We start from the raw sequence: 67,725 nt of genomic DNA, 5'->3' as shown, positions 1-67,725 counted from the left end.
CACCTGGCTAATGCTGAGTTTTGATGGTTAGAGAGGGTGCAAGGACTGGCAGGACAACCCGTTGATGAGGGTTTGCCCTAAGACTGGATCTCTTAGGAGAGAGGCAAAATATCTGCTTCTGAAGCACCCAGAACTTCTCAGTCAGTCTGAAGTCCTCAGCCTCCCCAATGAGCAAGCACTCATGAAAGCCCACTGAGAGGGGACAGGGGGTGGGAGGGTTGTCTCATCCAAGGAGCTCTGGCCCTGGGCAGTGGGGGAATTGTCACATGAAGGCCCCTGGGAGGCCCTGATGTCAGGCTGGTCTGCTTGGCTCTCATGCCCTGCTCCCCACCATCCCCTCCCCTGCAGCATCTTCCAAAATGGCTCTGTCACAGCGAGACATCCTTGAGAGCCTGGAGTGGGGCTGCTTGGAGACAACCGGGCAACGGATCTGGATTATTTAAAGGAGAGAATGGGTGGGAGGGAAGGGGTGACAGCCAGTTTATTCAGGGATGGATGGGCTCCCGGCTGCAAGGGTGGGCAGCCCTCCCCCCTTCCAACCTCCTCATTATGTTCAGTGTCCAGGAAGGGTCTGGAATTCTGCACGGAGGCCACTGGGAGCTCCTTCCTGACAGCAGTAGGGGTGGCTCAGCGTCTGTGAGTTCCAGAGGGCTCTGAGCAAGTGCTGGCCAGTGGGGGGGGGGGTGGTGGAAGGGGAGGGGAGGGTGACAAACTGGAAACAATCTTCTGGAGCGGAAAATAACTTCTTCTGTACTGAGCTTCCTCTTGGACAGCTATTTGTTACAGGCTTTATGTTTATTTAATCTTAAAATCCTATCAAGGTGAGCCAGGCACCAGTGACTCAAGCTTGAAATTCTAGCTACTCAGGAAGCTTAGATCTAAGGATTGAAGTTTGAAGCCAATAACAAACCTGAGAGACTCAGCCAAGAGCTGGAAGAGGAGCTATGGCTTCAGTGGTAGAGTGCCAGCCAGCCTTGAGGGAAAAGGCTAAGGGACAGTGCTTGAAGTTCAAGCCCCAGTACCAGCACACACCAAAAAAAAACCCAAAAAACAAAAACAAAAAAAACAAAACCAAAAACCCACGGAAAACAAGACAAACCCAACAACCTGTGTGTAGCTGATGCCTGTGTACCTGACCTGTGTTACAGAGCCAAACAAGGTCTTTCCCTGTCCTCATGGGAAGCAGAGCAGAGGACCTCAGAACAATGTTTTCTCTGCAGTCATGAGGATGGGAACAGAGTGCTGGGAAAGCAAGGAGGACCACTGGCTGAGCAAGGATGCCTGGCCTTCTAGACCAGCCTGACATAAAGCAGGGGCCACCCAAGGGTACTGCCAGCTCTAACAATATAGGATAGCCAGATACTGGTAGCTCATACCTATAATCCTAGCTATTCAGGAGGCTGAGATCTGAGGATCACAGTTCAAAGCCAGCCCAGGCAGGAAAGTCTGTGAGACTACTTGTTTGGTTTTTTTTTTTTTGGGGGGGGGGTCGGTTGTGGGGCTTGAACTCTGGGCTTGAGCGCTGTCCCTACGCCAAAGGTGAGCACTCTACTGCTTGAGCCACAGTGCCACTTCTGGTTTTCTGGTAGTTTATTGGAGATAAGAGTCTTATGGACTTTTCTGCCCAGGCTGGCTTTGAACTGTGATCCTCAGATCTCAGCCTCCTGAGTAGCTAGGATTACAGGCATGAGCCACTGATGCCCAGCCTATGAGACTCTTATCTCCAATTAATCACCAGGAAACCAGAAGTGGAGCTGTGGCTCAAAATGGTAGAGGCATTAGCTTTGAGCAAAAGAGCTCAGGGACAGCACCCAAGCCCTGAGTTCAAGCTCCCCATGACTGACCAAAAAACAAAAACCAATGTGGGATGGTTTGTTTCAGCCTTCTACATTAGAGAGACCTGACTTTGAATTTCTGCTATTTAGAGGTACGATCTCAGGCAAATGAGAACAGCCCTGCCTGGCTGGCTTTGAACTACAATTCTCAGATCTCAGCCTCCTGAGTAGCTAGGATGACAGGCATGAGACACCTGAGTTTGGCTGCACAGCCACGTGTTTAAAGAACAATGTACCCAGGTGCTCAGATGCTCGAGAGGAGCTGAGAAAGCCTTGTCTTTCTCCAAACAGCTCAGTGGGGACCAGAAGAAGCGGCCCTTTGTCATCCCTTCTACCCACCAAAATGGCAGCTGCAGAAAGCCAGGGCTGCCTGCCTTACTCAGCAACAGGGCAGTGCATGCAGAAAGGACTCTGCGGTGTGTGCTGATTCACTTGAGAGCCTGGTTGAATGAATGAGCCACCACTTCTCTCCCCCTCCTCTCCTGCTCTGATACAGCTTGTAGGACTTTATGGGGCTGGGAAGGTGGCTCAGTGGTAGAGTGCCTGCCTTGCATGCATGAGGCCCTGGGTTCGATTCCTCAGCACCACATAAGCAGAAAAAGCCGAAAGTGGCACTGTGGCTCAAGTGGTAGAGCACTAACCTTGAGCTGAAGAGCTGAGGGACAGCACCCAGGCCCAGAGTTCAGGCCCCATGACTGAAAAACAACAACAACAAAAAACTTGTAGTACTTGAAAGTTATTGTGGAGACAATCATCCTCTGCCCTCTTCTGATATCCAGGGCCTTTGGCATGTTCAAGTTGCAGGTCACAGGCAGGATCAACAGAGGGCACTACAGGCAGCAGTAACCACGAAAAACAGGGTGAGGTGGAGTGTAAATACACTGTGCTAAGGCTAAGTAAGCTTTGCCTTGGTGAAACCCACACATATTCACTTAACTGTGTAGCTGGTCCCAGCTTAAAATGTATTTCTTACTTTTGGGTCTTGGTCAAAAATGTTTGAGGGGGGTAGGGAAGGTGGCTCAGTGGTAGAGTGCTTGCCTTGCATGCATGAGGCCCTCGGTTCAATTCCTCAGCACCACATAAGCAGAAAAAGCTGGAAGTGGCACTGTGGCTCAAGTGGTAGAACGCTAGCCTTGAGCTGAAGAGCTGAGGGGCAGCGCCCAGGCCCAGAGATCAGACCTGTGACTGACAAAAAAAAAAAAAAAGAGAGAAAGTTTGAGGGGCTTGGGGATATGGTTTAATGCAAAAGTGATTGCTTAGCTCTGGGTTCCAGCAGTACAAAAATGAAAAAGAATGAAAAGAAAGAAAGAGAGGGGAGGGGCTGGGAAGGTGGCTCAGTGGTAGAGTGCTTGCCTTGCATGCTCAAGGCCGTGGGTTCGATTCCTCAGCACCACATAAGCAAAAAAAAAAAAAAAGCCGGAAGTGGCGCTGTGGCTCAAGTGGTAGAGCGCTAGCCTTGAGCTGAGGAGGTGAGGGACAGCGCCCAGGCCCAGAGTTCAGGCCCCACGACCGGACCCAAAAAAAAAAAAAAAAGAAAAAAGAAAGAGAGGGGAGAAGGAATGAAAGAGAGAGCAAAAAAGAAAGGAAGGAAGAAAAAGTCTGAACCTCAATTCTGAACAATTTGAACCTTATGGGTGAACTTGGGAGAGAAATGAAGATTCCTGGCTTAGGCCCAAAGGAAGGTATGTATGATATGATACAATCACTAATCCTGTAGATTGGATATCATTGGGCAAGGGGTTCTGGTTCCAGGTCCTAGCAGGGAAGTGACTGAGAGCAGCTAGAGATCCTGTGGGCAGGTGAGGGAAGCATCAAGAGAAGACTGCATGGAAAAGGAAGAAGAGGAGAAGAAAGAGAAGAAAACAGGCTGGGAAGTTGGCTCAGTGGTACAGCGCTTGCCTTGCATGCATAAGGCCCTGGGTTCAATTCCTCAGCACCACATAAGCAGAAATAGCTGGAAGTGGTGCTGCGGCTTGAGTGGTAGAATGCTCTCTTTGAGCTGACGAGCTGAGGGACAGCACCCAGGACCAGAGTTCAGGCTGATGACTGACAAAAAAAGAAAAAAGAAAAAGAAGAGGAGGAGGAGAGGGTTCTTCAGCCTGGAGACTGTAGGACCCAGTGTGGGCTCTGTGGCAGTGACAGTAACAGCTGCTACCAGTCAGCCCTGGCTGAGTGCCAGGCCCCCCTTAGACCCCCAGACATTCTCAGGAAGCAAGAACTGCTCTTAGAGCCATTTTTGAATCCAGGAGTCTGAAGAAAATATGGTAGCATGCACGGTAAGTGATATTAGATCCAGGCTCAGATTTGCCCAGCTCTGAGCCCTCATCTTTAACCCCTGGATCACGCACAGCAGGCTTGAAGGTGATTCCTGGAGATGGAGCTGTGGGCCTGCTATAGAGGATGGCCAGGGCAGCCAGAGGATCCCTCTGGATTTGGACTCAAGTGGCTGGGATGAATTCACTGACACTCAGAGACCCCCCAACTCAGGGGGAAGCTACTGAGACATACCCTGCTGGGCCCAGATGACAGTAATGTGGTCTCATAGAGCAAGGCCATGTCGCCACCGACTTGGCACCACCTACTCCTTGGGCCTGGTGTTTCCAGCCCTGTTGGGCTTGGTGGGGAGTGGGGAGCTGAGAAGAACAGTATGCCTGTTTCACATTGTTTGTCAAGTCACATCTTTGTTGGTTTAGACTCAGCTCTTCTGTCTTCCAGCAAGTCATTTGTGCCTGTCAGGAAATAACTCTTGGCTTGTGTGTTCCCACGAGAATCTGGGATTCCCACAGCTTACATTTTCTGCCTAAGGACTGAATCTGGGAGCCAGTCTCTCCCTCCACCTCTCTTTCTCTGTCTCTTTAGAGCACCAGCACCTGGTTTGAGCTGAAGGGGCTGTGGACAGCCACAGGCCACCCTCCAGGAAGAGGAAGCCGATGCGTAAGTACTGGGATTACTCATTATTCTTTGCAAGCCACAGCACTTCTGGCTTTAGATTATGGTGAGGTGCTCTGTGGGTGCTGTACACACAACACAGACATATACACACATACACATAGTTGTGAATCCATGGACCACCTTCACAAACATGCAATTCACATCCCTGTACAAGTTCCTCCATGAGCAACACGAACACAGGCTGCACACACATGTTCCCCACAGCATGCACCTATACAAGGCCCCCGGCCTTCTCTAGGTAACAAGGTGGTGTCTCAGTATTAGAATGTGTAGGAGGTAGAAGTGGGGGGTGGCTGGGTGAGTGGGGGTGGGTTCTGAGCCCTCTGCTTTCTGAATTCCTGGGCTTTGCTCTGAGCGCCTGCATCCAGCATCTCAGGAGCTTCTGCTGCTGTTTGAAAGGTTCAGATTGGCTCTACAGAGAGGAGAGAACCAGCTTCCTGATTCTTTTTTTTCTGCCAGGTCCAGGAGAGATGACAATGTGGTTCCTCTGTGTAGCCAGGCTGCTCTATGAGCTCTTCTCTCTCACCATTTACCCATGGTGGACGAATCTGGTTCTGAAGGCTTTTGTATGGTTGTGGGAACTCCTCTTCCCAGTCCTCTCTCCAGCTCCTCATGGCTGGGGCAGCAGGACTTGCTGCTTTGAGCAAGGACTAAGCAGACCCCAAGGGGGTGAGGGGGGCTGGTAAGGCTAGGCACTGTGGTTTGCATGTAGTCTGTAGTCTGTCCCTGAGACACTTCTAAAACATTTATGTCTGGGGTCTGTGTGTCAGCTGAGTTCTGAGGTTGGTAGCTGTGAGCCAGAAGGGCTGTGATCATTGTGTTCCTATGGACGTCTCTGCTCTGGGCTTTTCTCTGCTAGGTTCAACAGAAACACCTGCTGTGTGCATGCTGAATACAAAGGAATGAATGAAGATGTGGCAGGCAGGTACTGGCACCAAGAGATAGATCAAAGATATTTCTACCTTCAGACTAGAGAGGCAGGTGGTCTGGTCCCAGCAAGTGCATGTGGGTGTTGTGTGTGTGTGTGTCCATTCATGCTCTTGCCTTCATCCTGGCCACAAGGAGCATATTGTCTTGAAATGCATCCTTAAGAATGGCAGGTACGGGTGGGGGGAGGGGAGTAAAATTGGGTGGGGGGAGGGGGGAGGCGGGGAAGGGAAGTGAAGGGTAAACAAAGGAGGAGGCTGCAATGCTTGGTAAGAAATGTATGCATTATCCTGCCCATGTAATTGTAGCCCCCCTGTACAGTATGTTCTCAATAAAATAAAATACAATTTAAAAAAAAAAAAAAAGAATGGCAGGTGCATCAGTTGGGGAGCCCAGTGAGGTGGGACATGGAGCAGGGCAAGAGGAGGATGGAGGAGAATGATGTCCAAGGTTGGAGCACAACGTGTCCCCACTAGAGCACACAGCCAGGAACTGGCAGCCCCTCTGAGGTGAGCTTGCTGGGCCCAAGGTTCACCTGCTTCTTTAGACCCCTCCCGGGCTTTGCTCCTCCCCTTATATATGGTGGGTGGGGCATGAGGAAGCCTGAGTCGTCAAGTGGTCCCTGGGCTGGGGTTTCCCTAATGCAGTAAAATAGGATATTGAGCCAAGTACAGAGTCACTTGTAATCCTAGCTACTGAGGATCGAGGTTCAAAGCTAGCCTAGGCAGGAAGGTCTGTAAGACTCTACAACTAGCCATCAAAAAGCCAGAAGTGGAGGTGTGGCTTAAGTGGTAGAACTACAGCCTTGAGCAAAAAAAGCTAAGGGGCAGTGCCCTGAGTTCAAGCCCCAGCACGCACACATAGAGACAGAATAATCAGCCAGGTGAGTCCTCTTTTTCTCTTTAGTTGGTCTTGGGGCTGTGAACGCCTTTCCCTATTGGGCTAGATCTTCCCTGGCCTGACTTTTAAGCCTTCATTCTGGGCTCATAGGTACCCCAGCAGGTCGGACTCCCCTACCAGCTCTGGTTTGGGGTTAGACAGGTAGTGACAGGCGAGGAAGAAGGATTTCCCCAGCGTGGAGTGGAGAGAGGGCGGAAGTGACTCAACAAACAACAAAGCAGGTCTCCCGGAGAGGAAGCAGCAGTGAGTGCCAACGTGGGTGCCAGCGGGGGCGCTTGAGCCCAGGGCTGGTCTCAGCAGAGGTGTCATGGGGGTGGGCCGAAGCCCGGTGCGAGCCAGAATGGCTCTGTTAGGCTGAAAGGCTTCATGGGACACATCACTGCTTGCAGCGGGGCCTGGGTCCCTTTCTCTTTGAGTTCCTGCCCTGTGGGTCCCTTTCAGCCTCTGGGCGCGTTCCCCTGGAAGTCCGGGGCTTAGAAGCCCACAGTTGATCTGACTGTCTACTCTTGAGGGGCTCGTCCTTGAACACCTGGAGTGAGTCGAACCCAGAGATGTCAATCTCTAGCTCAGGTTGCACTACCCAGCGAGACTAGTTCTGGAGTCCAGAAGCTCGTTCCCTCTGAGGCTCAGCCTGGCTTTAAAAACCAGACAGCGGGGGTCGAGGGAAGCCGGGTCCGCCATCTCCCGGCAGCTGGAGTCCGGGATGGGGGTGTGGCGCCCACAAGCGTTTACATTTTTGAGGCTGGATGTGGGGATTGGGTATCTTCCAGAACCAGCCGAGCTCAGGACGAGGGAAGAGGAACTGACTTCCCGGGCAGTCTCCTCCAGCGGAGGGAGGAAGCAGGCCGGGAAGTCGGGCACAGCGGTTTCCAGCCCCGGTAGATGGGCGGCTCTGGCATGCCGAGCGCGCGCCCAGACTTGGGTGAGTGTGTCTTTAAATCCGAGCCCCCCTAGGCGGAGGGGCCGGGGCTCCGGCGGGCCCGGGCCGCGGCGGCGGGCGCGGTGATTGGCGGCCCGGCCGGGTCCGCCCCCGGCGTGGGGGGACGCGGGCGCGGGGCCGCGGCGCGGCGCGCACTGGCCGAGCGCGCAGCGAACGGCGCGGGCGGCGCGGGCTCGGCTCTCGCGCCTTCGCCCCGTGCAGCACCCGCCCCGCCTGCCGCGGGAGCCGCCTACGCCCCCGGATGGGCTGAGGAAGTCGAGGAGCGGGGGAGTCGGGGATCCAGCCGGAGCCCGCGCGGGGAGCGCCCCGCCACTGCCTGACTCGGCGCCCGCAATTCGGGCGCGGCGCGCCGGCCACTGCTGCACGGATGTCCCCGGGCGCTGCGGGCTGGCAGGTACCGACGCGTGCGGGCCCGGGGTCGGCTCGGGGAGGGCGGATCGGAGGCCACGCACTCACTACCCAGCCCCCGGCGAGGAGAGGTCCTGGGACCCCCCTCCCCACTCCCCCAAACTCGCCCTGGGGCAGGCGGGACCCCGCAGACTGAAGAGAGCGGTTCTCCAGGGGCTTGTACGTGGGCCTCTGGGCTGGACCCCTGACCTGAGGTTCCCTTTTGAACTGGGGGCGACGTGGACTGCGACACCTCCACTTTAATGGTTAGGCCGGGAGCGTGGGTTTACTGCGAAGTCCAGAGATGGCGTCTCCAGGATCATTTGTAGGGCGCTTGAGGGCCTTAGCGGGCACAGGTTTTATGGCTGGTTCTGTGGGACCCTCTTTTTCTGTTCTGGGGGGCGGGAAGGGGGAACCGTCCGGGTTTCAACTTCCGAGACCAGGATGGTTGGAGTGCTGCCCAGAGAAGTCAGACATGGGAGAAAAGCCCCCGGTCTGGCTCGGGAAGCTTGGGGGCAGCCCTCCTATCCTGACCAGAGCCCCTGGCATCTGCCTTGCAAGAGCATACAGCCCCAGTGACTCAACACCTGTTGGATGCTGGGCTCTGGGCCAGGCCAGGGGAGGTTGGGGTGGTGGGAAGACCCCTCCCCCCCGTGCTTCTATCCTTAAGTGGCTTGGCCCTATAGGGGGAAGACAAGACAAACACAAGACGTCTTGGATGAAGAGTTTTGATGCCAATCCCGGACTGATCTCAGAGGGAATGCCAGGAGGCTTGTGTAGGCATGGGTCATTGGTGCAGTGATGCAGGTGTCCCTACTGCTGCCATACTGGGGTCTAGGTCTCAGGCAGCCTTGTGAATGTGTTTCAGGGGTCTGGTTGCATCCCATCCTCCTTTTTCATCTGCATTGTCAGAACCTCCATTCCCAAGGCTATGGAGAGTTTTGGAGGTCCTATCTCTACTCCCAGATTTTGTTTGGTCTTAGGGGCTCAAAACCCATTTGGTTTCTCCAGTCAGACTGAGCATAGGACTCTGCTAGCTGCTCTGGGGACTCCTGGGGTTTGGGGGTTTTAAAGCCAGCCCTGTAGGAGATTAAGCCAGCAGGAGGAAGTCCTCACTTCCTTTCTGAAGAGCTTCCATGCCTGGGGGTAGAGAGGGGAGGCCATGGACCAGACGTGGTTTCCTGTGAGGGCAGACAGACCCAAGGTGCTAGGGTGCGCTCCTTTCCCTGGGGTTGGACTGTGCAGGGCGGAGCCTGGGACAGCTCTGATCTCTCTTCCAGCATCTGCTGTATCTGCAGCTCAGCCCTTCCCCCTTGTCCCTGGCAGAGCACCCTTTGTGGAGGTGGCAGTACATGCGTGCCCATGGCCTTGGGTTCTGCTCTGGGAGTGGGAGTTGCTGAGCTTGCAGAAGCCCTTGGCCAGCATTGTGGTAACACACCCACCCTCCTCCAACAGGTGCACACACACAGATCAGGTCACCCAGGCACAGGTTGGGATGCCTATGCAAGTAGGGACGAGATCGTGTGGGCAGAGTCAGAAGAACTGGTCATGTGTGTATAGGAGACTGGGCGTGGGAAGACAATGTGATGGACAGGCAGTGTAGGGACATAGAAACATGCAGGGACAGTTGGAATATGAACACGTCAGCGGGACCCACATCTGAGCCATAGACATGTATGGAAAGGGTCTTTACCATCCTGGGACTTGAGTCTACCCACATAGGAGGCAGATGTGTAAGTATAAGCAGATACACAAGTGGACCCACTAGGACACAGACAGGGAGGTGAGCTGACCTGAGCACACCGAGGCTCCCAGGGGAGATACTCAGCAGAGGTACCAGGGTGGGGGGGAGGGGGCTGAGAGATGAAGTCCGAGGGACACTTTGCTGTGTCATCACAGGTCCTATGTGTGACCCCTGTGTTCCAGACATTGTCCTGTTTGAGGTGGTGGTGAGACAAGGGCTCTTGTTGTGTGGCTTCATTTTTAGACTCCCACTTTGGGGTTGATTTGGGGACCCCAATGAGCTCCACTTCCTGCTTTATATTGAGTTATCCTGCAAATTACAGAACACCACCAACAGAAGGTGGTGTCCCTCCCTGTTCCCATCCTGATGCTTGAACTCTAGGTCTAGGCTGTGTCTCTAAGCTCCTTTGGTTCAAAGGCTAGCATTCTACCACTTGAGCCACAGCTCCACTTCCTGATTAATTAATTCTGTGATTAATTGAAGAGTCTATAGACTTTGAAGCCAGCCCCAGCTGGCTTCAAACTGAAACCCTCATTTCTCAGCTTCCTGAGTAGCTAGGATTACCTGTGTGAGCCACTGGCACCAACAGGAGACTTTTGAATCTTTGATTATTCCCTTCTCTGGCCCTCTGGGCTTCCCTAAGTTGGGCGAGGTGGCCTCAGGATCTCGGAAGAACCTGACTGTGGGATTTTCCTGTTGGACCCAAGCTTGCAGGTCTGGCAAGGATGGATCTTCCTGGCCCCCTCCCTCCTTTTCTGCAGATATACAAATGGGTCTGTGATGAGAGCCATTGCCCCTGGCATGGATGCCTTCCCTTCCTACTCTGGGCTTGGACTGGGCAGGGGCCTTTCTAGCCCAACTTGGCAGCTGGGATCAGCCCAGATCCTAGATACAATGTGACATTAATCGCTTGTGTGACCTTGCTTATAACATTAAGCAAGTTACTTCATGTCTTATTGCCTCATCTTTAAGTGGGGCCAGTAACTCCAGCCCTTGGGGATGTTGGAGGGTTAATGGGTGAAAGTCAATGGAAGACATGTGGCACTCAGTCAGCATGGGGCACTGATCAGAGCCTCCCTGGGTTGCCAAGACTCCTGGGCTTCCTCAGCAGTCAGGTGCCTGTTCTGGGGGTCTGGGAAGCTCTGATTTGAAAGTTGGAGTACTTTGTCCTCCCAGCCCACCAGCCCCTCCTGGCCCTGGGGGACCTCCGGGCAGGGTCAGGAAATGGCAGGCTGGGTGTGTAGAAGCTTGGGCCTGCTGCCTGCTGGGCCTCTGGGAGGGGAGCCAGTGGTTTGCTAAGAATAGCCCCAAATCATGGTTCTGGCTTTCCAGTGGACAGCCCTGCCTCTCTCATACCAGACCAAGGCTCTTTGCAGACGGCCTTTTTATGTTTCCTATAACTGGCATGTGGCATAGGGATGGGCTGGGAGCTACTGGCTCCTCTGGCTGAGGGCCCTGATCCTGTTCCCAGGCCTTTGTCTGAGACCTGGGAATGAGAAGTTGGTGGGTAAATCACTGGCTTTTGTAAAAATACCCCAGTTCTTATTCTACCCAGAGCTTGTCTTGACAACTGTTCCCCTGACTAGCTTCCTCTCTTCCCCCACAAATACTACCTGGGTCTGGATTCCTTCCCCTCCCTCCCTGGCCGTGTGGCCTTAGGCAGTAGACTTAATCTCTCTGTTTCTCTGTTTAATTGTGTGACATTCTCTTATAAGAATGCCTCAAGGATGAGCAGTGTTAGTACTTGATTTTGGGTCCTTGGCCCCTGGTTCAGTATGAGGTTTAGGGGAACCAGATGTGGATTAGATTCTGCCCCTTCCAGGAGAGGAGTAAGGAATGAGACAGGTACATGACACATATATGTGCTGCACCATACCCCACTGGTGTCCAATAAGCCAGGTTGGTGGTGTCCATGGCGGGAGCTGGAGGGAGGGAACAACTTACCTGAAGGGAGGTGACACACATGGGCATTGCAAGAGGGCTAGGAGTTTGCACATCTTCTCTAGAAGGATCCACTGGGCCAAGGTGTGGCAGCCTCAGGTACTTAGGTATTTCCTGAACCTGGCCTGTGGAATGGCAGTGGCCCTGAGAAGTGTTCTGCCTGGACTGGGGCTGGGACATTCTGGTGAGGGACACAAGTGGTCTGGGTTTTCTGCCGGCCAGGTTCTTGCACAGACACTGGGGTTCTGGAAACTGGGTAATGTCTTTGTGGACCCTGGGGGATGCCCAGAGAACAGAGCCTTTCAGGGGTTCTGGGAGAAAAGGATGTGGTGCCGAGCCAGCTGGGGATCCCCTGAGAAATGGTCAAGACTGGGTCTGGGACTGTGTAGGGGGGAGTGGTGGGTGTCCTCAGATGACCTGGGACCTGGCTAGTTGCTATGTCTTATTGAACTCCAGGCTGTGCCAGCCCTGCAGGCGGTGCCATTCTGTGCTGCCTCTTCCTAGAGTAGATTCTGTTTGGCAAGCTCAAAGGGGGAATGTCTCCCCTTTTCCTTTTGCTGGAACTGTAGAGCCTCATGACAGTGTTAACTCTTCTGCTGGTTATGACAGGCTGGCCAGTTGTGTCCTCTTCCATGGTCACCCTGCAGTGGCTTGGACCCCTGAAGTCGGTATTCAGCTCTCTACTCCCTGGGGCAAGCCCCCTCAAAAGCCCCAGGGCCCTGGTTGGTAGAGCCTCACCCGCATCCAGCCTGAGTGTTTGTGGGTAATTTAGCCTTATTGGATACCATCTTCATGGCCCCGTTCCTGCACACCCCCCTGTCCCAATGCAGCCATATCTGTTGGGGAAACTCAGGACCTAGTGTTTCCAGCTGGTATAGCTCTGCCTGGGCTACTCCAAGGCCTGTCAGCAAGCTCTGGTTTCCAGAATCTGGGGGAGAGGAAGGCTTTCCCTGAAGTTGAGGTGGGCTCCAGGGTTGTGGTACTGGTTCATGGGGAAGCCTGCACTGGGTCTCTCCTCCTGGGGGCTCTGGATGGGGCCTGAGGCATGGGATAGTAAGCTCTGGGCTAGCACTTGGCTGGACCCAATTTTCTGGGTGTTTTTTTTTTTTTCTCTCAGCTTGCTCTTTTTTTTTTGGTCTGTTGTGGGGCTTGAACTGGGCCTGGGCGCTGCCCCTCAGCTCTTCAGCTCAAGGCAAGCACTCTACCACTTGAGCCATAGCACCACTTCTGGTTTTCTGGTGGTTAATTGGAGATGAGAGTCTCACGGACTTTCCTGCCTAGGCTGGCTTTGAACTGCAGTCCTCAGATCTCAGTCTCTTGAGTAGCTAGGATTATAGGTGTGAGCCACCAGTGCCCCTGGCTCTCTGCTTGCTTTTTAAGAAGAATTTCTTTCAACTAAGGTGAGATTCACTTGACATAAAGCTTACCATTTTAAATGCAGATTCAGTGATGTGCATTTCATTCACAGTGCTGTGTAATCACTGTTTCTATTCAGCTCCAAAGCACATTCAGTACCCCAAAAGAAAATCTGTACTTAAGGAGTTACACTCCATTCCCTTCTCTAGCCCATTAAAAAAAAACAAAAACAAAAACAAAAAACCAAGTAACAAAAATAGTTGTTTGTTGAGGAATATACACTATGAAATCTACACCTGCTTTTCATTCATTTATTTTTGCCAATCCTGGGACTTGAATTTAGGGCCTAGGTGCTATCCCTGAGCTTCTTTTGCTCAGGGCTAATCATCTACCATTTGAGCCACAGCACTTTTTCTGAATAGTTTATTGGAGATAACAATCTCATGGATTTTTCTGCTCATGCTGACTTCAAATTCAGATTCTCAGATCTCAGCCTCCTGAGTAGCTAGGATTGCAGATGATAACTACTAGTGCCCGGCTTTTTTTTTCTCCAGTTCTGGGGTTTAATAGTGGGTTTTACTTTTTTTTTTTCCTGCATCCTCATCCTCCTATTTATACCTCTGACGTAATGGGTGTGTACCACCATGCCTGACTATTTTGTTGAGATGGAGTCTTGCTAACTTTTTTTTTTTTTTTTTTTTTGTCGGCCGTGGGGCTTGAACTCTGGGCCTGGGCGCTGTCCCTCAGCTCTTCAGCTCAAGGCGAGCGCTCTACCACTTGAGCTACAGCGCCACTTCCGGTTTTCTGGTGGTTTATTGGAGATAGGAGTCTCACGGTCTCTCCTGCCCGGGCTGGCTTTGAACCGCGATCCTCAGATCTCAGCCTCCTGAGTAGCTAGGATTACAGGCGTGAGCCACCAGCGCCCGGCGAGTCTTGCTAACTTTTTACCTGGGCTTGCTTGGAACTATAATCCTTTCATTCTCAGCCTCCCTAGTAGCTAGGATTATAGATAGAGAGTAAATGTGAACCCCAACTATGCACTTAGTTTATTCTTTCATTGTTGAGTATTCTAATGAATGGAATGGATTATAGTACGCTCACTTTATTTGTGGATTTATTTATTTATTTGCTTACTTATTTACTTACTTTTTTGTGCTAGCCTGGGCCTGAACTCAGGGCCGGGGCACTGTCCCTGAGCTTTCATGCTCATGGCTAGTGCTCTATCATTTTGAGTCACAGCACCATGTCTAGCTTTTTGGTAGTTCATTGGAGATAAGTGTCTCATGGACTTCCCTGCCCAGGCTGGCTTCAAATTATGATTCTCAGATCTTAGTTTCCTGAGTAGTAAGGATTACAGGCATGAGTCACTAATGCCTTGCCTTATCTGGATTTACCACATAAAGTTTTTGACCAAGTGTGGACAAGATATTTAAAAAAATTTAAACCAAAAATGTTAAATTATGCAGCATAGTTGATGCAGAGTTCTCAGTCAGTGCCGTGGTGTGGTCAGTTGTGCCCACATCATTGTGTGATCTGCTTAATGTTTCTTTGCCATTAATTTTGTGCAAATACAGTATCCTCCCCCTCCCCCCTCCCCAAAAAGCAAATGGTGCCTAAAAAGCAAGGTAAAAATAATGGTGAGTCTTCTAGCCCCTAAAGGATATGTGAGCTTAATGTAAGCGATAAAGTGACAATTTGGAGCTTTTGAAAGGCCTTTAGGGAAAATGAATGAAGCATCTGTAGCATTTGAGATAAGAACAAGGAAGAAGATTGGTTTTTGGTGGGCAGTATGCATGTGAACAGCAGTGATTTTTGTTTTAAGTTAAGGATGTTCAGAGCTTCTGTAGGTGCAGTGTGGGTGAATTTGAGGGTTTTAGAGTAATGAAGTTTGGGTCTTGAGCATTCTTGGCCATGTAGCCATGGATACCTAGGGTCTAATATGAGTTAAAAGTAGAAAGTAGTTATCTTTATAAAAGATTCAAATAGCAGCTTCAGGGAGAGAAAGCAAAATGTAGAATTCCCCTTTCCAGGCCCCTACCCCAGAATAGATGCCATCAGCTTGGCATTTGCCCTATGCCCCTACCTGAATTGTGGTTTTTGACTTGAGACTGTAGAGGTGGTGTTACTGGGCATGGCTATGGGACCTACTTATTCCATTCAGCCATGGTCCCAGGGACCTCCTCTTTCACACCCCCTGAGATGGGAGCCTGGGACTCATGAGCAAGCTTTGGGGGGACGGGAAGGGGGGCTCCCTAGAAGTGGTAAATTGAGAATTCAGAATAGAATTCTAGGGAAGGGAGGCACTGGAACAGAAGCCGTTAGTCTATCCAAAATAGCTGGGGATTAGTGCTGGGGCAGGAGAGTTGGTGGCTAGGGGTCTGGGTGAACATGTGTGTCCTCCCCCTCCTCCTCCTCTTGATCCCCAGTAGCCAGCAGGGGTTTCCTCTTCCTGTCTCGGTCAAGTGTTGCTGGAAGCAAGGGGCCCCAACAGAGGCAGTTTGTTAGGTCTACGGAAGAGCCTTGGGACTGTGCAAGAAGGGATGACTCCTCTCCACTGCTTGCTTTCTGGAAGCCCCAGGAAGTCCTTCCTGAGAACTTTCCTAGGCAAAAGTGCTGCTGGCCTTAGTAACAGCAGTCCTTTCCTCTGTGGTGTGTTTGTGTGTGTGCCTGTGCCTGCCTGTGTCTCCCTCCAGAGGAAGGGGCTGCCTGCACGCAGATGTTTGTGTTCCCTGCTTGTCAAGTCTTAGAGTCTTTGAGTTCCTGTTGTCTGTTTACTCCTTGATTCTGCCATGCATATCCACATCCACATGAAACCTATTCCTGCCTGTTTCTGACACTGCTGGTTGCCTTTCTTTTTAAAATGTTTTTCTAATTTAAGAATTCCATGGCTGGGAATGTGGCTTAGTGGTGGACTGCTTGCCTAGCATGCATGAGGCCCTGGGTTCGATCCCTCAGTACCACATACACCAAAAAAGCCGGAGGTGGTGCTGTGACTCAAGTGTCTTTAGAGTGCTAGCTTTGAGCAAAAAAAAAAAGCTCAAGGACAGTGCTCAGGCCCAGAGTTCAAGCCCCAGGACTGGCAAAAGAAAAAAAAAAGAATTCCAAGTAGTGTGTGAACCTTGTGTTACGAGCTTTGAGGCGAGTTCCAGGAGCCTTGTGTGGTGATGGCTCAGGCAGCCAGCTGAGTTGTCTTGCTGCCCAGGGTCTCAGCGACCCCATAGCAGGGGAAAAGAGAGAAGCCCTGGGAGGGAAGCTATTTCCCTGGGAATTCTCTAGCCTTGTGCTGTTCTGATGAGGGTAATATGTGAGATCTCCCCTATTTAAGCATAGTTGTATAAAGCATATAGTTTAATATATTAAGTTTTTAGTATATTTAGTATAGACCTGTGCATCTATCATTGAAAGCTAATTTGACATCATTTTCACCATCCTTCAAAGATACCCTGTACCCACTCATAGCCATAGCCTGGCCTAGCCACTGTGTGCTTTCTGTCTCTGTTGATGTGTCATGCCAATGTTCATAGTGTTCATGATGTTCATAATGTTCATGTAGTCTGTTCATAGGTGCTTTTTATGGACATTATTTTATAGGAAAACGACCCTTTACTTGTTGGTTTATATTACTCATATGTGAATATAACAGTGCTCATTCTCCTTCTTGGACTTCAATAGTTTATTTAGCTATAAAATAGACTGAAGGCACTAGGGATGGAGCCCAGTGGTAGAGTGCTTACCTAGCATGTGCAAGAATGACTCTAGATTGGATTCTCAGTACTTGAAAATATAAAACCCCTAAAATACTGAGGGAATCAGAAAGCCACCCCCTTTCTAGTGGGCAGTGCCGGTATCATTGGAAGGACCTTGGCTGCCACTGGTATTGCCTGTGTGGTGTTGGTGGCATAGTGCGTGGCCCCTCTCCCACTGCCCAATTGTGTGAACCATATGGGTGAGTGGATGCTTTGGGGGTAATCAGACATCACAGTTAAGCCTAGACTGCCCCAGAGTGATCCTAAACATCTGCTGCAGTGGGGCACCACATGAGCTGGCTCATTTGATGGCAGATAAGAGGAAACAGTGGTGTCATTGAAACCCCACAGAGTAGCTCTTCAGTCCACTCATGAGAATCAGGCATTGGCATGGTCGTCCATGGGCTTTGCCAGTTTCCCGTTGATGACATCCATGTGAGCGACCTGCTGGACTGCTGGGCAAGGCAGCCTTTCACAGGGTACCACCAGGCTCCCGTGCAGTTGGAGGAGGCCCGCCTTCCCCCTCTGTTTTCTGATTTGAACCTCAGCCTTTGTTTATGCCATCCCTATGTGATATCAGTGGTCTTCTTGGAGAAGGAGGAATGGAAACAGGAACAAGCTCAAGCCTGAAATTGTAAGGCAGGTTTGCTTGTGTGATGGTTGTGGGATGACCAGAGAATATGGTCCTCCCGCCTCTCTTTCTCTTTCTCCCCTTTCCTTCCTTCCCACCCCTTCTCCTTCCTTCCTGCCTTCCTTCTCTTTCTCTTTCTTTCTTTCCTTTTTTTTTTTGTTGGTCGTGGGCCTGAGCGCTGTCCCTCAGCTCTTCAGCTCAAGGCTAGCACTCTACCACTTGAACTAAGCACCACTTCCAGCTTTTTCTGCTTATGTGGTGCTGAGGAATTGAACCCAGGGCCTCATGCATGCAAGGCAAGCACTACCACTGAGCCACCTTCCCAGCCCTCCTTCTTTCCTTCTTTCCTTTCTTTCTTTCTTTCTTTCTTTCTTTCTTTCTTTCTTTCTTTCTTTCTTTCTTTCTTTCTTTCTTTCTTTCTTTCTTTCTTTCTTTCTTTCTTTCTTTCTTTTTTGTCAGTCATGGGGCTTGAACTCTGGGCCTGGGCGCTGCCCCTGAGCTTTTTTTTCTCAAGGGCTAGCACTCTACCACTTTGAGCCTCAACACCACTTCTGGTTTTCTGGTAGTTAATTGGAAATAAGAGTCTCGTGGACTTTCCTGCCCTGGCTGGCTTTGAACTGTGATCCTCAGATCTCAGCCTCCTGAGTAGCTAGGATTACAGCTGTGAGCCACAAGCTCCTAACCTATTCCTCTTTTTTATACTGGGATTTGAACTTTAGGCTTCACAATTACTAGGCAAGTGCCTCTTTGTGTGTGTGTGTGTGCGCACACACGTGCATGTGCGCATATCTTGGGGTTTGAACTCAGGGCCTGAATGCTAAATCTGAGTTTCTTTTGCTCAAATCTAGTGCTCTACCACTTGAGCCAGAGCTCTACTCCTGGGGTTTTGAAGGTAGTCTATTGGAGATAAGAATCTCATGGATGGGCTGGGAAGTTGGCTCAGTGGTAGAGCGCTTGCCTTGCATGCGTGAGGCCCTGGGTTTGATTCCTCAGCATCACATAAGCAGAAAAAAAAAGCCGGAAGTGGCGCTGTGGCTCAAGTGGTAGAGCGCTGGCCTTGAGCTGAATTGCTGAGGGATAGTGCCCAGGCCCAGAGTTCAGACCCCATGACCGGACCCCCCCCCCCCAAAAAAAAAAAAGAATCTCATGGACTTTCCTGCCTAAGCTGGCTTGGAACTGTGATCCTCAGATTTCAGCTTCCTAAGTAGCTAGGATTACATACAGATATGAGCCATTTGTGTCAGCTCTAACCTTTTTTTCTTCCTCTTTAAATTTTGGTGTGTGGAGGATCAAAGCCAGGACCTCAGACATGCTAACTATAAACTCTACTACTTAGCTACAACCCTAGTCTCAAATTAGGCATTTTAAAGTGTGAAATCTAGTGGCAGTTAGTACATTCATAATGTTGGCAATTGTCGCCTGTGTCTAGTTCTAAAACGTTTTTTAATCACTCCCCCAGAGAAGACACTAGGGCTATTAAATAGTTGTTCCTGATTCTTCCCGCCTGGCCCCTGGACCTAACATTGCCAGGGCATCGCTAGTTCTGGAAAGTCCCTGTGAGTGGCATTGTGTCCTCTCTAGATGGATGGGCTCTGCCTTCCTGTTGCACTGTGCCGACCTCAGAAAGTTCCCCTGTCCTCATAGGGCCCGGGACCTACCCCTTTTCTCTGAGATTGTGGAGTGTGGGAACTGTGGTCCCCAGCTATCTGCCTCAGCCCTCCTGCATACCTGCTCCCTGGCCTGTCCCATCAGGCTTGGTGGCTACCCTGGGACCCTCGCTGTCCAGCACCTATAAGTACCTACAAGGTATCTGTCACTTTCATTCAGAAATGGTGCGGACCATGGGAATGTGGCTTAGTGGTAAGAATGTTTGCCTAGTATGCATGAAGCCCTGGGGTCGATTCCTTAGTACCACATAAACAGAAAAAACGAGAAGTGGTGCTGTGGCTCAAGTGGTAGAGTGCTAGCCTTGAGCAAAAGAAGCTCAGGGTCAGTGCCCAGGTCCTGAGTTTAAGCCCCAGGACTGGAAAAACAAAAGGACAAAGACATGATGGGCCAGGAGGTCCTCCTCCTAAGTGTCCTTTCTCTTCTGGGTGGGTCATCCCTCACCTGTCCTGGGAAGTGGCCAGCTACCCAGTGTTACTCCAGACAGGGCTGCGGCTTCTGCCCTTGTCCCCTTGCCTTTTCCAACACAGCAGCTAGAGAGACTTTGTTAGTCATAGAAATCAGACCAGGGTGCCTCTCTGTCCTGGCCCCTCCAGTTTATGAACCTGTCAGTCAGTGGTGGCTTCTTGGACCCCACCCCAGTACCATCCTCATGCTCACACGGGCTGCTTCGGCTCCTTTGGCATGTCAGGTGCCTAGTAAATCAGAATCTTCGTCTGAGATGCTTTTCCTTTGGAGAGAACACTGTAGCTTGGAGTTTTCCTACAACTTGAGCCCTACTTATGGTGCCCTGTCTAAAATTCTTTTTTTTTTTCTTTTGGGTCCAGTCGTGGGGCCTGAACTCTGGGCCTGGGCACTGTCCCTCAGCTTTTCAGCTCAAGGCTAGCGCTCTACCACTTGAGCCACAGCGCCACTTCTGGCTTTTTTCTTTTGGCTTATGTGGTGCTGAGGAATTGAACCCAGGCCTCATGTATGCAAGGCAAGCACTCTAGCACCGAGCCACCTTCCCAGCCCCAAGAATTCTTATAGCTGCTCATACCATCTGTTTTCCCAGTTCCTGAGGTTTATTGGTGCATCTCCTGCTACCAAGAACATGGCAGGCACTCTTTTTCATTGTTGCCAGCTCCTTGAGGCCTGCCTCACATGTACAAATGCTCCAGAAATGTTTGTAGCATGGCTCTGTGATGGAAATGAAAGACTAATTTACAGATGAGCCTGAGAAGGTTGGAGGAGCCAGACACCATGGCTCATGCCTATAATCCTAGCTACTCAAGAGGCTGAAGTCTGGAGGATTGTGGTTTGAAGCCAGCCCAGGCAGAACAGTCTATGAAACTCTATCCCTAATTAACCAGTAAAAAGCTGGACTGGAGGCATGGCTCAAATGGTAGAATACCAAGAAAGCATAAGGTCCTGAGTTCAAATCCTAGTACCACTAAAATAATAATAATGTACAAAGAAAGGCTGGTGGAACCTTGGCTCTTCATTCCCTGCCTAACACTGTTTTGCTGAGTCAAGTGCACCTTCCTCCACCTCAGCTTACTCTCTCCAAGAATGTCCACCTGGAGGGCTTGAGCCATGGACGTGCCAAGTGTGCTGTTTTTTGTTTGTATGTTTTTGTTTTTTGTTGGTCGTGGGGCTTGAACTCTGGGCCTGGGCACTGTCTCTGAGCTCTTCAGCTCAAGGCCAGCACTCTACCACTTGAGCCACAACGCCACTTCCCCAAGTGCGCAGTTTGAGCTCTCCCCCATGGAGCGCTCAGGGCTCACTATGTGCTGGGCGTAGACTTGGCAAGTTGGGTGGGTTTCTCCAGTAAACCACACAGCGGCTGAGGCAGAAGCCTGTCCTTCCAGTGGGGAGGTGTGGAAAGCAGCCCTTGTTCTTTACCGCCTCAGGGTATTTGCATACGCTGTGCCCTCTGCTGGGCACGCTTTTCCACTCAGCCTGTGTCTTCCTGATCTTCATATGTCAACCTAGGCCCCCTCTGTGACTGCCATATCTAAAATATGTCTCGGGCCTGCCTTCCCCCTTCTGTCTCAGCCAGGTGTTACCTGCATCACAATGTACAAGATGTGCCATTGTTGTATTTCTTGGTTAGCTCTACTGTTGGACTGTTTGCTCTGCATGGTCTTCTGGTCAGGCCCTAGGAAGCAGATATCAACCTGATCTCCATTTTACAGCTTGGCTCAAAGAAGTTCATACTTGGGCCAGGTCACACAGCATGCCATTGGTGAGCCAGCCTTGGTGGCAGTGGGCCTATCTCTCCAGCTCCAGATGGGCCTCAGTGTCCTCGGTGCAGGGCTGGCGGGGGTGGGGTGGCCAGGGCACGTGAAGCAGGATGTTCTTCCTGGCAGGACTTTCCATGAACAAATAGCTACCAGGAGCTGTGGGACAGAGGGGACAGATAAACAGGAAGAGAGAGAGACGGAAAGCCTTTCTTTTCCTCTGTGCCTTCCTCCCTCTGTGGCCTCTGCCTTGAGTTCCAGGTTGTGGAGCTCCTTGCCAGGTACCACCCAGAGGCCTGGGGGGGGTTACCCCTTGAATCCTGGTGGGGCTTGTTTTGCCAAGTGGGTGGGGTGAGCCTGGCATTTAGAACTACCACTTCAAATCTTGGTGTTGTTATTCCTTTTTAAGTCCTGGTACTTGAACTCTGAGCCTGGGTGTTGTCCCTGAGCTTTTTTGCTCAAGGACAGTGTTCTGCTACTTGAGTCACCATTCTACTTCCTGCTTCTTCTGTGATTAATTGGAGAGAAGTCTCATGGACTTTCCTGCCTGAACTGACTTTGAATTGTGATCCTCAGATCTCAGCCTCCTAAGTAGCTAGGATTACAGGTGTGAGCAAGTGGCTCCCAGCCTGCCTTTAAAAATTTTACTTGAAATCAGGGCCTTCCAGCTTATAAGGAAGGCGCTCTAACCAGTTGAGTCATGTTTGAAGGTGTGTGTGTGTGTGTGTGTGTGTGTGTGTGTGTGTGTGTGTGTGTGTGTGTGTGTGTGTGTGTGTGTGTGTGTGTGTGTGTGTGTGTGTGTGTGTGGCCTTCCAGCTTATAAGGAAGGCGCTCTAACCAGTTGAGTCATGTTTGAAGGGGTGTGTGTGTGTGTGTGTGTGTGTGTGTGTGTGTGTGTGTGTGTGTGTGTGGCCTTCCAGCTTATAAGGAAGGCGCTCTAACCAGTTGAGTCATGTTTGAAGGGGTGTGTGTGTGTGTGTGTGTGTGTGTGTGTGTGTCCTGGGGCTTGAACTCAGGATCTGGGCACTGTCCCTGAGCCTTTTATGCTCAAGGTTATTTCTCAGGCAGGGTCTTGAATTTCTGCTTCACTGATTTTCTATCTCAGTCTTCCTACTTGCATCCCTTATCATATCTGTGATGATAGACAATACTACCATGCCCTCTTTGGTAGATGCGATGAGGTCTTGCTAACTTTTTGTCTAGGCTGATCTTGAACCGGGATCTTCCTGATCTCTACCACCAGGGTTGCTAGAGATCATAGCAAGCTGCTGGGGCCAGGGGGTGAGGAGCTGAGGCTGGAAGAAGCAGTCTGCTTGCTCAGTGCCCTATCTTATGGCTGTATTATGGCTTCCCTTCCAAATGTTGTTGGTGTTGATGACCTCAGGCCAGCTGAGCCTCGGGCCTCAGAGATTCTAGCAGCATATGTGGCTCTTGTTCAGGTGCTTTTGTTCCTGTTACCACCATACCTCAGCTGTCTGAGGTTGACACAGGCGGCAGTCAGGCCTCACTCCTGGTGCTGGGCCTGGCAACTGAGCATGCCCTGCAGAGTGTACCTAATATCCGGCCACCATCCTCAAGGCACTTGGACTTTTGCCCATCCCCTGCCCATCCTCTCTTTCGCCTGACAATATTGTATTACTCCCTAGGTGGCTGTGCATAGTGAAAAGCAGCCTGCCATTCCTGTCCCTTCCTGCTTACCCTTCCAGGTACAGCTCCCTTGCCTCTCCCTTCAGGAAGCTTTCCCTGCCTTCCTTCTGCTACATCGCTCGGTGGAGGGGAACAGGCCCTGCTGTTCGCCCCTCTGAGCCCCAGCCCCATCATCTGAGAATTGGAGCAGGGAGAATAGGGCCTGGTGAAACGTGGCCCTCTCAGGGTTAAGTCCCTCCCGTGCCAGGGCCGGAAGTGAAGAGGACAGAGTGTGAAATGAAGTCATTTTCCTGCCTGGGGTCTGCCGTGTGCCTGGCCTTCCGCAGTAAATCCTGTTTCCTCCTCTGCCTCCACATGCCCATACACTCCCGCTCCCATGACCCCATAGGCCTCCAGCAGGTGGGGCTCCCGATGGAATGTTGGCCCGTCATCCATCCGTCCATCCGGCAAGGTCCCTTCCTGTAGGGATAATCAATCCATCACCTTTCCTGTCTCTGCCTTACAGTGGGTGGTGATGAGAACCATGGCGTGGAGTCTGAGGGAAGCCACCTGAGGTCAAGTGCTATGTCCTTTTAATAGTGGGGACATCAAGGCTCAGAAAGGCAGACCAGAAGCTAGGCCTTCGAGGCATACACTCTAGTTGTGTATGTGTGGACTTTGTGGGCCAAGGTACCCCTTACAGACCAGTGGAGGGTGGGGAAGCTGTGTGCCCTCCTTGGGCTCCATTTCTTCAGGGGAACCTGGGCTGCCTGTGTGTCCTGGAGCTGACCTTGTCAGCTGGGGAACAGCATGACCTTGTTAACCCTCACCGCCCTGCAGGAACCAGGCACAGAAGCAAGGACTGGTCCGGGCTCGGGATAGGACAGTTGCTGCCTGTCTACCCAGGGCTGTCTGGCTCCAGTGACCTGATGTTTCCCATGGGAAGGTGTTTAGCACTTCCCCAGTGTTGGGGAAGGGTCAGCATAGCTTTGGCTGCAAAGCAGGTACTAAACCATGGCTGCTGGTACAATGGCCAGGCTGCATGATCAAGCAGGCATCCAGAGGCCTGGGGCAATTTAAGAATGATAAATAAAAACCAGAATAAAGATGTTCAGGAAGATGAGAAAAGCCATCTGGATTCACCATGGATGTGTTGAGATTGATCTTTTCAGATGTTCTGCGTGTGTGTGTTTGTGTGTGTGTGTGTGTGTGTGTGTGTGTGTGTGTGTGTGTGTGTGTGTGTATGTGTGTGTGTGTGTGTGTGTGTAGAGTGGTATTGTTTTCCAGTTTTGTATCTCTTTGATGTCCAGCCCAGTAGAAGACAGATGGATTCTCTTGTCTGCTTATGCCTTCAGTGTGTTGTGATTCAAGTCTTTGAAGAAGATGCAGCTTCCCATAGATAAGTAGCTGGAAAAGGGAAGAGTATTTTAGCTTGTGGATATTTTCCTTTAATACAACATACAGAATTGACAGGTGTCAGATTCTTAGTACTTAATTAAAATGTGGGATATATATAAAGTTTAGAGATACGGTCTCTCTTTGTAGTCCAGCCAGGATGGCCTGGGATATCCTCTCTCTCTCTTTCTATAGCTTAGACTGGCTTTGAACTTATAATTCTCTTGCCTTGGCCTCCTGATCGCTGGGATTGTAGGTATGTGCATCATCCCTGGCTTAATGATCTTTTTGTTACATTAAAATCCCTTGGATTATCTTGCACTTTGACTCTGTGTGTGTGTGTGTGTGTGTGTGTGTGTGTGTGTGTCTGTGCGCGCGAGATATTTTGTAACATCAAGCATTGGTCATTGGGAAAATTAGTGATACACATCTTCTAAATCTGAACAGACCTTGTGTCATCATTTCAAAATCATTGTCATTAATTGCCACTTAACGTCCTCACACATCATGAGACACACCTCTGAAAAGGGAAGCTGCTGAGCTCACAGTGACTGACCCAGGTTTTCCTGAATTCTGGTCTGTTGAAAGCCCAACTTCATCCATCATTGGTAATAAATGCAAACTTATCTTGCATCCTTTGGCGAAAATACTTGGCAAATGCTGCTGTTTACTGGACGTTCCCTCAAGTGGAAATGGTGCTGCCAGGACCAAAAAGGCCAGTTCTGCTCTGATTCTGCCTAGCTCATGTGCAGATTTGCTCTACACTTGCCATACCACAACATACCTCTCAGGCATGAGCAGCTGAAAGGCTTCATGCTGACTTCCCATTTCAGTATGCGGAACAGCAAAAGGCTGTGACTGAGGGGGCTGAGATTCAGGGAATGAATCATTTTTACTTCCTCATCAAGGACAGACACTTTTTTTTTTAATTGTGAAAATACTGTACAGAGGGGTTACAATTACATGGGCAAGATAATGAGTTCATTTCTTTTTTTTTTTTTTTTTTTGGTCGTGGGGCTTGAACTCTGGGCCTGGGCGCTGTCCCTCAGCTCTTCAGCTCAAGGCGAGCGCTCTACCACTTGAGCTACAGCGCCACTTCCGGTTTTCTGGTGGTTTATTGGAGATAGGTGTCTCACGGTCTCTCCTGCCCGGGCTGGCTTTGAACCGCGATCCTCAGATCTCAGCCTCCTGAGTAGCTAGGATTACAGGCGTGAGCCACCAGCGCCCGGCCTGCATTTCTTTTATGGCTAGGGAGGTTGAGCATTTCTTCATGTGTCTATTGGCATCCTTCTTAAGGACAGTCACTCTTATGTATGTGACACAGGCACATTTTGGCACTGCATGTGTGCATATATGCATAGACCAGCTGCTGTGGGGCCACTGCAGAAGGCTCAGGTTTCACCCTCTGTGGCTGTATGTGTGTGTGTGTGTGTGTGTGTGTGTGTGTGTGTGTGTGTGTGTGTGTGTGACTAAGATATGAACTCAGCGCCTCCTGCTTTGCTCAACTATTGTTCTACCACTTGACTCACTGGTTCCAGCCATCTACCATAGCTTTTGTGCCACCAAATATCATCCCACAAGGAAAGTAGAATGCTGTCCTGTCAATTGATTGAACCCATGGACCCCTGGGAGGAAGGTGACAGGAACCCTGGGACGGGGCAGCAGGCTTGCAGAACTCTGGGATCAGATGACTGACACCTGGCCTTACTTAGTATGATGCTGTACTCTCTTGGGTCGGTGCATGTCACCTGCTGCCAACAAGCTCTCAAGAAAGCAGTGTGAGAGCCCAGCTGAAAGCTCTTTGGGTTTAAGAATTCATTGTCTGTGATTTGGAGGAGCCCGTTTTTCTTGTCTCTCAGCGAGACAGGGAGGTATGTGACTGGATGGATGGAAGAAACCCAATGATGTTGAGCAGGTGACTGACCCTTATGGGTGGAGATCTGCTTCTCAGACAGGAGACCCCTGAGCTATCACTCCCCTTTATGGGATCCACAGTTGCTGGGCTCCATGTCATTAGCCTTAGTTGTATGGAATTCTGGGGTCATCATTCCCCAACTACTATTTTCTACTAGTGATCCAACATGATGGCTTGCCATAGAACTAGTATTATGTCCTGGGCTTTGGGCTGAAACTCTACTTGAGGTATCTTACTTGCTGGTAGCAGACATTGGCAAAGGTGTGTTTTTGTGTTGTTTTTCCTTAATTTTACTCATTCAAGTATTTGTGCCAAGCAATGGCAAGGCCTTGAGATGTTACTGAAGGCCCAGAGGCTTAGAGAGCCCTTTGTAGGGTGGGGGTAGAGTGAATGGATGGATGGGGTATTTAGGAAGGCTTCCTACCCTAGCAAGTAGGGTGGAGGGCAGGTAGGGTAGGCCAGGCAGGAAGCTGTAGAATTGGGTGCATGGGAGGCTAGAGTACGGCCCACAAGCCCCACCTGCTGCCCTCATACTATCCAAAGACAGTAAAGTATCTGCTTATGCCAGGTGAGACTGGACGGGACAGCTGACAATGTGATTGATTGATTGATTGTTGGTCGTGGGGCTTGAACTCTAAGCTTGGGTGCTGTTCCTGAGCTCTTCAGCTTAAGGCTAGCACTCTACCATTTGAGCCACAGTACCACTTCCAGTTTTTTGCTAGTTAATTGGAAATCAAAGTCTCATGGACTTTCCTGCCTGGGCACAATCTTCAGATCTCAGCCTCCTGAGTAGCTAGCATTACAGGTGTGAGCCACCAGCATCCGGCGACAATGTGATTTTTATGGACAATTTCAGGGCTATCCAGAGGCACAAGTCTGCTTTCTGTAGCCACCTCTACATCTGGTCTGCTGTCATATTTTATTATTAAGTATATGCAATGGTCTGTTGATGTTGCCCACTGTTCCAGGGACTGGGAAAAATTCACTCAGGTGGGAGTTGGGGCATGATAGGCTGGGACAGGGGGCTGGGTCTGCTCATGATGACTTACAGAGATCAGCATGTGGTTCCTCCTTGTGTCTACTTAAAGTCCTTTGTGCTGAACTGTCTCCTCTGCTCACTGTGCTTTGTCCTCTGGAGCAGGAGAGCTCTGCCCTACCCAGGGTCTTGCTGGGCCTTGGCAGTCATGGGCAAAGGAGATGTAGGGAACAAAGAATAGGAGGTGCCTTGTCCTGGTCCAGCCACCACTATCTAGTGATTGCACAGGTCTCTGGTGGCCTGTGGACCTGTTTTCTCCTCTGTAAAGTAAGTGGAACATATTGGTGCCCAAGGGCTTGTGTGTTAGATTCCATACAGCAGTGCGTGTGTGTGTGTGTGTGTGTGTGTGTGTGTGTGTGTGTGTGTGTGTGTGTGTGTGTGTGTGTGTGTGTTTGCATGCACACATCTTTGTTGGGAGTTGGGGGACAATTAGGGCAGAAAAGGGATTGATCTGAGCATCTGCTTTAGGCCTGAACCCAGCCCTCTGGCCCCATAGTAGGGGAACCCTGTAGCATGGAGACTTCCTCTGTGTTTGTTCTGAAGCTGGGGCAGATGTTTCCTGCAGCTGGCTGCTCAGTCGCCTCCCCAAGATGATGGACAGGCCTATTTTTAGCTCCATTGTTACCGCCTTGGGCATCTGGCTGCCAGGGGTGTGTTGGAGGCTGTGGTCCCAGGCCTTCCCCTAGGTCTGGCATGCTCTCTGCCTCTGCTAGTCCCAGCTCTTGGCCTCCCTACATCCACTGGCAAAGCAAGGAGGCCTCAGGGGAAAAAGGGACTCTTCTGGGGGCTGAAGCAGGAGAGAGAGCCCAGGCTTTCCTGTGTCATGCAGGGAACTCCCTGCCCCCTGTTGGTTTGTTCGACCTGCTGACTGGAACAGTCATTGGCGGTCTCTGCTCTCTCATAGAGTGCTAGCGTTCCCTTCCATGACATGGCACAAAATTCTCTACACACACATTGGGTCCATCCACGCTGTGAGCTGGAGGGTCCTGAACCCCAGAGGGGGGAGATGAGACACAGACTTGGCAGTCACCAGGGTGGGTGGGGTTCTACTGGCCTTTGGTGGTTGGGTAGAGGGGTGGGGATGGCCTAGGATATAGGGGCAGGGAGGGACTGTGTGTTCCAGGATGTCCTCTTGGTCTGGGGTTGCTCTGAAGCGTCTTCCTGGGAGGGGTTCCAGGGTGAGCCTGAGGACAGGGTAGCTCTGCAGCCTCTTTTGGAGCTGCCCTTGGAACCTTCCATCAGAGCCTGTCATCCACACAGTGGCTGCACCCTGGCCCTACTTTGAGCTTTTATGAAATGCTGTGACATTGCAAACCACCCCTTGTCTAGTCTCTCACTTTGCACATGGAAACCAAGTGTGGCTCAGAGGGGGCTGGGCTGACTCAGGGGCCCCAGAAAGTCAGGGCTGAGGGTAATGTGAGCAGAGGCTTCTCCTGCTTTAACACCATAGGGCAGATATGATTGGGCTATGCCTAGGAGCATAGGGATGGTATGGAGAGTGAGAAGGGGGAAATCTTGAGTGCCAAGCAAGCAAGTTTAGCTGGTGAGGGGTGCAGGGGTGGGAGGAATGGAGACAAGAACCAGAATGGACTTCCCTCCCCAGCTCCTTGAAATGATGCCCAAGTCGCTGTGGGGTTAAGGAAGTCACAATTGGGGTTCAAACACATGTTCCCGCAGGCCCTCAGAAAGCCAAAGAAAGCCAGCTGGGAAGGCCTGTTGGGGTCTCTTCTGACCTTGAAGCATCCAGGTACTGTTAGCCTGGTTCCTGTAGTCCACCCCCACCCCCACCTTTCTACCATGTGTTCATCCTCCAGGCGTTGCAGCCCGACTGTGGCTCCTTCCTGAGCATTTCCACCCTCGTTGCTTCCTGAGACCACCAGCAGGGCTAGCTCTCGCTCCCACATGACCCCTTCTTGCTTTCCAGGGACTACCATGGCTCCCAAGGGCCCCAGAGAGACAGGGAGGGCTCTGCCCTCCAGATGGGTTATTCTGTGCTCTCCCTCTGTGGAGGGAGCAGAAGAGACCCTGCATTAGAACATTTTCCACTTCTGGGCTGCAGGGCATGAGGGTGTGCGGTCTTGAGTTATGTGTCTCTTTACCTGTCCGCAGAGCCCTGGTGCCCTTGATCTGTGTCTTCTGTATTCTTTGAAACCGCCACCATTGGATCCTGGCATTTCTTTGCCTGAACACTGACCCCCCGGGCCCACAGCAGAGCCTGTCTACCAGCAGGGAAACTTTTCCTACAAGGCGGGGAGAAATTCTGTCCCCATGGCCTGGGGTCACTGAGGGTCAGACCTAAAAATAACAGGAGTGTATTAGTTAGGATTGGAGTTGGCTGCAAGGAATAGGAAAGGCCGAATAACAGTAGTTTATACAAGATGGAAGTTTATTTCTTCATCCTGTCCAAGCCCAGAGCTTTGCAAATCAGGCCTGGCATGGTAGCTCTACTCCATGGTTTCCTTAGGAAACTTGGATCTCCACCATTCATTAGTGTGGCTTCTTGTGCTCTTGGATCAAGATAGCTGCAGAACTTCCGTCATCACATCTGTGTTCCAGGCAGCGGGATGGAAAGAAGGCAAGAAAAGACCTCATTAGGAAGGATTCTCTAACATGTGACATTGTTCTTTATGTCCTCCTGTTAGCTAGAGTTAGTCATGTGACCCCAGGACCCCAGGATTTATGAAGAAGGTAGGTGATGAAGTGTTGATCCTGGGTCAAGACTCAGTGAACCATCTCTACTCACATGCAAGATGAAGGCGTTGTAGGCATTTTGATTGAACTTGAGGCTGTTCCCAGAATGAGAAGGGGCCAGGTCTTTAAGGATCCACAATCTCTCAGAGGGAGATTCAAAGGTAGAGTAGGCAATCCTGCCTGGGGGCCAGGGAGAACATGCCCCAGGCCAGGAGGGAAGGCCCAGACTAGGCCTGGGGAGAGAAAGGTTTCCCTGGTGTTAGGGGCCAGCTTGGAGTGGAATACAGGTATGGGAGGGAAATCAAACCTTGCGGTGGTCAGATCGTGACCAATGGTTGGGGATAAGAGGCTGGAGCTGACAGGTTTGGGAAGAAGGAGGAGATGTTGCAGGCACCAGGATCCCATAGACCAGGTGTAGCAATGGAAAGATTAGATCCCCACACCTCTAGGGGTCAGGGTAGGCCCAGCCTGGTGGACGCAGGCTTCCCCGTTGAGGGAGGCCAACCCTGGCTACTTAGGGAGATGCAGAGATCTGGATTCTTATTGAGATGCTTGGTGTGTGGGCCCAGCTGCTACTTGGGGGGGGGGGAACCCAACCCTGTGAGGGCCTAGAATGTTCATGCGCAGTCTCTTCAGGCCTGCCTCTCTGTAAGCCCAGTGGTTGCAGACATCAATCTGCATTGCTGATTCCACCATGGCTCCTGGACACTGGGGCCTTCTTATATCTGCAGTGCAAGTACTTCCTTATCTTGTGACACTCCTTATGCAGATTTCCCCATTGTCCATATACTACCTGATGGGCCATTCTCTGCATTCTGAGACAACCCCTACCCTCAGAGACAAGGCTGTCCCACTTGGAGGCTGGGGACAGAGCCAGCTAGGACAGGTCCCATGTTCCAGAAACCTGTGGGCCTGGTGACAGTGACTGCTGGCTGACTGCTGCCTGTTAGGTGAGCGGAGAGGGAGGCTCACCCCGTTCTGGGACAGGTGGACACATCTGTGTTTGGAGCCCCCTCATTCCTCCAATGCTGTCCACTGAGCCCAGGTGGTCTCCGCGTGCATGACACTGATGGCACGCCAGCCCTGCCAAGACTCTGCCTTCGAAGGCTCTCTTTGCTTTGCAGGTTGAGCCTGGAGTTCAGCACCACCCACTGAGCTGGCCTCACATGCTGAACACATGGTCCTCTCCTGGGTCGGTGCTCCTCTGTCCTCTGAGGGTGTTAGAGCGACTAGTACACTCTTTCTTGATTAGACAGAATAATGATTGTTTTGAAAACCACTAAGATAGTGAAGAAAGGGCTCCTTCCGCCCAGCTTTGATGTTCCTAATTTACAAAGGAGAGGGCAGGGAGAGAGGTTGTGAAGGTACAGTAATGGGGCACCCCAGAAGATGAAGGACACACGACAGTGACCCTACTTTGCTTAGCTGTGCCACTGTGTGTGTGTGTGTGTGTGTGAGAGAGAGAGAGAGAGAGAGAGAGAGAGAGAGAGAGAGAGAGAGAGAGAGAGAGAGAGAGAGACTAGGATTTGAACAGAGCCATGTCCCCAATCCTTTTTGCTTTACATTATTTTATAAAAAGTCCCCCCCACCCTTTTTTTCTTTTGGCCTGAGGTTGACTTCAGACCACAATCCTCCCATCTGTGCCTCTTTGGTCAGAGTGTTGACACAGAGCCCTCATCCAGGCTGGTGAGTGGGATTAGTACTTGGGACTGTGGATTGCAATAGGAGGGACCTGGCCAAGGCTTGGATCCTGAGGTGCCCAGGAGCAGGCTGGATTTGGCTTCTCTGGGAGAGGAGTTGTGACCTTTACTCAACTTTGTAACAAATAATTATATTTTACATCTAATAATTATATTGTACAGGTAATTATATTTTGCATTATCATTCTCAAAGTAGTCAGGTTCATTATAGGAAATTTAGAAGTGTAACTAAGGAAAAAATAAAGAAAGAAAAAGATACCTGCTTGTCATGCCACTTAGTACTAAGTTCCGTGAGTGTTTAGTATACCCTATCTTGGGTGACTGCTTGTTGCTGCTGGGTACTGTCCTTGGTCCAGCAATGATGGGTGGGAAAAGTAATGGAAAGACTCTGCCCTTGTCTCCCCCCACTCCCCCCAGCTGGTTCTTATTGTCAGCCATTAGGTGTCCAGACCATTCTCCGAGCTGGGCAGCCACTCCAGGGCCAGGCAGGAGCCAGGCATGATCCCTGCCAGGAATAGCACAGAGTTCAGAAATCCATGGCTCCTGCTTTTTTTTTTGCCTGTCCTAGGGCTTGAACTCAAGGCCTGGTCACTGTCTCTGAGCCTCTTTGTGCTCAAGGCTAGCGCTCTACCAGTTAAGCCACAGTTCTACTTTCAACTTTTCTGAGTAGTTAATTGGAGATAAGAGGTTCATGGACTTTTCTGCCTGGGCACGCTTCAAACCATGATCCTTAGATCTCAGCCTCTTGTTTAGCTGGATTATAGGCATAAGCCACTGGTACTGACTTGGCTCCTGCTTTTGTAATGTTTACAAAGACTGCAGGTTGAGAGGCTGAGTTGAGCATGTAGTCAAGGCTGGGTTTTGAGGGTAGAATGTGGGAGCAGGGAAGAATGGAGGGGGAGGAGTGTGGTATGGAAGGCTGACACTTGCTTCTTGGTCCTGGGTGTTGGCTGCTCAATGGTTCTGAGAGTTGCTGATATCTTCACACTTACCGCCAGCCTTAGGCTGCAGTGTGCAGAGTCAGACTGTCCCACCTGTAGGGGAAGGGGTCGAGGGGTGGAGGGAGGCTGTTGGGACATACATAGTTCTGAAACTCAGTGGGGCCATCAGATTCCCTAACAAAGGATGCTCCTAGGCATTGAGGAGCCCTACGCCTGCTGACCACTGTCTGGTAGTGGACAGCAGTGGTTGACCACTTCTGTGTACTTCTAAACCAGCTCTACCATTGAGTCACAGAAAGCCACTTCTGGCTTTTTGGTAATTGTGTGCCGGGCTCTAAGGCCCAGGGAGGAGTAAGGACCAATCTTCTCTAGCCTGGGGACAACGGAATGAAAGCTCTGGAGTGAGAGTTGGGAGAGGGGGCTGCTGCCAGGTGAGAAGGTCCAGGCTTGTGCATTCCTCCAGACCTTTTGGAGATGGGTTCAGTTTTTAAAAGATTCTGTCCTTCTGCCTCCCTGGCAGCCTGTTCTGCTCTTCCAGCTGCAGCTGTACACATCTGTATTGTGTGCTGGCCACTCTTCCAAGGCACCAGCTGGGGCCTGTCATTGCCTGCAGGTCCAGGGGAGGCCAGAGTGGCTAGGGCTGGAGCTGGAGGGGGTGCAGCAAGCCACAAGGAGGAGAGGGTATTCCAAAGGGAACAGCCCCGGGTCTGGTCTCTGCTGCAGCTGTGGCCAGCTGTTATGTCCTCCGGGTCCTTATCCCATCCATGTTTCTCTCCATGGAGCTGTTGCCCACATCCCACTTGGCCAGGCTGCTGGGAGGGGACTGGGGAGCTGAGGTGAGCTCCATTTGGGGCCTGTGGAGTGGAGAGAGGTTCCAGTTGGGACCCGTGGAGATTCCTTCCCCCTTCCTTCTCCCTTCCTTCTCTCTCCCCTGCTCCGCTCCCTCTCTTCCTGCCTGCTTTTCTGTTTGGAGAAATATGGCTCATTCTTTCCACCACTGCTGAACTTAAAAGAAAAAAAGAAATTGGACAGTGTGTGAAGAGTGGGTGATGGGGCTCTTGTAAAGACAAGGTGCTGTTGAGAGACTCCTGGGAACTTTCAAGAATGTCAGAGCTGAGTAGAAGTGGGAAGGAAGCCAGCTGTGGTTTGAGAAGGTTCTGGAAAGGTAGATGAATCTGGTAGTCAGCTATCCTCTCTGAGTCCCCAGAGAAAGAGCCCGCTCTGGGGAAGGAGTCTGAGCATAGTGAGAGGCTGCCTGGGGGCCATTTGCCTGGGAGCCCAGAGCTGGGGTTCAGGGCTGGGAAGGGGTGTGCACTGAGCTTATTAGCGGTGGACTCCCCTGGCACCGGTTTTATGTGGACTCCATAGCCCCTTCATTCACATCTTGAGGTAACGGTGAAAGGGAATGTACAGTTGAAAGCAGAGTCCCTCCATGCCCTGCTGCATTCCAGGCTGCAGAGTGGAGCTGTCAGCATCGGTTCCTCTGGTCCTGGCCTGTGAGTATTAGGTGGAGTCTGTGGCCATTGAGCTGGAAATGCATGTGGCCCATCTGCCATGTCTGTCACCTTCAGCATGGGGTTCCTAAGCCTCTTCCTTTCTCTTTCTCCTTCTCCTTCTCCTTTCCCTTCCCCAGTTCTCTCCCCTGTTTTTTTTTTTTTTGTTTGTTTGTTTGTTTTTGTTTTTGTGGTCATGGAGCTTGAACTCAGGGTCTGGGTGCTGTGTCAGAGCTTCTTTTGCTCAAGGCTAGCACTCTACCACTTTGAGCCACAGCTCCACTTTCCATTTTCCAGTGGCTAATTGAAGATAAGAGTCTCGTGGATTTTCCTGCCCAGGCTGGCATTGAACCACAATCCTCAGATCTCAGCCTCCTGAGAAGTTAGGATTACAGGTGTGAGCCACAATGCCTGGCTTCCCTTGGGTCTTTCTTCCTTCATTCCTAGATAATTTTATTGTCTGTTCAGAGGAGAAAAATCACCAAATGCGGATAAGCCAAAAATGGAGGTAAAAGTTGTTATAATAATGTCATCTTTTGAAGAGAACTGGGAGCGTCTAATGTGGCCTTCGTGCTCACACCACCATCTTGAATGAGTGGGGAGGGGAACAGGTACTTCAGAACTCCCATGATTTATAGAGTACCACCTACTATTGGCTGGAGGCAGTTCCTAGTATTTTGTACTTGTAAACAACACTCTGTTCCTCAGATCATCACTGTGGTCCACATGTCAAACACATTTGTAAGTGTTTCATTAGGAAGAAAGAGTCCTACAAGGGAATTGCTGAGTTCCTGCTCAGTGCTGAGCTCAGGGGCCCATGTTTACTTTGACAAGGAGATCTGCTAAGAGCTCATCACCTGTCTGCTGTCTATGAACTCATGAACTCATGGCTGCCTCATCCTGTGTGCTTTATTCAGTAACACTGTAACTAAAAGTGGAAGGATACAGAAAAGATTCTTATGGCCATTGTGCAAGGATGATAAATTGAATTCCTCAAGTGCCCCTTCTCCCCAAGACTGTCCTTCAGCCTCCTGTGCTATTCACAATCCCTCACATCCAAGTGGTGCTTTCCTGTCTCCTTCCTACAGTCTTGCATTTGCTGCTTCTCCCAGCCCAGGCCTGGCCTTTGATCCCTGTCACTACTGAACCCCTTCCTGCCTTACTTGCACTAGGGATTATCAATTCATTGTTGTTACTGTTGTTTTGTGCTGGTACTGGGGCTTGCACTCAAGACCCTTAGCTTTTTTACTCATAGCTGGTGCTCTACCATTTGAGTCACAGAAGGCTATTTCTGTCTTTTTGGTGGATAACAGGAAATAGGAGTCTCAAAGACTTTCTTGGCCAGGCTAACTTCAAATCATGATCCTCAGATCTCAGCCTCCTGAGTAGCTAGGATTACAGGCATGAGCCACCAGTGCCCAGCTAAGGGACTATCAGCTCTTTAGGGGCTAGGATTGGTCCTTGTGTCTGTCTGCAGAGAACCAGGCACATGTCAGGCATCCAGGGGTCCTGAGAATCTGAGACCCAGAGTGAGCAGCAAATTGGCCTGCAACTCTGCGGTGTGTGTGTGTGGCCAGCCAGCGCTTTTCTGCTGTGGCTTTTCCAGCATTTCATGCTTTCTCATCCACAGGTCTGGGGTCCTGAGGCTGCCAGCAGACTATGGGTACAACGGCCAGCACAGCCCAGCAGACGGTCTCAGCAAGTGCCCCCTTTGAGGGTCTCCAGGGCGGAGGCACGATGGATGGTCGGCATTCCCTCAGTGTCCACTCCTTCCACACCACAAGCTTGCATAACAGCAAGGCCAAGTCCATCATCCCCAACAAGGTGGCCCCTGTTGTGATCACGTGAGTGCCAGGGGAAGACATGGCCCCGGGGACTTTTGTGGAGGTGCAGCGGCATACAGCCTTTAATACTTACAGATTGCTTGTAGTTTTGTAGATGAATACAGTGAGGCCCAGAGAAGCTGTTTTTCTGGAGCCATACAGCCAGAATGTAGCTGGGCTGGATCTCTGTTCTGAGTCTCTGAGCCCTTGTTACTTGTAACTCTTAGGTCCACAGCTGCATGGAGAAGGAAGTGGAGGAGAGGGGACTCAATATTGAAAATATACTTTTTGTTTTTGGAAGTAATGAAGTTTAAAATCAGGGCCTGGTCCTTGCTTAGGCAGGTATTTTAACCATTTGAGCCAAATGTCTAGCCTTGAAAAATAATTTTTTTTTCCCGGTTGTGGGGCTTGAACTCAGAGCCTGGGTACTGTCTCTAAGCGTTTTTGCTCAGGGCTAGCCCTCTACCACTTTGAGCCACAGTGCCACTTATGGTTTTCTTGTGGTTTATTGGAGATAAGAGTTTCATGGACTTTCCTGCCCAGGCTAGCTTTGAACTGTGATCCTCAGATCTCAGCCTCCTGACTAGATAGGACATTATCTAGCCACTGGTGTCCCGCTAAAAACTTTTTTTGTGTGTCTGTATGTGTCAATACTGAGGATTGAATTTCAGGCCTGGCACTGTCCCTAAGCTTTCTCTGCTCAAGGCTGGCTTTCTACTACTTGAGACACATCTCCACTTCTAGCTTTTTGGGTAGTTAATTGGAGATGAGAGTCTCATGAACTTTCTTGCCTAGGCTAGCTTTGAACTACAACCCTCGAATCTCTTCAAAGCCTCCTGAGTAGCTAGAATTATAGGCATGAGCCACTGGCACCTGTCTGAAACTTTTTTTTTTTTTTTGTCGGTTGTGGGGCTTGAACTCTGGGCCTGGGAGCTGTCCCTCAACTCTTCAGCTCAAGGCGAGCGCTCTACCACTTGAGCTACAGCGCCACTTCCGGTTTTCTGGTGGTTTATTGGAGATAGGAGTCTCACGGTCTCTCCTGCCCGAGCTGGCTTTGAACCGCGATCCTCAGATCTCAGCCTCCTGAGTAGCTAGGATTACAGGCGTGAGCCACCAGCGCCCGGCTTGTCTGAAACGTTTTTGAGTAAATGGTTTCAAAGGAGATATATATATATATATATATATACATATATATATATATATATACACACATATATATGTACATATATATAATTATATATACACACATATATATGTACATATATATAATTATATATATATATTGAGAGAGAGAGAGAGAGAGGGAGAGGGAGTTTCATGGAATTTAGGTGTTTTTCTTTCAAGTCATCTGAGTTGGGGCCTTCAGGGACATTTGCTGGAGGAGGCAGAGCATACTTTGAGAGACCTGAACACACTGCAGCGTGCAGAGGTGGTGGGTCAGGAAGGGACCTGAGACTATCTGTCTGTGGGGCAGTGTAGATAAAGGAGTGGTTGCTGGGAGCCAGAGATCAGGAGGACAGAGAGGCACTGGGCCTGGGTCCAGGGGAGTTAGGAAGTCCTATGCTTTCTATTCCTTCTGCCCACAGCAAGTCCCTACCTTTGTAGATACTGAGACATTGTGAGCTAAGAATTAAGTGTATAGCCCGCACAGGAGTTTGGCAGAGACTAGAAGATGGGGCCTTGCATGGAAAGAAGCCTGTGGTGTGGGAATGACCAAGCCTTCCAGTCAGGAAAGTCATTCTGATAGATTACTGACCTCCGGATAAGGAGAAGAAAGAGACGTCATATAAATGTCTCTGTTCTGACAGATGATAAAAGTGCATTTGAGCCTTGAAGGCAGTCTTTCCTTTGCAGGCTCCTTTCTCCGAGTCTTCGTTTCCTTATCAACATAACTAGAAATTATTTAACCAAATAGTGTACTCATGAACTGATATGTGGAATTGGTACAGCTAGTTAAATAAAACAATAATAAAATAGCCAGGTGGTACGACTCAGAGAAGTCACTAGCCAGCTGTGTAGATCTGATCTCTCAGGGGAAGACATATGGCCTAGAGCTGGCTGTGAGCACAGCCCACCTGGGCTGAAGCATGTCTAAGGTTGAAGGGACCTTAGTGATCATCCTGTAGGGAAACTGGCATGCTACATCCTGTAGGTCAAGTCTGGCTCATCACCTGTCGATGTCCTTAAGTTTTATTGAATGCTACCACACCCCTCACTTCCATTTTGTCTGGCTGCCTTAGCACTTCAGTGGCAGCATTGAGTAGCTGCAGCAGAGCCCTGTGGTCCACAAAGGACTGAAATAAACCCAGCCCTTGGCAGGAGAGGTTTGCCAGATCTAGAGAGCTAGGTGCTGGTGGCTCACACCTGTAATTCTAGCTATTCAGGAAGCCAAGATCCAAGTATCACAGTTCAAAGCCAGCTTGAGCAGGAAAAGTCTGTATAACTCTTATCTTCAGTTAACCACCCAAAAAGTCAGAAGTGGAATTGTGGCTCAAGTGGTAGAGCTCAGGGACAGCACCTAGACCTTTGAGTTAAAGCCCCAGGAATGGTACATGTGTACATGCACACACACAGACACCCCTTCCAAAAAAAAAAAGTCAGATCTAGCTTTGAAACTGAGTTTGAGTGAGGGAGAGAGTCCAGGTCTCCTGACTCCTTGTGAAGTGTTCCTCCAAACCACTCATCTGCCCCTGCTTTCCAAAAAGCAGTTCTGTTTTTGAGAACAGTATTAGGGTTTGAATTCATAGCCTTTATTCTTTTTTTTTTTTTGGGTCATGGGGCCTGAACTCTGGGCCTGGGCACTATCCCTCAGCTCTTCAGCTCAAGGCTAGCGCTCTACCACTTGAGCCACAGCACCACTTCTGGCTTTTTCTGCTTATGTGGTGCTGAGGAATGGAACCCAGGGCCTCATGCATGCAAGGCAAGCGCTGAGTTACCTTCCCAGCTTTATTCTTATTCGGCTGGTGCTCTACTACTTGAGCCATGTCTCCAGCTTTAGCATGATTATTTTGGAGATAGAATGTAATGAACTTTTTTGCCTGGGCTGGCTTTGAACTGTAATCCTCCTGATCTCAGCCTCCTGAGTAGCTAGGACTATAGGCATGAGCCAATGACACCTAATACTAAAGGCAGTTCTTTTGTAAAGAGGACCCCATAGCACACCACAGCTGTTTTCAACCAGCACTGTGGTTTTGTGTCTCAAGGGCTGTTGTTTTGCTCTTTGTACCTTTACCTGGCTTAGCATTTATATAGAAGTCATGATTTCTTACTTATGTGCTTGTTTCAAATGGCCCTCTGTGGAGACAGAACCACTGCTAGTAACATAACTATGTTCGTGAATGCTGCTAACTCTGCTCAGGCACTGAGCTGAGCACTTACCTTCTTAGTGCTTTCAGTTCTTACCAAAGTCCTTGGAGGAAGGAGATCCCAGGAGTAGAGCCACTATCCAAAGCCACAGAATCTCCCAGGGGCAGGGCTGGGGCTCATCTTACATACCTGTGGGTTGAACTACCACACGAGGCTGTGGGCCATGGAGTTGTCCCTGTAGGCATTGCTCTGCACACAATCCCAGCAGTGGACTGCATCACAGGAGAATCCCAAACTAGAGGCCTGAATCAAGGCAGGTCATTTCTCTTCACTTGGACTTGCCCTGCCTTGCTCCAGGGATCAACCTGTGCTGTCTGCCTTGTAGTCAGAGATGGCAGTCCAACTGCTGCCGTCAGGTCTGGACTTTGGCTAGGAGAAAAACAGAAGACATTGAAGACATTTCTTTTGGGAGTGGTCCAGAATTTGTTCCTCACATCTCATTGGCTAGGATATAATCACATGACCACAGCTAGCTGCAAGAAAGGTTCAGAAATACAGTCCACAGCTGAGTGGCCTAGTCGCCAGTTACAGTTCTGGGGTTCTGTGTCTGAGGAAGACGGGAGAAGCAGCTCTTGGGGGAGTCTGCCACAAATGGGTAGCCACATGGGAGAGGGGGCTTTCTGTGGACTTCGTTGTGGGTGGAGGGACCCTGACCCTGACCATGGCGGTCATCTGACTTGGTGTTTTCTCTGCCTTTGGTAGGTACAACTGCAAGGAGGAATTCCAGATCCATGATGAACTGCTCAAGGCCCATTATAAGCTAGGCCGGCTCTCGGACTCTACCCCTGAGCACTACCTGGTACAGGTGAGAGCTGCCCTCCCAGCCTCCTCCTGGCCTCTAGAGTCCTTCCTCCTCTTCTTCTCCTCTTTTCTCCTTTGCCTCAGCTGTTTGTAAAAGCAGCGAAGCTCACTCTTCCAGCCACCCTCTGGGGTTCTCACCTGCTGGTTTCCTGAGCCAGTCCCTCCATCTGTATTCTCTGCCTGACTCTAGTCTGCCTCCTCCTCCTCCTCTTCTCCCTACCCCACCCCTCCCCTGCCTCTTCCTTCTCCTCCTGGGGGACTCCAGCATCATTCCTCCACCCCCCCTCAGCTTGCCCAGGCTGGAGTCTCCATCTTGGTCTTTCAGAATTTCAGATCTTCTCTGGTTTAGCTACTCCCCGCCCCCCCATTACCCCTGGAAAGTGGAGTCCATGAGGGGTGATAGCTTCTCATCTGTATTATTCACTCCTGTAGTCTCAGAGCGTAGAACAGTTGGAAGCAGTGGAGATGCACAATAAGTATTTGACAAATGAGTGCCTGCTTGGACAACAGGCTGAGTGAATTTGAAGAAGGTGCTGGCTGGGAACTTCTGGCTTGGCTGGGACTTTAGGCATTGTGGGTATGAGGCCTGCTGGAGGTGGGGGCTTCAGGAGATGATTAGGGCATCTCTTTTCCAGGAACCAACTTTTTGGCTTCCTCTGACAGTACTTAGCCCTTTTTCCCCCCCCATGGGCTTTGTATACCTTTATCTCTGTCTGATATCCTCAGCAAAGGGTCCTCTGGTTCATTCCTGGTGCCCTAGATGTGACCCCTTCATCGGGCCCCTTCTCTATTCTCCACAAGAAATATCTGTCTTCTTCCAGGGGAACTGCAGGCCCACCCTAGCAGTATGTTCACCCTGTAGTGCCTCTTCTTGTTCTAAGCCTTGGCTCCAAGGCCATGAAGCTGTTTTTGATTCTCCGTTAGGAGTTGCAGCTTTTCTTTTTCTGTGCTTTATCATATATATATATATATATACATATATATATATATATATATATATATATATATATATATATATATATATATATATATATATATATTTGGGTCTGGTCGTGGGGCCTGCACTCTGGGCCTGGGTGCTGTCCCTCAGCTCTTCAGCTCAAGGCTAGCGCTCTACCATTTGAGCCCCAGCGCCACCTCCGGCTTTTTTCTTTTTGCTTATGTGGTGCTGAGGAATCGAACCCAGGGCCTCATGCATGCAAGGCAAGTGCTCTATCACTGAGCCACTTTCCCAGCCCCAGCTTTATCATATTTTAAAAACTGTTTTTGGTTGTCTTTTTTTATACTGGGGATTGGACCTAGGACAATGCAGTTGCTAGGCAAGTGCTTTGCCACTGAGCTACATCCTAGCCCTATGATATTCTTTTTTTTTTTTTTTTTTTTTTTTTGTGTCCAGTCGTGGGCCTGGGCGCTGTCCCTCAGCTCTTCAGCTCAAGGCTAGCGCTCTACCACTTGAGCCACAGCACCACTTCCGACTTTTTTTTTTCTTTTTGCTTATGTGGTACTGAGGAATTGAACCCAGGGCCTCATGCATGCAAGGCAAGTGCTCTACCACTGAGCCACCTTCCCAGCCCCCCTATGATATTCTTAAGAAGATCAGTTTTTCCCTTGAGCCTGCAGGCAAGAGAGGGCAGAACCATGTCTGTTTCCCTCCCAAGTCTCTGTCCCCTGGAGCCCAGGATAGATATCTGCTTGTAGAAGAAGCCACCCATCCTCAGGTCAAGGGTGACTCCCTGTGGCTCTCCTCCTGCCAGGGCCGCTACTTCCTGGTGCGAGATGTCACTGAGAAGATGGATGTGCTGGGCACCTCGGGGAGCTGTGGGGCCCCCAACTTCCGACAGGTGCAGAGTGGACTTCCTGTGTTTGGCATGGGGCAGCCTAGCCTCTCAGGGTTCAGGCGAGTTCTCCAGAAACTCCAGAAGGATGGACACAAGGTGAGCACACAGCTTCCTACTCCAGCCCCTAAAGCAGGGAAGGGGGCTCCCCGGAAGGGACTGGCTGTAAGCTGGAGAGGGCTGGGGGGTGGTCCGGACCAGGCTCTGATAGACCTTGTGTGCCAGGGTGGGCACAGTGGTTGGTGAATGTTTATTATTGCATTGTTCTGTATGGACATGGAATCCAGTCAGAAGCCCTCATACTCCCTACTCTGAGAACTTCCCTCGAAGGTAGGGGTAGTGAGAGGGACCAGACCACCAGTCCAGAGACTGCCAAACAACCATCACAACTGACCCTTCAATCCTGTGTCAACCTAGGAGGAAAGTATTGTTAGTCATATTTTACAGAGGAGGAAACAGGCCCAGATTGAATGAGACTTGTTCAAGGTCATAAAGCTCACGTGGAGGGCCCTAAGACTGAACCCTGGCAGCTAGACCCCAGGGGCCTGCTGTCTACTGCTCTTATCACCTGCCAGAAGCAGGCAGGTTTTTTGTTTGTTTTGTACTGGGGCTTCAATTTGGGAATTGGGTACAGTTCTTTAGCTTTTTTGCTCAAGGATAATGCTCTACCACTTGAACCACAGCTCTACTTCTGCCTTTTTAGTGGTTAGTTGGAGGTAAGAGTTTCAACAGACTTTCCTGCCTGGGCTGGCTTTGAACTGTGATCTTCAGATCTCAGCCTCTAGAATTACAGATGTGATTCACTAGCACCCAGCTTGAGGTTTTGCTGTCTCCTGGGCGGGGCTGCTAGCACCTCAGAGCTTCTCCACCCAGCCTGTGCATATCTCAGTAGATGTGGAGTAGGAGGATCAAGATGCTCAAGCCAAGTGACTAGGCTTGTGGATCCTCCTGGGCCCTGGGTTCCTCCAGGGCACGCTGTGCAGCATTGGAATCTGCCCCACAGAGTTACTTAGCTGGTTGCATGGCTGTAGGGGGTGTTTTTTTTTTTTTTTCCCCCAATTGATGTTTATCCAGCACCTGCTTTATCCAGTCTCAGTGCTGAGCCTTGAGGGCATGTGAAAATGACCAGCTTATGCTCTGCCTGCAGGTGTACTTGAAGTCCATCCAGGGGGAAAAGATGCACTTACTGATAATGTTAGTGAGCAAGAATTAACTCCAGCGGTTCAGAAAAAGCCTTTTGCTGACTGGGAGGGTCAAGAGCTAGAGGCACTTGGGCTGAACTTAGTTTCTTAGTTAGGATTGAGGTTGCTGACTTGGGCAGGTGTTGGGCCTGTGAGGAGGGGGGAGCTGCCCAGGCAAAGACCCAGAGGTGGTGCAGGGAACAGGTGTTGGGTGATGATGGTCTGACCTCCTTCCTACAGGAGTGCATCATCTTCTGCGTGAGGGAGGAGCCTGTGCTGTTTCTTCATGCAGATGAGGACTTCGTGGCCTACACACCTCGGGACAAACAGAGCCTTCATGAGAATCTCCAGGGCCTGGGGCCTGGAGTCAAAGTCGAGAGCTTGGAGCTAGCCATCCGGAAGGAGGTGAGGGCCAGTGGAGTGTGTGTGGACCGTTCTTCACAGTTAGGGAAGCTGAGCTGAGACCCCAGCCCACAGTCCAGCCCTCTCTCTACCTGGGCCTGCCCACCTGCCTCTCACTGGCCCACACACCTTGCTTTTGTGCCTCACTCACGTGGGTGAGCAGCTGGTTGCAAGGCTGGCTTCCTCTAGCCAGAGGAAGGATTTCTTGTCCTTGCTCTCCTGTCTCGGCCTCCCCAATCCCTCCACTTCTCCCACCACCCCATTTCTCCCTCAGCGCTCAATACCTGCACTTAGAAAGGGATCTTGCAGGTGAGAAGAGCCTTGGACTGAGAGGCCCAGGGCTGAAGCTTGTCTGCTTCTGTACTATTGAGTCCTAGGAAGTTACTCTTCGAGGCCTCTTGTCTGTCTGTCTCTGAGAGTTCCTTGTCCTCCTCTTTGTCCTTTTATAAGGATTGAGGCTTGATGGTTTCTGTGGTAGCTGACCAGCCACCAAGATGTGTGAATGGAATGTGGGGTCGCAGTGGTCCACACACTGTCCCCTCCCTGACACCCTTTCCGGCCTCCTTCCCACTTCCCACTTTCAAGCCTCACCCTGTCCTGGCACTCAGGTGGCTTAGCACATTCCTGCTGCCCACTGGGCAGAGCCCTCCTGTCTGCCCCGGTTGCGCTGGGACTGGAGACTTCCCTGATGCCTCCAGGACTCCCAGGAAGGCCATGGAGAGGGCCTCTAGCCACATGGTACCCTCTTGGAGGAAAAGAAGGCTGTTTGTGGCTTTCTGTATGGTCTGGTCACCAGAGGTCATCACAGTAGGAATGGTCGGGGAGGGTTCTGAAGGGCAACTCATGGTTCCCTGATCTGATGCACTTCATTCTAGATCCACGACTTTGCCCAGCTGAGTGAGAACACATATCATGTGTACCACAACACAGACAACCTCCGAGGGGAGCCCCATGCTGTGGTCATCCGGGGTGAGGACGACGTGCATGTGACTGAGGAGGTGTACAAGCGACCGCTCTTTCTGCAGCCCGCATATAGGTACCCATGGCTGGCCTTCCAGCTGCAGGCTGGACCATGCTCCTTGCACCCATGTCTCCCTTACTGGGGACAACGTCCCAGCTGCGCTTGGGAATGGGGCTTAGGTTGAGGCCTGAGATGGGGAGGGAGCCTGCCTGATGTGCCCCCTTTCCCCTGGCAGGTACCACCGCCTGCCCCTTCCAGAGCAAGGGGCCCCCCTGGAAGCCCAGCTTGATGCCTTTGTCAGTGTCCTCCGGGTAAGTGGGGGCAGAGGCAGTGTGTGTGTGGGGCACTGTATGGGGCAGGTGCTTTGGGATTGGTCTCCATGGAGACACCTGTGGTTGTCCTCACAGGAGAGCCTCATTCATGCTCTGTGTGTGTGTCCCTTTGTGGCATGTGTACGTGTCTCTACGTGTCAGCATGTGTGTGTGTGTGTGTGTGTGTGTGTGTGTGTAGGTGTGCACTTGCACACCCTTTAGGGGTCAGAGCCAGCATTGAGCACTGGGGGACAGGCTTGTGGCTGTGGTGCGGCTGGGAATTTGTAGTGTGGTCTTGGAGACGCCACCTGTCTCCAGACCTGCAGTTCTATTTCTGTCGAAACTGGTGGTTCTTGACTCAGACTTTTTAGCCAGTGGCTCCTCAGTGCTGATGACCCTTCTTTCCTACCCTGGTTTGACTGGCTGATTTGATAACGTCCTCAGCTCACTGCACACAGTGCACTGCTGTGGTGAGCTCCCTCCTGACTTAGTCCTCAGACTCAGGGCTTCTGGAACCTGCTGTTGTCTGATGTCATTCATGATCTTTTCCCTAGGAGACACCCAGTCTGCTACGGCTCCGAGATGCCTCTGGGCCTCCTCCTGCCCTCCTCTTCAGCTGTCAGTCAGGCATGGGCAGGACCAACCTGGGCATGGCTCTGGGCACCCTCCTGCTGTTTCACCACGGTGGTACCACCTATCAGCCAGAGTGAGTGGCCTGGGCCCCATCAATCCACAGAGCTCTCTGAGTGCCTGGAAAGGAGGGGGTGGGGCTTCCTGAAAATGCGGACATATCCAAGGACCTCTGAGCCAGAACTGGAAATGGGGTACCTGGGGCTCATTTTCTGGTTTGCTGTAGGCTTGCTGGGCCTCAGTTTCCCCAGGCAGAAAGTGCCCCCTTGCTTTTCCCCAAGGTATTTAGAAGGAGTGCAGTCTGGCGCCTCCTAGTGGCCATATGGGTGGTAAAGAATGGGCAGCATGGCTTTCCAGAAGCCTTGGGAGCCCTGATTATGCTCCTGACCCCCTACCTCGTCAGCGCTGCCCCCCCACAGACCAAGCAGCTGCCCATGGAGCAGTTCCAGGTCATCCACAGCCTTCTTCGTGCCGTGCCGCAGGGATGGAAGATGGTGGAGGAGGTGAGAGAGGGGCTGGGTGAGGAACAGGGCAGGGACCATGGAGGGACTGGTTTTGGCTTCTGCTGAGGGTGGTGTGTGTGTGTGTGTGTGTGTGTGTGTGTGTGTGTGTGTGTGTGTGTGTGTGTGTGTGTGTGTGTGTGTGTGTGTGTGTGTGTGTGTGTGTGTGTGTGTGTGTGTGTGTGTGTGTGTGTGTGTGTGTGTGTGTCATTCTCTGCCAATCCTGACCCTGTTCTCTTTCTCCTTGCCCTGGTCCCTGGCCCCAGGTGGACAGAGCCATCGCTGCCTGTTCGGAGTTGTATGACCTAAAGGAAGTGATCCTGGAGAGCCATAGGAAGTTGGAAGGTATCGGGCCAGAGAGCTCTGTGCAGGTGAGGCCTGGAGGGTGGTGTGAGAGCCTCTGTCTCCCCAAACCCTGCCCCTGATCTGGCTAGACCTGAGACTGGCTTCTTTCAGACTGACTTCTGGCTGCTGCCTCTCCTGTTTGTAGAGGGAGGAAAGGTCGGGGTGCAGGGCCTGGACATGGAAGAGGGGAAGTTTACTTTCCTAGACTTGGTCCCTGGCTGCAGAATAAACAGGATAGATAGAAGGGCTGCTGGCTGAGACTGCTGGATTCAGAGACTTCTCAGATCACCTGTGGTTCCTAGGTTAGGCAGCTTTGCATTACTGTATTGAAATACCTGAGATCATTTACTCGCAAAGATAAAAGATGGTGTATATCTATGTTATCCTAGCTACACAGGAGGCTGTGATCTGAGGATCTCTTTTGAAACCAGCTCAGGCAGATAGAATGCAGCCAGCCCGGAGCATATGTCTCTGGAATGTCACCTGCTGTGATTTACCAAACATGGATGAGTTATCATGTGTAAATACTTTTTGCTCTGGGCAACTTCATGAACATGAAAGCCTTTGTATAATCAGGACTTTTTCCTAGTCTAAATTATTTCCCCTTTTATCCCCCCACCCTCGGTGTGGATCAGGGGCCAACCAAGCCCAGCTCAGGGCTCATGCCCTGCTGCTACCTGTCTCTGCCAGGTTTCACAGCACCAGTCTTGCTGGTGGCCCATGTGTTGCCGGCACTGCTCTCCTGCTGCAATGGCAGGGTTGAAGAGCTATGGCTGAGACCGTGCCTCCACACCCTGTGTGTTTCCTGCCTGGCCCTTAAAAGGGCTTGCTGACCCCCACTGGAGATCCCCAAAGATGGGCTTGAACTTCACCCAAAGGAATGGACCTTTTTTCAGGCTGATTCAAATCTTACTTGCCTTCCCAAGGGTAGAGAGCTGGCAGGAGAACCCAGAGATGCAGGGTTTGGGGGAGACCCAGGGGGCTCCTCCTGTTAGCCCCCATAGCCCACAGGATTCTGGGCTGAGTTAGGATAAAGGAGGCCCTGCCTGTTTGCCTTCAGCTGTATGACTTGGAGGAAGTCACCTCATTTCTCTAAGTTTCCTTTTCTCCTCTGTAAATTAGGGGTAGTAATAATGTCCATGCGTACTATTGTGAGGGTGTCTGTTTTCCAGTGAGGGGTTCCTGGTTTATACAGGGCCTCCCTTTAAAAAGGGAAGGTGTTTGCATAGTTACTCAGTGGGTGCAGAACGAGACTTAAGATGGCAAAAGTCAGGAGCACAGTGAGGGACCAGCTTCCTGAACCTCCATCTCCAGACTGGTGCCTATTTGGAGAGGCAGCCCTTTCACCAGAGACACAGTGTCTGGTGTGGCCACCAGTTACCAGCCTTCTCCTTGTACCAGAGAGCAGCTGATGGAACAAAGCTAGATGCTTGGATGAACTTGTAGCCTGGCAGCGTTGGTATAAAGTGGAGTAGGGAGGAGATACTGGCTTATGGGATTTCCTGGGCTTAACTCTGACCCTTCCGGGCATGGAGAAGGGTGGCCTGAGAAGCCCTCTGTAAATTTTTAGCCAGATTTTCACTCTTGCCCCTCCTTCCTGTGCTTTTGTCAGGAAAGTAGTGGCCAGCACAATATGCGGCAGAGGGCGCTGAAGAGCCTGGAGCGGTACTTCTACCTGATTCTGTTCAACTACTATCTCCATGAGCAGGTGAGGCTGGGGAGACGCAGAAACCCTGCTTCCTTTCTGGAGGGTACCCATGGAACTGGGGAATGGTAGGGATGTGTGTGTGTGTGTTGGTCCCTAAGGAAGGCTGCTGGGGCTGAATTATGAGAGGCAAGGAGGGAGCCAGATGGAAGGGCCAAGCAGTCTTGTTCTAGGGAGGCCCTGCTGTTCCTTGCTGAGCCTCAGACTTGGTACCCTTAGCCTGGTCTTCTCTTACCTACTCCTCCTTCTTGCCCTGGCCTCCTTCTTGATATTTCTTGGGGCTTCCCTTTTGCAGGGTGGGCAGGGAGAGGTTGGGTTGGTGCCACACCCTTGAACACCACGTCTCTCTTGGCCTTGGGCTGTAGTACCCCCTGGCCTTTGCCCTCAGTTTCAGCCGCTGGCTGTGTGCCCACCCTGAGCTGTATCGCCTGCCAGTGACACTGAACTCTGCAGGTCCTGTGACTCCTGGGGCCCTCTTGGCCAAGGGCTCCCTGGTGAGTGTGATTGGCTGTGGGGAGGGGATGGGCATGGCTGGGGAGGTTCCCAAGGAAGCACCTGTAGCTTCCAAACCCAGAACTTTAGTAGAGGGTCAGGGGAGTCTTGGTCTCCAGCTTTTCATCTCTGAGCCTCAAGCCTCCTCTGGAGTGGGGCGGTCACCCTTTGTGTCTTCTCTGGGATGCCCAGTGTGCAGCAGGGCCCCGCACACTGTAAAGGGCTACTTCCTCCCTCCCTTGCTTCCTCCTACTCCCCACCTTGGACAGGTCTGAACCCTCTGTGGCTGTTGGTTGTTGTGGGTCTCAAGCTCCCTGCTCTCCCCACAGAAGGCGGACGATCTCGTCTCCCCAGATGCGCTCAGCACCCTCAGAGAGATGAATGTAGCCAACTTCCGTCGTGTTCCCCGAATGCCCATCTATGGCATGGCCCAGCCCAGTGCCAAGGTGCCTGCTCCTGGGCTGGATTCCCAGTGTGGGACAGGGAGACAATTGGCCTTGTTTCTGATGGCCTCTCTATTCCTCAGGCACTGGGCAGCATCCTGACTTATCTGATGGATGCCAAGAGGAAGCTGCAGCAGGTGGTATGGATCAACCTGAGGGAGGAGGTTGTGCTGGAATGTGACGGTCACACCCACAGCCTGCAGCAGCCTGGGTCCCCCATGACCCCTGACCAGTTAGAGGTGAAGCCTCCTGCCCTGTGCATGTCCCTGCCTTGGATTGCGGTGGGGGGTTCAGAGGGGCCCACAGGCCTGCTGTGGTAGAAGCTGAGGTCCTGATGGGTGGTCTCAAGGAGGAGCTGATTCAGGACTCATACTCCATCGTTCTCCTCACCTTCCTTGGGAGTTTCTGACCTGAGCCTGGGGAGGGGTCGGGGGAGAGGTGGCCTATCCCCTGGACAGATCATGGCCCCAGTAGGCTTTGATCTCTCAGGGCTGGCCTGGAGGCTACCTCAGTGGCTTCTGTCCTCTCCCATGCCCTTTCCCAGACCCTGGAGACCCAGCTAAAGGCCCACATGAGCCAGCCTGACCCTGTCCTGAAGGGCTCAGCAGCACCCAGGATCCAGACATGCCTCACCACACAGGAGGTCTTCAGTCAGCACCGCGGTGTCTGTCCTGGCCTCACTTACCACCGCATCCCTGTGCCCGATTTCTGTGCCCCTCGAGAGGAGGTGAGGGGCCAAAGTCTCTGGAGGGACTGGATTTCCCCCCCCCCCCTCCACTTCCCCTCAGGCCTGGGCTCAGGGAGGAGAATGATAGCCTGCTCTGCTGTGTTGTCGGGGGATTGTCTCACAGTTTTCAGACGTGCCCTTCCTGACCCTATGTGTGAGTGTGTGTGCACACAGGGCTTTGTTATTTGTTGTAGGTATGTGGATTGTGTGCTAAAAGGCTTTGTGTCCATATTGTGTTAGGTATGTATACACAGATTTGTGTGTGTGTTGAAGGGATACATATGAAGACGGTGGTTTATGTATTGTAGGTGTGTGTGACAGGTGCATGTATGGGAGAGATATGGATAAAATGTGAACACATGTTTATCATGTGCCACGGGTGTATGCACTCCATGTTACAGAGTGTACATGTGTGTTGGAGGGTGGTAGCCCTGTGGAGAGTGGGTTGGGTTCTTGTGTCTGTGATATCTGTCTTTCCTTGGGGATCATGGTTGTAGAATGAGCTTCACAGAGCTGTGGTGTTCAGGGTTGTGAGGAGGCTCTGGTGGGATATTGAAGCAATCTTCCTGTGGCAGATGTGTGTTTGCAGTTGTCCTGACACATCAGCATGCTTTGTGTGCCAGCATGTATTGTTTGGGGATAGCTGTGTGCTAGTGGTGTTCCCTGCTCAGCCTGTCCCACCTGGCTCTCTGTTGGGCCAGTCCAGTTGCGGCTTGTGGTGTGCTGCCTCCTTGTGGCCGTGCTCTGTGATGGTCATCTGAGCTCAGGACTTGGTGGGCTGGCTGCAGCTCAAGTCATCAGGGACATAGCAAAACACATGTATGTGTCCTGCAACATAGAGGATGGACACCTTACGGCTTGTGTGTATGCTGTGTGTTCACCTGTTCATCCCAGGTCCTGGTATAGTTACAGCAGTGCATCAGGATTCACATGCATGTGATCTCCTGTGTACCCCGTGTGTGTGTGTGTGTGTGTGTGTGTGTGTGTGTGTGTGTGTGTGTGTGTGTGTGTGTGTGTGTGTGTGTGTGTAAGGCTGTTGTGTATGCTGTGTGTTCACCTGTTCATCCCAGGTCCTGGTATAGTTACAGCAGTGCATCAGGATTCACATGCATGTGATCTCCTGTGTACCCCGTGTGTGTGTGTGTGTGTGTGTGTGTGTGTGTGTGTGTGTGTGTGTGTGTGTGTGTGTGTGTGTGTGTGTGTGTGTGTGTGTAAGGCTGTGAGCCTAGCAGTTTCTGAGGTTCAGCTGTTGGGGTGGCTGTTTGGAAAGGTCACACCCGGAGCCAGGGCAGCTAGACAGTACCCTGCATCTCAAACCATGGCCTCCTCCTCCAGGACTTTGACCAGCTGCTGGAGGCCTTGAAGGCTGCTCTCGCCAAAGACCCGGGGACTGGCTTTGTGTTCAGCTGCCTCAGTGGCCAAGGCCGGACCACAACTGCCATGGTGGTGGCTGTGCTGGCCTTCTGGCATATCCAGGTATGTGTGGCCTCCTGTGAGGACAGGGTCTGCCCAGTAGGGGTGGACATTAGGCCAATCTGCAGGGGGTGCTGAACTGTGGCATATGTGTCTGGACTGGGAGGGAATCCTGCCTCAACAGCTTTCCTCCCTCAGGGCTGCCCCGAGGTGGGTGAGGAGGAGCTTGTGAGCGTGCCCGATGCCAAGTTCACCAAGGGCGAGTTTCAGGTGAGTGTACTCCCAGGGGGAAACTGAGGAAATGCATGAAGAGTCCTGCCGGCAGCTTAGGGAGGGGTCTTCCCACTTCCCAGATGAGCCAGCCAGCGCCCAGGGCAGCTTGGTTCTGGGGCAGATGGCAGAGGGCTTTAGGAGAAGGGGTCCTGGGGCCTTTTACTTCCTGGCCGTGCCACATGTCTGGGTAAATGATGACTGCCCCCCCCCAGGCATCTGTAAACCCAGCTGTGGTTGGCATCTTTGCATGGGGTCCTAGCCCAGGCTGTCCTGTCCATTTCCCTGCCTGAGACAGACTGCTGGATGGACAGTCACTGGCATTTCAGTTTCAGTCACCATGCATCATGTACTTACTGCTTGTCATATGTCATCTCATACACTCAGTGGGGAATTGGCACCTTCTAGATACAGGCATGTGGCTGCCTGGCGGTGGACATCATGGTCAGCTGCCCTACACCTGGCACCTGCTCCATGTGCCCCTGCTGTCCTCATATACACAACAGCTTGGACCCACCAGGCTGGTGCATCTCTGGGCTTTTTGCACATACTTGTTCTTCTCCCTGACTTCTTTCTTCCTTCTTCTGGATGATTCTGATTCTTTTCATCTTTTTTTATTTTTTAATGTGTCTATGCCAGTACTGGAGCTTGAACTCAAAGCCTTGTGCACTTGCTTAGCTTTTTCCATTCAGAGCTAGAATGGAAAAATGGCTCCTTATACCTGAGCCATACCTCCACTTCTAGCTTTTTACTGGTTAATTGGAGATAGGAATTTTGTAGACTTTTCTTGCCCAGGCTGGCTTAGAACTGCCATCCTCAGATCTAAGCCTCTCAAGTAGCTAGGATTACAGGTGTGAGTTACCAGCACCTAGCTTCTTTTTCTTTTCTTACTAAAATATGTACTCAACAGAAAATGAACTTTTGTGGCTGCTCTTAAGTGTATAGTTCCATGGCATTAAGTATACATATGTTGTATAATTATCACCATAGTCTAATTCTAGCTCCTTGCAAATCAGAAACTCTGTAGCCATGAAGCAGAAACCCCATTCTCCTCCTTCCTCAGTCCTGAGCAGTCGCCTCTTTGTCTATGGGTTTGGCCACTGAAGGTAGCTCCTAGAACTGGAATCCACAGCCTTTTGTGGCTGACTTATTTCACCTAGTGTACTATCTCCAGTTTCATGTGTATTATAACAGGTCCACACTCCATTCCTCTGTAAGCCTAAGTCATATTCCATTGCATATACACACCACATTTTATCCAGAAAGCTTTCTCTGTTGGAAGCTTTGTCAGTGATACCTCTGTGAACACGGATAGAAAATACCTATTTGAATCCTTGCCTTCCTGACACTTTTTTTTTTCTTCTGAGCCTTAGTCTCACTGTGTGTCTCAGGCTGGCCTCAAACTCATGATCCTTTTGCCTAAGCCTCTAGTTTACAAGTGTGTGTCACCTTGCCTTACTGAGTCCCTGCTTTTTAGATATTTGGGGTGTGTGTGTGGGGTGTACACTAAAAGCAGTGTTGCTAGGTCAAGTGTAAGTTTTATTTGTGAAAGGAAATGGTAGCTTGGGGATGTGGCACTGTTTGCCCCCCCTCCCCCCTGCCTAAGAAGAAGGCAAGGTAAGTCTCTGTGGCTAGTGACACTGTATGTCGGGGGAGAGCCTGTCCATCCATCTGCTAATTGCTCCTCTTGCCCCAGGTGGTGATGAAGGTGGTCCAGCTGCTGCCTGATGGGCACCGTGTGAAGAAGGAAGTGGACGCAGCCCTGGACACCGTCAGTGAGACTATGACGCCCATGCACTACCACCTGCGGGAGATTATCATCTGTACCTACCGCCAGGTGAGTCCACCCAGCCGGCCCACAACACTTCCCCATGTGTGCGGCCCAGGTAGTGGCTTGTGTGACAGGTCCTGCAGGCCCCTCCTCAGCACTTAGTAATGTTGCCACCTTCACAAGTGGATGAGATCCTGGAAATGGAAAAACCCCAACCCATGCACTTGGTTTTGTACATGTGGGGTGTATTTAGGAGGGTGGGAGGAACAAGAGAATTTGATCCCTGCGGTGGGCCTGAGACCATGTGAGGTCCTGGCCAGTTAGGATGCACCCCTGAGACTCCTGTGGGACTAGGTGACAACCCGCTAGTTGTTCCTGGGCAGGAGTCAGCTGAGGAGCTAAGCCCTGGATGGCAGGGGCACAGTTCAGTATTTAACTCTGATGCTGTCCAGCAACAGGCTCTGGCCCTACATGCACTTATCTTGGTCTATGCTATTAAAAACCATTTTCGAATAACTCAAAGTTATTAAGGAAGATCTTTTTTTCCGTAACAGTTCAGAGTTTATGTAGAGAATCTGGAGGTTCAGCTCCCTGGCATTCCCTGCTGTCATAGTTGGCTCTCTTCTGCCAGTCACAGGACCCGGGGTCAGGTCTTTTTTCATGTGTGTCAGGGCCTAGGCTTTGTCCCTGAGCTGTTTTTGCTCAAGGCTGGCCTTCTACCATTTGAGCTCCACTTCCTGCTTTTCATTGGAGGTAAGAGTTTGTACTTTCCTGCCCTGACTGGCTTTGAACCTTGATTCTTAGATCTCAGCCTCCTGAGCAGCTAGGATTATAGGTCTGAGCTACTGGTGCGTGGCCCAGGGTGGGTTTTGGTGTGGAGCACCTCTGTATGCCTCTCCTGCTTTTCTCTGGGTCTGTGAATTCTGTTGGCTTCCAGAATAGAATGAGTACTGGAATGGGGGTGGGGGGTAGCATCCATAGGGCCAAGAGAAGCAATATGTGCCAACTTTGTGTTCTTTTCGGTTGGTCAGGGTCTCAGGAATAGCTGAGCCTACAGTCCCTGTAAGCTGGCCAAGAGCCCAGTCAGTCCCCTGTTTAGTCTGCAGCCAGGTACACATTGATCTGGACTAGCCGTTGCTCATGGATCAGGCTGTGGCTGAGGCAAGGGTAAGTTCCTTGGTTGGAGGCAGGCAGAACATCTGGGATCAAGCTGTGTCCAAAATCAGAGGTCATCTGGGAGAGGAGCTTAAAGACTTAGAGGCTGCCATGTTTGGAGCTAGGGCAGGAGCTTCTCAGAGGGAAGGATGTAAAGGTTAGAGTATATTCTGAGGCTCCTTTTGAGCTCCACTCTCTTCAGTTTCCTCTACTGTCACCAAGTAGCAGCACTGAGCGGAGGCTCTGAGAGCAGTGGAGAGTGAGAACTGAGCCTTCCAGTTGTCCCTGAAGGTGAAGGTGAGTAGTTAAGAGGGGAGGAGAAACCCTACCTCTCAGTGTGGCATCAGCCCACTCTGGCTAGGCTCTGTGAATCCTTCCTCTAGACTCTAACTCCAAAGCAGGTAGGCCCTCCCTGCCTCTGAGCTTTGCAGCCTGGATTACCCATGGTGAGTACTGGGAAGCCTGTATGGCAAAGAGAGGGAGAAGCCCACGGAGCTGGCCTCTAACAGATCCCCTAGAATGAGAGTTCCTGCAGGCCCAAGTGGGGGATCACATAGGCAAAGGTCAGGAGGCGGAAAGGAGAAAAGTATGTTTAGAGGCAGTGGAGTTGGTTTGCTCTGTTAGAGGCAGTGGAGTTGGTTTGCTCTGCTACACAGTTTTATCAGAAGTCATCAGAGATGAGGCTGGATAGGATAGCAGTAAGGCTGGAAGGTGGTGTGGTTGAGTCTGTTTAGAGGTGGTTGCTTGGGGCTACTTCCTGAGGTGGACTGTTTACTAGGGAGGGAAGAAGCTGACCCAGTGAGGACTCTCACCCTTTCTTACCAGTCCACCTGCCCCATTCCCAAGGCTGGCATGGTGCTGACCTCTGCAGTGGGAAGGTGGGAATCCATGTGCCTCATCTCAAGGCCTTTTAAGGACCGAAGGCCTCATGTAGTCATTGCCCAGTATAGCCACCAGGTGGCCCCAGCAAGCTTAGCTAGGTTAAGTCCCTCCCCTCCCCTCCCCTCCTCTCCCCTCCTCTCCCCTCCCCTCCCTTCCCTTCCCCTCCCCTTCTGTCCCCTTCCCTCCCCTCCCTTCTCTTTCCCTCTCCTCTTCTCCCCTCCCCTCCCCTCTCCTCTCTTCCCCTCCCCTTTCCTCCTTTCCCTTTCCTTCCTCTCCCCTCATCTCCCTCCCCCACCCCCCCACCCCCACCCCCGTCTTGCCAGCCACCCCCTGCATGAAGATCACTCAGGTTCCTGTTGAGTCTTTGGCTGCACCACAGGTGAGGTGGTGCAGTGTGCTGCTCTCAGGCCTGGTGAGGCCTGACAACTGTTTTGGTGACTGGCATTTATAGTGCACATTGCCTGAATTCCATATTTCATTTGGAATTTTCAGAGTGGTCATCTGTTGATGCCTCACGCTTTCTGCATTACTCATACCTAATTCCAGACTGAGAGGCCTCCTGAAGTGCTGGGGGGCCAAAAGACAGTTGCTTTCCTCCTTTGGTTTCCTTTGATTTCTGAGAATGGCTCGGTTTGGGAGGTGCTTGTCCAAAAACCAAGGGAAAGCTGTTGGATTCATTGAGGCTGCACGTTTCTCTAGACTTAGTTGGGGTTGGAGTCTCTAAAGAGGGCCATGTGCCTGGGGTGTGTGGTAGGGAGGAGGATGTGGGCATCTGGGAGTCACTGGAGACCAGCACTGGGGCCAGAGGGTCAGGCTCCCACATCCTGACATTCTGGAACCCAGAACCAGTGTGTGAAGTGTCTACACTAGACCAATGCATACTTTCACAGCCTCAGCCTGGCTCAAGCCTCACTCCTGCATGATGTCAGACCAGCTTTAGCTTCAGCTGTAGTTTCATGTCTGAGGGAGGGAGGAGGGCCTGGGCTTGTCCAAGAACACACAGCTGAAGGTGGCAGGAGGAGGAAGGCCAGACCCGGACCCTGTCTCCCAGACCATGTCCTCCAGGCCTCACTGCCTCCTCAGGAGACAGTTCTCCTTTCCCAGCTCACTGAAAGCATGGTTATGGAGAACATAAGAACTGGAGGCCATGGTCCTGGCCCAGAGATATTTCCAGACAACGCAGGAGCAAGGCCACAGGGTAGGAGCATGTCCCAGAGGCCATCATGGAGACAGCCTGGAGGTGGGAGCACTAAGCCTTCCCATCCTTCCCCCGGGATGGATGGAGCCTGCCATGAAAGCCTTGGCTGCTGACCTCTGCCTGTTTGAGCTACCTGCACTCCATGCAGTGCCTCTTCTACCATCCAGGCCTGGCTCAAGGCCTGATCACCTGTGTATGTGTGGGACCAGACAGAAGAACTGCCTGAAATAGCAAAGAGAATGAAAAGCCTTTTGAACGGAGCCATTTCATGAAGTAGGGATGGACACCAGAAGGCCAGGCACAGGCTGAGGAGAGTCCGAGAGGACTGCCAGCCCACAGCATGACACCATCTGGTGGATTAGTTGTTTCCTCTTGGGCTTGGAAAGGGAAAATATTTGTGACGGAATCCAAGGTAAGAGTTTTTGGAGGAAGCCCCTCGAAGATCATTAATGCCAACACCACATTTCCTTGGCTTTGGCTGGTGATGTTCATTCTCCGTGTTCTCTACAATGGCCTGTGGGTCTCCTGTCTTCCTTCCAGAAAGAGTCTGAGGCAGAGCTGAAGTGAAGGTAGCCCTGTGAGGCAGTAAACTGGGGTTGGTTAACACAATGGATGTTTTAGCTTGAGTAGCGCTGTTTTCTTAATTTTTCTCCTCCCCTCTTTTTTCAGTTTGGTGGTAGTAGGGATTGAACCCAAGGTTTCTAAGCCACACCCTACAGCCCTTTTTATTTTAATTTTTGTTTTTCAGACAGAGTCTCCCACTCACTAGAGTGGGAGGACTGGCCTAGAACTGAGATCCTCAGGTTTTCTCCTAAGTAGCTGGGATTACAGGTGTGCATAATCACTCCCGGCTCCTTTGGAGTTTTCTAAGAACTTAAATGATCTCTTCTGGCCTGCAGAGGCCCAGGACAGGTCTTATTAGATGCATTTTACTAGGGAAGAAATGGTTTTGTGCCTGGCTGGAGGTGGGACCAAACCCTGTTTTCAAACATTTCAGCTTATGCTTCTCTCCCTCCATAGTGGCAGCCAGGACCCAAGGGGCAATTTGTGGTCACAGAAAGAGAAGGTCTGTTGAGGAAGCCATGGGTTGCCTACGGTGTGCCTGCTGGTGCTGGTGTGGAGTTGGCCCTGCGAACAGGAGCTGCTGGGAGGCCAGTAAGGCCAGGTTCAGAGGCCATTTAAGAAAAAGAGAAAGCAACACAGCTCTGGCCCTGAGCCCTGGGTGGTTCCTTCTTGGCCTTTCTTAGGACTGGGGTGTGGCAGTTCCTGAGAGGCCTCATTCCTGTGGGTAATGTCTCCAGGGCTGGCCCCAAGCATGTAGAGCAGCCCTGGAATGCTGTGAGCTGTCACCTAAGACGAACAGGAAGGAAGCACTGATTCCCTACGTTCGCTCGGAACGCCAGCCCAGAACTGAGCTGGGGTGTTGGTACGGCCGCCAGATTGGAGTGTATGTGCATGTGTGTGTGCACTTCCATGAGTGTGAATATCATGGGCACACATATATGAGTGTGGGAGTGCATGTTCTTATGTACGTGTGGGCGTGTGCATGCTCTCCCCTGTGTGAATGTCATGAGTGTGCATGTGTGTGCTCTTGCACACAGTTGGTCGGTCTCTTAAGTGGATGCCATGGGCTTGGAATTTTTGGTGGTTCCAGGACGCCTTCAGCCCCCACACCATCATTCCCTGGCTCCCGGAACTCTCCCTATCTGGTGAAACTGGCCTCTCACTATCTGGAGTGTGGCCTGTTTCACCTGCAAAGCCCCAACTCTGCCAGCTTGGCTCCTGGGGCCCTGCTGGGCACAAACAGGACTCTAGTCTCTAGAGAGAAGATGACTGGCCGGATGGGAAGTGGAGTACATTGTCACTTAAATAAACAGGAAGCCGGTCCTGTGCACTGTCCCTCTGACTCTTTGCCCACTGGGCTGGTCTTGCAGGACAGGGAGCTCTCTCTAGGGATAGGCAACCTGGACTGTAGCTCTGCCACTGCCAGCGGCCTCCACTCTCCTGTCTGCAACCTGGATTGTTACCCTGGGCTGCCTGCCTTGAAGAGTACAGGGAAGGGGGAGTGACATGGGGCGTGGCAGGCTTGGGGTGATGTGTAGGGTCTGGGGTGGGCTCTACCTTGTTAGTGTGGAATCCCAGCATCCAGCCTAGGGGTGCTGATGAATAAGGTTGGTTGGGTGTGAGGCAGGAGAGGCCTGGGTGTGGGGTTAGTCCCTTTGTGCAGAATGAGATATGATGCCTCTGGAAACCCAGGGACCTCTGTGGGCTGAGGGCCATTGTGTGTTTGAGGAACAGAGCCAGAAAGTGAGGTGGGGAGGAGGGGAGCCAGTCAGAAGCTGGAGGACTGGAAGACTGTGTCTGCTCAGACTTCAGCCTCTGATCTGAGTGTTACAGGAGCCGGTGTAGGCTCAGAAGCACAGACTTAAAGTGCAGGAAGACTGACAGGAGTGGCAGAGGTGGTGCCAGGGAGGCCCTCTGGCTATTGCTGAGTTGAGGGTTGGGGGGGGGGGTAGGCAACTTCTGGAAGTGGTTTTCCTTTTTTGTTGTGGTTGTTTTTGGTTGGTTGTGGGGCTCGAATACTGGGCCTGGGTGCTGTCCCTCAGCTCTTCAACTCAAGGCTAGTGCTCTACCACTTGAGCTACAGTGCCACTTCCAATTTTCTGGTGGTTAATTGGAGATAAGAGTCTCACGGACTTTCCTGCCCGGGCTAGCTTTGAACCAGGATCTTCAGATCTTAGCCTCCTGTGTAGCTAGGATTACAGGCAGGAGCCGCCCGTGCCTGGCCCTGTTTTGAAGTGGAGCCCATGGGCTTCTCTGATAGAGTGGATGTGGAGTTGAAAGGGGGGAGAAGTTTGGAGTAGCCAGAGGGATGGAGTGGCCGATGTCATGGCACACTCGTTACAGGTGTGGGGAGGGCTGTGGGCACATTTGGTGAGGTCCAGGTGCCTGACCAGGAAAGTATGCTGGGCAGTACTTGGTGCAGGAACAGCTTCGGGGTCCACTTGGGGTTCCCAGCCATCTAGAGATGGCGATTAGAAGCAGTGGGAGATGAGCTGGGCAGTGAGTCGTTGGTCACAGCACCTGCTGCATACTAAGTCCTGATGTAGGCCATCAGGGCATGGCGATAATCTGGGCCTGGCTTTTGGGAAGACAGACCAAAGCAGTTAAACACGCTTTAAGATGGGATGTTTCACCAACATTTTAGTCTAAGAGCAGACAAGGCCCAGGAGTATGAGGTTGGGGGCTGCAGGACCACTTCACTCACAGGACTGTTTGGAGAGAATAGGATGTGCCCATCAGATCAGATGTGACACACTCAGCGTGGCCATGGTGTGCAGTAGGCCCTGGACATGCACTGGCTCCTATGGTACAGGCAGCCTGAGGAGGCTCCCAGCCCCACCTCTGTGGCCTTCTTCATGGTGGCCCAGGAAACCAACAGAACTTCCAGAGTCATACTGGTAATGCCAGGCCTGCACCTGTGCCAGGCAGACAGAGGTATAAGAGACCCAGCCTCCTCTCCTGCCCCCCCCCTTTCTATTTTGAGGTCCAGTCCCAATGGATGAGGAAGACTGGTCCAGCTCCACCACAGCTAATGACAGCCTGGCCTGCCAGGCCATTTAAAAACAGTGGCACTATTTTTATGTGTAAGAGGTGACTGGGCTGGCTGCCTCCTCCCGAGGTAGAGCTAGGTTTGGATGGTTTTAAGAAACCTGGGGCCTTCAGAGGCAGATGGGTCATTGTCTCAAATCATAGTCCTGCGATCGAGGGCAGGATATGTGCCTGGAACCTCTGGTGAGGTCGAATGTCATCTTTACCCAGTGGTCTGAATTTAGAGATAATTCTACCCTTGCCTACCAGTGACACTCAGAAAGGATTGCTCCACCCCTTCCCCTACATCCTCAGGCCTAATCCTTGCTGCTGCCTCTCAGGACAAGCAGGCCTCTATCCCTATGGGGTGGACCGTGCCGGTGTGGCCGTGGCCAGGTGACAGCCGAGGTCTTACTACCCACAGGATAATTCTTCTGAGCTCTTCAAGTAAGAGATGGTTAAAATGACCATCCTTGCTGGGTGCCAGTGGGTCAAGCCTTTAATCCTAGCTACTCAGGAAACAGATCTGAGTATTGCAATTTGAAGCCACCTCAGGCAGGAAAGTCTTGTGAGATTCTTCTCTCCAGTTAACCACAAAAAAAGCTGGAAAGGGAGCTTTGGTTCAAGTGGTAGAGCAGCAGCCTTGAGCATGAAAACTCAGGGATAGTGCTAGGCTCTGAGTTTAAGCCTCAGGACTGGCACGCGTGTATACATGCACACACACGCACACGCACACACACACGCACAGACTGGTCAGTGGAATTCCTGTCCTTCTAAGAAAATGTTTTAAATAGACTCCAGGCTCTGATAGAAAGTGGAAAAGGACAGCAGCCTGGGGGGTTGAGGTCCCTTGCCCTTCTGTGTGTCCCCAACTAGTCATCCTGGGCCTGGCAGCTAGGCAGGGACACATTATACTGACTGTATTTTGCATTTAGGTAAAATCTTTTTTCTCCCCTAATTTCCAAGATATAGATTCCTTTTAGTACCTGCTTAGTTGATCCTTAAAACAATAGGCTTCCTGCTCCCTGCTTGCTGCACTCATCCTCTAGTAAACAGCCATAGGGCCTTCCCTCAACCTCAGATCCAACTCTGGCCCTTGTCCCCATGGCCCTCTTGACTTGGCTCCCACACCAATATCTGGACCCTGCCCTCCCCCTTCACCTCCTGCTGCCCTCCCCCATGTCTGCCCTGGGTGGGGGTTCCCTGGGGACATATCACATTCTTGATACCTTCTCCCCACTGGGAACACTTCCCTTCCTCCCTGCTGCTGCCCTTTTTCCAAAACACACCTACTTGGTAGTCCTGTGAGCCTCTCAGAGGGCAGGGCCTGGGTGTGACTCCATGTCCAGCCCTGGGGTCAGTATGGCTTCTCATGGGTTCCAGATGTCATCTTACCCTTCACTGGGGGGCATGGGGGGTGGTCAGAGCATTGGCCCTGGTCCCTAGATCTCCTCTGGGCAGCCCACAGCCCATCTCCCGCCCCTTTCCAGGGCCCCTGGCTTTGCCAGTTACCATTTTTTTCCTATGACCAGAGCGTGTCTCTAGATGCAGAAGTGGGTTCTGGGAACTCCAGACCATGCACAGGCCCCACTCCAGCTCCAATGCTTAGGGCTCTGGGCCATGTCACGTCTGGGGTGGAGCCCATCCCAGAGTCCCCCACAGCAGCTGAGGGGGAGAAGCATGTAGGCCAACACTGTGTGCCTTCATGGCCAGCTATGGCCCAGCTGCTTCCCAGCTGTGGGGAGGCTGAAGCTCACTGTGTGCTCCCACTGATGTTCCTGGCACCCAAGGGATTTCTGGTGCCATGTCCTTTCCTGGAGCAGAGAGAGCTGCAGTGGGTGTGTGGGAGAGTACAGATGGAGAGGTACAAGGTAAGGTAGGCCTCACCATCCAGGTCCTCTCCATGGGGTGTGGTGAGGGCTTTGTGAACAGCACATGGTGGTTTAGAGAAGTCAGGTTCAGTGGCAGCATACATAGAGGCCAGCCTGGCTAAGAATGCCCTGGACCTTGTCCCCAGCCTGTCTCCCTGACCCTTGAGAGGATCACCTTTTAAGGCCCTTTCTTCCTGACCTGAACCTCCATTGTTCCCCTCACAGGCTCCTCCCACACTGAAATCTGGGGCTCCCCTCTGCTGAAGCCACAGTGCCCACCTTGGCCACTAGCCTCTAGAAACCATTCCACCCAGGCCTCACCCCTGGCTCTCACTGAGGTGAGAGAGGTCTGAGGTGGGGCCAGCCACCTACACTTTTAGGCTCCTGGCAGTTAGTCATGGGTAGCAAGCTGCCTTGAGCCCCAAGCTGCAGGACTTACTTCCTAGCAACATTGGTGGCTTCTGTAAACTGGCTCCATGTCCCTTCTTGTCCCTCAGAGGCCTCCTTCCAGCCAGGCCAGCTGTTCCTGGCCCCTTCCACGGGGCCTCATCCTCATCTTTGTGCCGCCCCGGTCTGGTGCTCCATCTTTCTTTGCAAGTGGTTCTTGTGACCCATCTGAAATCCTCCACTCTGGGAAGCTTACCTACGGTCACTTCTCCCTGTCACGGGCATTCCCAGAGAAAAATTGATATCCTGTCCCTCTGGCTGTGCACCTGGGCTCCCCGCCCCATCCTACTGTGAGGTCTTTTGTTTTTTGGCCAACGTGACTCTTCGCTCTGTTATCTGGCCCCAATCTTAGGACTGCAAGCACATCCCTGACACCCCTGATCATTAGCAGTTAGAGCAACATGGAAGTTAGGTAGGGACTTGGGGGAGAAGGGTAGGATGGAGAGGAGTAGATGTTCCCCCGGCAGGAGTTGGCAATAAGGATGCCCCCTGGTGGTTGGAGCTAGGCATCCATTGGGTCCTGCTGCCTAGAGTGCCTTGCCATGCCTTGGGCACTATAGGGCTTTCCTGTTGGCAGCCTGCCTCATCTGGTCACCCTTCAGAACAGGGTTGTAGTCACAGTTCTACAGTGAGGAAGGAGAGGCTCAGGGAGGCCAGGCAGCCTGCGTCATCTCAGTAGGAAGTGTGGCTGTGACCCTCAGCAGCTGGTGTGGCCCAGTGGGCTTCCCTGTGACCCTTCATCCTGTCATCTCAATCACCCTGCTGGGTACTCAGGCCAGGGGATGTGTGTGTTTGTGTTGGGGACAGTGAGTCCCCCACGCTGACCCTGCCCTGCCCTCTCTTCAGGCGAAGGCTGCCAAAGAGGCACAGGAGACGCAGAGGCTGCAGCTGAGGAGCCTGCAGTACTTGGAGCGCTATGTCTACCTGATCCTCTTCAACGCCTACCTCCACCTGGAGAAGGCCCACACCTGGCAGAGGACCTTCAGCACCTGGATGCGGGAGGTGAGAGCGGGAAGGGAGGCTGAGCCCGAGGCGGGGGGTGGGGGGTTCTACAGGGGTAGTGAGCTCACAGGTGGCTGGGGTCCTCCCACCTGGACCCAGGTATGGGGCTGCTCTGTGGAGGGGGAAGAATTCTTTCCTGCTCTGCAGGGTTGTGTTTCATGTAGTCATGGGTCTGCATTTAGGCGGCAGCCACAGAAGTGACAGCTGAGTGAGCAAATGAGTGGAGAAGGAAGTCAGGTGTGGAGTCAGTCAGCTGGGATCCTGTTCTGTGCATTCCCACAGCCAGCCTTGCCTAGGTGCCTGCTCTGGGCCTCCTGGCAATTCCTGTGCATTGTTGTGCCCAACCCCCGCCAGCATCCTGTGGGTGAAGGGCAAGGCTGTGGTGTCCCTGTTCCTGCCTCCTTGTAGCTGTGACCTTGGTCAAGGTGATCATCCTGGAACAGCATCACAGTGTTGGTGTTGGCTGGGAGAGTGGTGGGGATTCAGTGAGATCCATTCAGTGCCATCTGCTAGTCCTGGCGATAGCCACACATGCCTGAACAGCATGGCTGCTACCCTCCCGTTCAGAGGTGACAGACGGAGAGATTCAGGAACTTGCTTAAGGTCATCATCAGAGCTGGTTGGTTGGCTCCAAAACCCACTTTGTTCTGGCCTAAGCCGTCATCCTTACCCTTGGATCTCCATTCTTCTTGCTTGGACACCTGCAGCTCAGGAGAATGTCCTCCATCCTTCCCAGGGAAACCTGTAATTACCCGTGGCCAGGAAGCTGGCCCTCCTGACTTCCCTGGCAGATCCTGGTGGTTCTAATCTGGACGCAGACCTGGAATTAGCTCCTGTGAGGGTAGAGACCCAGCCAGAGTGGGTGGAGGATGGGGATGGAGTAGAGAGACCAGGGTATAAGAGGGTTCTGAGCTGTCTGGGACCCAGGCAGGGAATAGGTTTGGACTGATGAGGATGAACTTTAGCAGCTGTTCTTGGGATGTCAAAGTGGGCAAGCATTTGAGATGGGCCCTGTTCATGTGAGTGGGCCCTGAATCAGGAGACTTGATGGGGGGGTCACATTAAGGAAGCGGGGCCAGCCTGCATGAGCAGGCCTGGGTTCAGCATCCTTTTTCCTCTTTTGTGCCAATACTGAGACTTGAACTCAGGGCATTATGCTCTTGCTTGGCTCTTTCGCTCAAGCCTGGTGCTTTACCACTGGAGCTACATCTTCACTTCCAGCTTTTTGGTGGTTAATTGGAGATGAGATTCTCAGGGACTCAAAACTTGTCCATGCTAGGTTTTTTGTTGTTGTTGTTGTTGTTGTTGATTGTGGGGCTTGAACACTGTGCCAGGGCGCTGTCTCTCTGCTCTTCAGCTCAAGGCTAGTGCTTTACCACTTGAGCCACAGTGCTACTTCCAGTTTTCTGGTGGTTTTTTGGAGATAAAAGTCTCACAGACTTTCCTGCCTGGGCTGGCTTTGAACCATGATCCTCAGATCTCAGCCTCCTGAGTAGCTAGGATTACAGGCATGAATTCCAGCGCCCGGCCAGTCCAGGCTAGTTTTGAACCATAATCTTCAGATCTCATCCTCCTAAGTAGCTGGGATTATAGGCATAAATCATGGTTACTGGACTCTCAGCATCCTTTTGAGTCCCTGGGTGGGCTCTGGTGAAAGTGGAAGTTGGAAAAAAAATAACCGCTTTGAAGGGCTTGGAGGTGTTTGGCTCCATGGGTAGAGCACTAGCCTGTTAGCGAAAGCATTAGGTACCAAGTTCAAGAAAAGAAAAGAGAAGAGAGTGGCAGTTGAGACCAGGTACTGGGAGGAAGTATGATTCCCCTCTTCAGTTGAACCCGCTGTTGTGTGTCAGGGAGACATTAGGAAGAAGAGCTTCTGGTCCGGGCAGGAGCATGGTTCCAGCTGGGGGCCTCAGCCTCTTCTGGGATGATGCATGGAAGGCGGGGGTACAGATTTCTGGGACTGGAAGTAGCTCAAAGTCATCCCTTTATTCTAAGTGGAAAACATTCTTCTAGTGTTCCAGGTTGGTGGGGAGAGAAGGGATCAGACTGTTGGAAGTTGAGTTTGAGGCCAGGGCCTGGGTGGCTGAACCTCAGGGCTGTGGGGTGAGTGTCCTGGGAGGAGCTGCCCTCCCTGGGGCTGAGAACCGAGTGGCACTCACACGTGAGGGGCCTTTCCTTACTCTCCATTCAACATGGTGCAAGCTGGCCTGTCCTCCTGAGGACCCTAGGCATGCTATAGAGTATGGTCTGTTTGCAGACCCCTCTCCATGTAGTCTTATGAGTAGATTTTTCCGTTGACTAAGGAAATGGGCCAGAGAAGGAGACAGATGGACATAGAGACTTAGGACAGTACTAATCTAGTGGGAAGCAGCCCTGGGCCCCAGACTTTTCCCCATGGGCCTCAGATCCCTCTGAAGAAATGATGGAGGGAGTCAGGGGTAACCTGATGGTATCTTTCGTCCCCTGAAGCCCTCCCCCTCTCTGTTCATCCCCAGGTGGCGTCAAAGGCCGGAGTCTATGAGATCCTCAACCAGCTGGGCTTCCCCGAGCTGGAGAGCCAGGACCAGCCCCTCTCCAGACTGCGCTACCGCTGGCAGGAGCAGGGCCGAGACTCTGAGCTCTCTGCTGCTGACGATTACTTGTAGGGGCTCCTTATGCTACCCCCAGTCCTTAAGGGGGCAGTCTGGAGCTTGAGGTTCTCATCAGTGGAAAAGGTTCTCAGCATCCTGGAGATTCTTTTCTTGGAAAGAGGTTTTTATGGGACATGCAGAGAAGACACACAGCCATTCCTTGTAACCGCAGAGCCATAGGATGGTCTTCCAGAGAGGCCTGTGTGTGTGTACCTTGCAGACTAGCGGGCATTGGGCTCACTCCCCAAATTGCCCCAGAGCCAATGGTCACTTCTGGCCTCTTCTTTCCTCTTAGCAGTCAGACCACCTTGCCACGTTCCTTCCCATTCTTCCTCTGGCTGTTCTGCCCTTGCCTGTCTCCTTTTTATCATCCAAGCACTGCCCCGGGGGCTCCAGCTACCTGAGGGGGGTGAAGGGATGGCTCTGGGTGAATTTATTCCTTTTAAAGGCAGCTTTGCCCACTTTCCTTCTGTCTCTTGCCTGTCTCCAGCTTAGGAGACTGTGAGGGCCACCTGTATAGCTGGGCTGGCTAAGACTTAGCCTCTCCTCCTTTCCCCCTCTTTCTTCTCCTCTCTCCTGCTGTGGCAGGGGGTGGAAACATCAGATCGTCCCTCTCAGTGGGAGCCAAGAGCTTCCAGAAGCAGAAGCAGCACCATGGGGGAGGTCTGCTGGATCTGTTCCAAGTCTGAACAGCAGGTGTCAGGAGCCAAAAACCGGGAGCCATGGCCCCTTCTGCACCTTACCGTCCCCACAGCCTGGGGGAGCCCGAGGATGCCAGGGTCAAGAGTGGTTGCTGGGAGACCCTGGAGATCAGTGGGCTGTTAGGATTCTAAGCTGTTCTTCAGCTGCCTCCCCGGTGGGAAGCAGCTGGGACAAACCCTGATGAGCTGGGTCCGGGGTCAGCTCTACACAGTGGAGTGGCTGTGGGGATGAGATACAGAGAGTGCTATGCCTGCAGCTGAGGAGCCTGTTCATCCAGCCATCTCCTTGGGGCCGTGAGCTCATTTGGGCTCATGCTCTTCTGCTGAAAGAGAAATATGTCGTTATTTAAAAAGGGGAGAAGAGGTTGGAGTTGTTCACATCTACCCAGTATTGGAAAATATTGATCCTCTACGCTGAAGTCTTTTGCAAAAACTACTGTATGTCTGCTCATAACCTTTTCAGGGTTTAGTTTTTGTCTATATATATATATATATATATATATATATATGTATTTTTTTTGCATGTATGCAGAAGTGTTTGTTTCTTTGCAGACAAGAGCTAGTTAAGGAGTTGGAGACAGGGCTGAACTGGGATAGATTCTTTGCTTCTCATGGTTGGCTCTATTATATGTGTTGGGACCATTGGCCGATCATGTCACCTCTCTGCCTCAGTTTCCCCATCTGCAAAATGGGAGATAATACTTGCCTACCTACCTCACAGGGGTGTTGTGAGGAATCATTTGTGATTTTTTTTTTTTGTACAGAGCTTTTTTTTTTTTTTTTTTTTTTTTTTTTAGCATTAAATACAGCTTAACTGTGAGTTGTGTCTGGCTGTTTATGTGTCTGGTGGGAGGCAGATGCTCCAGACTTGACCCAAGTTAGGGTCCTCCCCTCCTTTAGAGTATGGGTAAGTACATAGCCAGTGGAATGCACCTACCCTTGGCATTCCTTTTGTATATGTGCTGGTCTTAGTGCTTGAACTTATGGCCTGGACTCTGTCCTTTAGATTTTTCACTCAGGTTAGTGCTGTATCATTACTTGACTTTTTTGGTGATTAATTGGACAGAAAAGTCTCATAGACCTTCCTGCCCAGCATGGCTTTGAAACATGATCCTCAGATCTCAGCCTCCTGAGTAGCTAGAATTACAGGTGTGAGCTACGGGCACCTGGCTGATACTTCTAATTCTCAGATAAGATGGACCTCACCCTCCTCTTTTCCTTCAAGACCC

The 67,725-nt window shown here is 51.5% G+C and overlaps 1 protein-coding gene across 1 annotated transcript; it reads left to right on the top strand.

Annotated features, from left to right (window-relative positions):
* Nucleotides 1–7,759: 7,759 nt before the first annotated feature.
* Nucleotides 7,760–67,277, top strand: Pald1 (phosphatase domain containing paladin 1). Its single transcript, XM_070020914.1, has 20 exons — nt 7,760–7,948; nt 35,674–35,887; nt 39,935–40,037; nt 41,788–41,967; nt 43,290–43,454; nt 44,327–44,487; nt 44,648–44,723; nt 45,278–45,429; nt 45,757–45,856; nt 46,120–46,224; nt 47,811–47,906; nt 48,269–48,397; nt 48,725–48,841; nt 48,922–49,077; nt 49,383–49,565; nt 50,901–51,041; nt 51,177–51,248; nt 52,945–53,085; nt 63,010–63,165; nt 65,661–67,277. The coding sequence occupies exons 2-20, from the start codon at nt 35,703–35,705 to the stop codon at nt 65,808–65,810; spliced, it is 2,568 nt and encodes an 855-aa protein (XP_069877015.1). The 5' UTR covers nt 7,760–7,948; nt 35,674–35,702; the 3' UTR covers nt 65,811–67,277.
* Nucleotides 67,278–67,725: the final 448 nt, after the last annotated feature.

The sequence above is a fragment of the Dipodomys merriami genome, unplaced genomic scaffold (genome assembly GCF_024711535.1).
Source record: "Dipodomys merriami isolate MVZ:Mamm:240054 unplaced genomic scaffold, mDipMer1.0.p SCAF_14, whole genome shotgun sequence".
Lineage (NCBI taxonomy): Eukaryota > Metazoa > Chordata > Mammalia > Rodentia > Heteromyidae > Dipodomys > Dipodomys merriami.
The sequence above is the reverse complement of the archived record's forward strand: the minus strand, read 5'-3'. Positions and strand labels throughout refer to the sequence as shown.

What these genes read in the sequence shown, in the direction of transcription:
- Pald1 (XM_070020914.1), top strand. Translation starts at nt 35,703, where the DNA reads ATGGGTACAACGGCCAGCACAGCCCAGCAGACGGTCTCAGCAAGTGCC. An exon ending in TCATCTGTACCTACCGCCAG is followed by an intron (nt 53,086 to 63,009) that starts GTGAGTCCACCC and finishes CCCTCTCTTCAG; the next exon opens with GCGAAGGCTGCCAAAGAGGC. An exon ending in TCAGCACCTGGATGCGGGAG is followed by an intron (nt 63,166 to 65,660) that starts GTGAGAGCGGGA and finishes GTTCATCCCCAG; the next exon opens with GTGGCGTCAAAGGCCGGAGT.